The 72089-nt window shown below is 33.3% G+C and overlaps 1 protein-coding gene and 1 non-coding gene across 3 annotated transcripts; one reads left to right on the top strand and one right to left on the bottom strand.

Moving 5' to 3' along the window:
- Positions 1 to 16733: 16733 nt before the first annotated feature.
- On the bottom strand, positions 16734 to 68241 carry LOC144856402 (ER degradation-enhancing alpha-mannosidase-like protein 1). Of its 2 annotated transcripts, none has more exons than XM_078714403.1 (13): positions 67941 to 68241; positions 61693 to 61765; positions 54290 to 54393; positions 52152 to 52323; positions 47676 to 47859; positions 34526 to 34617; positions 31936 to 32018; positions 30136 to 30256; positions 23812 to 23982; positions 19986 to 20059; positions 19556 to 19652; positions 17621 to 17782; positions 16734 to 17360 (listed from the first exon to the last, which is right to left on the bottom strand). In XM_078714403.1, exons 1-13 carry the CDS (start codon positions 68231 to 68233, stop codon positions 17274 to 17276), a joined length of 1713 nt encoding a protein of 570 aa, XP_078570529.1. In that variant the 5' UTR covers positions 68234 to 68241; the 3' UTR covers positions 16734 to 17273. The 2 variants fall into 2 exon arrangements, with proteins under 2 accessions (XP_078570529.1, XP_078570530.1); XM_078714404.1 differs by having other exon boundaries at positions 17621 to 17721; positions 19573 to 19652.
- Trnan-auu (transfer RNA asparagine (anticodon AUU)) lies at positions 57727 to 57798 on the top strand. Its single transcript has one exon. It is a non-coding gene; the product is annotated as a tRNA-Asn (tRNA).
- Positions 68242 to 72089: the final 3848 nt, after the last annotated feature.

Raw genomic sequence — 72089 nt, 5'->3', positions numbered from 1 at the left:
AGGCATATGCGCGCATGTAGACGCATTCATGAATGGGTGCTGGTCATCTCGTACCCAAGCCAACCCGGCGTACCAATACAACTTTTACCCACCTTGGTAATCCCCAGTGAAGTCATATAATACACATTTTACAGTATATAGTATTGCTGTTGTTAAACAATGTTATGTTACTTATGAATAAATGATATCAATTCTTCTGTAATTTTAATATTTTCAATGAAGCATTTATATAGAACTCTAGGCCTATAAAGATATATAGACTCATAAATCTACAAAAACCCGTAATAAAGAATCATAAATTCTATAAAACCTTTTTTTCTACTAAAAGTTTCTATAAAGCAATTCCTATAGAACCCTGTAAAGCTATATGGAATCTATAAATTCCATAAAACATTTCTATAAACTATCTGTTTCTATAGATTGACCGTAGAATTATATTTAAACTTCTATATAGAATTCTATAGAGATTTTTTGTAAGGGTAGTATAATAGGCTAAAAGGGGGTAACGTAGGCCTCCCCATGGATAATTTTTCCTTGGCTCATCGGCTTTTAATTAATATTACCAATATATTATCACAACATTACATAATTATGGCATTTAAATTACGGTGAATGCACGAGACTTCGGAGTGTTACAAGCATAATATTATAAGGTTATTTATAGTATTGCTTGAAACAAGAATTTTATTTTAAAAAATCTGTAAATTCTTACTTATTTTAAGAAAAATATGGCTTGAAGCAAAATTTCTATAGTTAGTATACACTACTAAAAATTGTACCGCAAATGTACACATACGCGCGGTACACGGTAAACAGAAAACTGCGTGCATGTCCCACGTAGAATCTGTAATTTAAACAGAGCGGGTTTTCGCTAGGTCATGAGAAATATCAAGATTCTATATTTTGTTTCGCTTACGACGGTTTTACCGCTTACCATTACCGCTCTTTATGTAAATTGGCCTTAAATCTACTGTGGGAAGGAAGTCTTTTAGATTAATGTTTTAGCATTTTAAAGTCTTTATGTTGTAATTCATTACTTCATTATTCAAAACGACGTACATGTATGTGATAAAAGAAACAAACCAGGGAATGAAAGAAAACCACCAAGTGTTGCGTTCGAAAAAAATATTAAAAAGTGTAGGCGCAATAGAGAAACTGATGCATGAAACTATTCACTAACATTCAACTGAACCAGAGAAAATGTTGGTGGCGTTTTAAAGTACAAGTACTTAAAGAAAACCAACGTTCAAAAATCTAAAAATACTAAACGTAAGATTGAAATCAAAATACGGTATATCTAACATCTAATCACTCATTTGAAGGAGATCTAATATCAGCTTGTGATTTTACATTTGGATATTCTTTAACGTTATTTGAGGAGTAAATTTGTACAGGCCCGAACACGACTACGTTTTGATTGTACCGCCAATACTACAGCGAAGAAAACAAGGGTAAGGCTATTGTTTATCTTGACAACCACAACCAACAAGGCCTAGCTATCCTTTGTACGCACGCTTCACGCTCTAGTAAGCATCCATTGTTCAAGAAAAACGTCTGTAGCTATGGAGACATCAACTCAACCTAACATACAACGGGTTAAACCAGTATTTGTAAAATATGATGACATTCGGAAAAAGGAAGATGAATATCTGAAAGAAGAAGATATCTACTTTGCCTTATTAAAAGTGATGAACTGTGATAACCTTATCGGAGCACAAAAAGTGAAAAACCTATGGCGAATATATATAAACGACCATAATGAAAGAGTTAAAGTAATAACTGCAGGCCTTAACATTAAAGGAAAGCAAGTACCTGTCTATGACTTGAACCCATACATAAATAGAGATGAAAATTCTGTAAGAGTACTGGTCAAAGACATACCACTGTCTGTTAGAAACGAAGAAATAACCGACTCGTTAAAAAAAATAGGATGCAAGATCATTGGAGAGATACAACTAGTAAAATTCAGAATAAATGGCAAATTATCCCGCTTCTTGAATGGAGACCGAGCAGTAATCGTAGAACGATTTAAAGGAAGCTTGCCGAGATTTCTTAAGATCAACAGCTTCAATGCTAGGCTTTTCCACAGCAACCAACAGATTGAAGTAACATGCTTTCAGTGTGGTCTTGTAGGCCACAAAATATATGAGTTCCCTAAAAAGATGGAAAATACAATCTGCCACATATGCCGTAAACCTGGTCACATGGCAAAGCATTGTAATAATGTTGCTAATACAACAGACTCTTATCAAATTAATGGCAATGTTGATTATGAAGAAAGTAATACGCAAGAAATAAATGAAAAGAAACAAGACACGGAACAAGATGAAGAAGTGGGTATTGAAAATGTTCAAGAAGCAAGGGAGCAGAATGAATCAACATGTAATGTCATTGAAGTCCTAGAAGAACTTTTAAGCAAACCAGACAAACCAAAAAACATCTCAGATTCTACCGAATTAGATGAAAGAGTCCAACTAATTATGCAAGACGCTATTGACAGAGTAAAAACTATAAGCCAGGAAGGTAACGAATCAACGGAAACGAAAGAGCATCAAGCAACCAAGAACGAAAAAAAGAAACAAAAGAAAAAAAAAGCAAACAACGTTGAACAATTGAATAAAATCACCGACAAGATTAGTAGTAACAAGAAGGGTTTGAGGCCGATCACTGACTTCGCAATTGCTAGTAACGCTGAGCCGGCAAGTACCGGTACTAAAGATCAAGCTACCACAGCAAGAGAGAACTTTGCAGCAGGAAAAAGAAAGAAACTCACTGAAAGCGAAAACGCAGAAAAAAGGACAAGAAATCTGACTCTGTAAGTTAAAATTGCTTGTCTGGTTCTACTGATACTATATAGTTGACATCGTTTCAACTTTAACATTTTTATTTTATTAAATAATTTTAAAAAACCCCCAAAAAAATGATAGTGTTTAAAAAAAATATCGAAAGAAACACACGCGTGTTTGTTAATTTTTTGTATTATATGTGTTTGGTCATCCAATGGGTATATAAGGAGGTATTCTGTATATATACATATATATTGAATGAAAAAACAAAAAAATATAAATAATTCTCTACATTTAATATCTCTAAATGTTAGAGGTATTAGAGAAAAGTATAAAAGGAAGAAGATATTCAATTGGTTAGATGACCAAAAGTTCGACATTGTTTTTCTACAAGAAACGCATCTTGATAAAAATGTTGTAAATTATAATAAGACGTTGTGGAAAGGCGCATCGTATCATAGTTTTGGAACAACGAAAAGTAGAGGTGTCTCAATATTTTTTAAATCAGGGTTTGACCCCAACGATATTGAGTGCAAATATAGTGATGATGAGGGTAGACTGATCATCCTTAGAGTAAAATACAATGATAAAATGTTTTACTTCTTTAACATATATGCACCCAACAATTACAAAGAAAGGTATCTCTTTTTTAATAAATTAGAAAGAAAGATTGATAACTTAAGTATTACCAATGACGAATTCATAATTATTGGAGGAGATATGAATTGTATCTTAGATAGAAAGTTGGATCAAAAAAATAGTGTAAATCTATATGACAGTGCACCATCTGCTTTAAAAAAATGTATGACTAAACTTAACTTAATCGATATATGGAGACATAACAATAAAAATAAAACCCAGTTTACATGGAGAAGGACAAATACATATAGAAGACTCGATTTTTGGTGCATATCGAGTTCCCTCAATAAAAATGGCGATGTTTTGTCTACAGACATTAGACCTTCGATATGCTCAGATCATCAGGCCATATCACTAAAAATATCCAATGATCAACATCAAGAAAAAAGAGGTCCAGGAGTATGGAAAATCAACAATAGTGTTCTAAATGATAAAGAATACGTCCGAAAAATAAAAGGAATAATTGAAAATACAAAAAAAAATGAAAACAATCTAAGACCAGACGTGCTCTGGGAATTACTTAAAGTAAAAATAAAAGAATGTTCTGTAAAATTTTGTAAAAAAAAGAAAATGGAAAGAAATTTGGATAAAGTAAGCTTAATAAAAGAAGTCAACGAGCTTACACAAAAGCTTAATCAAGTATACGATGAAAGAATCGAAAAACAATTAATTACAAAAAGGAATGACTTAGAGAGCATATATTTAGTTGAAGCAAAAGGTGCAATTGTCAGATCCAGAATTGATTGGTTTGAAAAATGAGAAAAAAATAATAAATTCTTCTTAGGGTTAGAAAAGAATAATGCTAAAAGAAAACACATTAAATCTGTTTTAAAAAGTAATGGAAAATATACATCTAACAATGATGAAATTCTGAAAGAAGTTCTATTTTATAAAAACATATACTCTAATAAAGAAATACCTCTAAACGATATGAACAAATATCTAAAGCACACAAAATTAAAAACGTTGTTAGAAGAAGATGTAATAAAATGTGAAGGTCTTGTAACAGTCGACGAATGCACAAAAACGATTTTTAAAATGAAAACAAATAAGAGTCCTGGTATTGATGGATTAAGTGTAGAATTTTATCGTACATTTTGGGAGAATGTAAAATATTTATTGTGTGATTCATTGAATTATAGCTTTGTTAAAGAAGAGGTATTATTAATATTTTATACAAAAATGGACAGAGGGAAAACCTAAATAATTGGAGACCAATAACACTACTTAATGTGGATTATAAAATATTGGCTCACATTCTAGCTAATAGGTTACACAATGTTATAGGTTCCATTATAAATCAAGATCAAAAAGGTTATATTAAGAAAAGGTTTGGAGGAGAAAATGTAAGACTGGTAAATGACATACTAGACTACACAAAAGCAAAATGTATGACAGGTGCTATTGTTTTTCTTGATTATGCGAAAGCTTTCGACTCAATAGACAGAATACTACTGTTTAAGGTTTTAAAACTCTTTGGTTTTGGAAATTCATTTATAAAATGGATAAAGGTTATGTATAAAGAAACAGAATGTGTCATAGTAAACAACGGATGGTTGTCAGAAAGTTTAAAATGGAGTGTGGTGTGAGGCAAGGCTGTCCATTATCTGCTTTGCTATTTATTCTGGTATCAGAAATAATGGCAGTAAATATCAGAAATAATTCTAAATGTATAGGAATTACGTTACCTAATAGCAATGACGATGATGATAATATCGTTAAAATTGCTCAATTAGCGGATGACACCGTAATTTTTTCACATGACGAAGGTAGTTTAAAATATTTCTTTAATGAGATTGAGTCTTTTTGTAGTGTTTCAGGGTTAACATTAAATAGAAAAAAGACAAATGGTATGTGGATTGGTGTAAACGAAAATAGTGTTTCAAGACCGGGTTACATTTTTCCTAATAACTTTGTATTTAGTGATCACATTTGCATATTTTTGGTATTAATATGTACTGCGTAGGTTGCCTAATTGTTATATTCATTGTGAAAAAATAAAACGTAACATATATTGACATCTTTGTAGGTCAAATGGTCATTGAACATTTAAAGAAATGCAATTTCGTCCAAATGTAACATTAATAAAGTTTCAATATTTAACGCAAAAATACACCAAATATAGCTTTTTTTTAAACCTATAAAGACAATGGACAAGAAATTGAAGTTAAAGATTAAAAACAAATAAACATGTGTAATAATATTAGGAATTGTGACCGTAATAGTAATTTGTAATTATTAAATATTATGGGGTAAGGGGTAACATTTTTGCTAATAATTTTGGATTTAGTCAACATATTTTGCATTTCTAGGAACCAATAAGTAGTATATAAACTGTTTAATTGCTATATATTAAAAAATTATCAAAATGTTATTACCAATAGATTTATGTGGTTTTTAACTTATTAAACCTATAGAAAAAAATTCACCCTTTAGTATTGTTATGGGGTACGAAATAACAAAATGCATGACTTTTTGGAAGGTATATATTATTTGATTTATTATTAATTAAAATAAATGAATTTTAAATACCGTATGAGGATAATAAATATGTCTTTGATGTTTTATTGTTATTACATATTGATAATAATAAACATTTCCAGCTTCTGTGTTGTAAATTGTTTTTTATAATTTACATATTCTAAACATTTAATTGTCTATAGTAATCATAGAAATTGTTTAGATTACCAATTATATCTTTTATTTGTAACTGATAAGATATTCTAAGGTTATAAGTGTTCATCTGGTTTGCAAATGCAAATGAGATAGTTTTCTAAACAAAACTGTTATGGTATTGTAATATTACAGGACCATTACATTTTACTTCATCTTGATTTAAAGAAAACAGTTAGTTTATTCAAACTCATTAATATGTCAATTTTTTAGATTTCCATATTAGCTGCAGTTCCACATCTTCCATATACGTTTGAAAGAACTGGGTATCTCTACGTTTTCATATCGCAGTTTGAAGTATGTGCCATGTATCTTGGCATGGTCGAAGGTGGTTGTAAGTTTTCCCCATTTTGATCAAGGTTACCATTAATATCTATTAACCAATGTTTTAACAAAGAACACTGGTGCAACATGTTACGGTCTTCAGTCTCTTTGTATTTTCTGGACTCCTGGAAAGGACCCAAAATATCGAGAGTGTCGAGAGAGACATTGACATGGAAATTAACAATTATATTCGACACTTTTATTTGTTGACATAAACTAGTTATTATGGCTCTATAAGATGATGTTAACAAAATAAATAATCATAATTGACAATATTATAACATAATTATCGAATTTTAAAAAGTGGACATTTTTGTCGTTTTTCGAAAAAAATTCCTTTGGTCCCCCGCAGTGAAATTTTCGAAAAATGTCAAAATTTCGACCCTTTTGTTTTTCTTACATAACTAGTTACTATGGCTCTATAAGATGATGATAAAAAAGTAAATGTGCATAAATGACAATATTATAGCATAATTATCGAATTTTAAAAAGTGGACATTTTTGCCATTTTTCGAAATAATTCCTTTTTTCCCCCGCATTGAAATTTTCAAAAACTTGCAAAATTTCGACCCTTTTATTTTTTACATAACTAGTTAATATGGCTCTATAAGCTGATGTTACAATAATATATGTGCATAAATGACAATATTATAGCATAATTATTGAAGTTTAAAAGTGGAAATTTGTGCCATTTTTTGAACAATTCCTTGGGTCTCCTATCGTGAAATTTCCGAAAAATGGAAAAAATGTCCACCCATTTATTTTTGTAACATAACTAGTTACTCTGGCTCTATAAGATGATATTAACACAATATATGTGCATAAATGGCAATATTATAGCATAATTATCGAATTTTAAAAAGTGGACATTTTTGTCATTTTTTGAAAAAATTCCTTTGGTCCCCTGCAGTGAAATTTTCGAAAAATGGTCAAATTCTGACCCTTTCATTTTTTGACATAACTAGTTTTTATGGCTACATAAGATGATGTTGAAAAATAAAAGGGTCTAAATTTTGGACATTTTTCGAAAAAATTCTTTCAGTCCCACCCGCAGTGAAATTTTCGAAAAATTGCTAAATTTCGACCTTTTTATTTTTGACATAACTAGTTATTATGGCGCTATAAGATGATGTTAACACAATATATGCATAAATGACAATATAATAGCATAATTATTGGATTTTAAAAACTGGACAATTTTGCCATTTTTCGAAAAAATTCCTTCGGTCCCCTGCAGTGAAATTTTCGAAAAATAGCCAAATTCTTACCCTTTTTTTTTATATAACTAGTTTTTATGTGTCCATAAGATGATGTTAACACAATATATGTGCATAAATTTCAATATTATAGCATAATTATTGAATTTTAAAAAGGAAAAAAATTGGCGATTTTTCGAAAAAATTTTCTTTGGTGCCCCGTCGTAAAATTTTCGAAATAATGGCCAAATACCGACCCATTTATTTTTTAACATAACTAGTTTCTATGACTCCATAAGATGATGTTAACACAATATATGCGCATAAATGGAAATATTATTGCAAAATTTCGACCCTTTTTATTTTTTACATAACTAGTTACTATGGCTCTATAAGCTGATGTTACAATAATATATGTGCATAAATGGCAATATTATAGCATAATTATTTAAGTTTAAAAAGTGAAAATTTTTGCCATTTTTTGAACAATTCCTTGGGTCTCCTATCGTGAAATTTCCGAAAAATGGAAAAAATGTCGACCCATTTATTTTTTAACATAACTAGTTACTCTGGCTCTATAAGATGATATTAACACAATATATGTGCATAAATGGCGATATTATAGCATAATTATCGAATTTTAAAAAGTGGACATTTTTGTCATTTTTCGAAAAAATTCCGTTGGTCCCCGGCAGTGAAATTTTCGAAAAATGGTAAAATTCTGACCCTTTTATTTTTTGACAACGCGTGTGCGTTATGACCCGAAAGATGGCAATAGGGTTGGTGAAATCTGTCCACAATAGGTTACTTTTCTGTCCATAATAGGTTACTTTCTGTCCACAATAGGGACTAGAGGGCGCTATATTTTGTCCATAATAGGTTACTTTCTGTCCACAATAGGGACTAGAGGGCGCTGTTGTTTGTCCATAATAGGTGACTTTCATAATTGGCTGTCCAAAATAGGTGACTTTTTGTCCACAATTATTGGAGTAGTGCGCCATCCATTGTGTTGTCCATAATAGGTGATTTTTTTGGGGTACTCTCGTACGTACGTAGTTTGTTTCGCGAGTAGAAGTAATACTAATTTGGGATCAATTTGCTTTCTCTTCAGACTTTGAGTTGAGGCTACCGACCTAGGCCTAATTAGTATATTATTTAAGTCTCTCTAGCCTAGGGGTCTCTCTAGCCTAGGCCTAGGGCCTAGTCCTGTTAGTTAGGCTACCTCTATACTACATCTTTTAGGAGATTTTTCAATATGATCAAGATACTGTGAAATCCCAAAAAGAAGCCTATTTCAAAACAGTATTTGTTTGCAAAAGTAATCTCGAAAAGGAGGATACAAATGGGACAAACTGAATATTATCAGTACCGTAGTAGAAAAACTTACTGACAATACATTTGAAATGTTCTATTCATTTGCTTTGCTAGGAAAATAAAAGTAGATATTTCTTTGTTTATTTCCATTCATTATAAACATTACAATCACCATACAAAGAATAGATAAATCCACTGACAAATTCATGCAGAAAATATTTCAAAATTTAATTAAATGTTATATTATTAAAGCATTCATTCAATAAAGCCTTTATCTTTAAACATTTAATATAAGTTTTTATATAGTGAGTATGGTAATAATTGACTCTGACAACTGGCATAAACATAAATTTAGTAAAACAATCCTACATATCTTTTTTATAAATGCAATAAAATATTTAAACATAACTGTGTCCCACCATACAACATGACAATTTGACTCAGCATTACTAAGATTGAAGTTACTTTTATTATACAATACCTAAACATTATTATAGTGTTTAACTATTTCCTTTTTTTATTATAGGCATACAGATGTTTGATATTCTGCCCATATATCCTGCTAAAATGAAAAGGTACATCATTTCAACATAATATCTTTGATCATATCATCATCGGTCAATACTTATAGTAATAAACATAATAATTATGGTGTATTTTTTTTATCTTTGCTATTTTTTAAATTGTAGTTTAACCATATTTTTACACTTTTAAAATTAATATAATTCAGTATTTTTGAATGTGATTTAGATTATGAATAAATTTAGAATACAGAACAAAATTGTTGATTGTACACTGCGTGTATGTAAACTGGATTTATTGTCGTATTCCTAATGATTCAAAATAATATTTATTTTGCTTCATTATTAAAGATGTATTGTCCCTCAAAAACATGAAAAATTAATTCAATCAGACTGTGAATATGTTATTTTGTAGTTTTAATAAAGTTAATCGAAAAAAAAAACGAAAAAAAAATAATGTTTTCACTTGTAAAATGACAAAATAAATGGTTAAATTCAACCAAAAATCCATTGGCTAGCAGCCAATTTGACCATTTTTTGCTTTAAATTACATTTTTTTCAGGTAATACATTTTTTTTCAATCTAATTTTTGGTCAATGTGGATAACTATTATGTTACAATAAAATGGAATGGAAATTTTTTTGTTAAGAATTATTTTTTCAGGGGGACAATACATCTTTAAACATTAAAATTGATTCATTTAATTAAACAATATAATAAATGGATGAGAACTGCTGCTGTTGATTGACTACTGACTGGGATGATTTGTCATGGATTTTGAAAAAAGGGACGACCTAAAATGACGAAATGAAGTGCTGAACTCTGATGTCTTGCAATATTAAATTGATAAAGTTGATTTTTATTATTACTGTTAACAAAACAAAAACAAAAAACAAAAAATTAACGGTAAAGAGAAAACATTATCATATATCTATATAACCTATGTGGACTATCATCAGGAATTAAAGGTATAAAGGTATAAAAACGTATTTTACTAAAACAATAGGAAGATTCAAATGTTGTAAGCCTACATATTTACAAAAGGAATGGAAAACCCAAAGATGAAATGAAAAGCTGTTGTCAAGCGTCTTTAACTCCTATAATTTGTAAGATTGTTGAGAAATTGCTTTGATGTATCTAGAATAGTATAATAATATACTAATTACATTTTTTCTGTTTGGAATTAAACAAATGTATAATATTGAACTTTTACTTTCAAAGGTTTTCATTCATGGGCACAGTTAAAGGCTGTAAACATTTTAATTTTTGTTTTCTTGACTTTTCTTCTGCACTGGACGGTGTCTAATAAAAAGAACTTAATAACTCAGTAGCTGTTGGTGAAAACACCAATGGATTACAGATTTTATTTCAAATAAAGCGCAAGTCAAAGTTGGTGATATTGTAAATATTTCTTCTTTTTTAATTTGCTGATGATCACACCTTATCACGTCCTATAAAAATAATGATTGTATAATGCTTCAATTAGATTATATTTAATTGCTAAATGAGCAAATGTCAACAATCTTAAAACCTTAAATCCTGTACAATGTGCCATAATATTCTCTCAAACTATTTACATACACACTGTAACTTAGTGAACATTGTCTGATTCTTGAGTAATTCCACTTGTCTTTACGTCTTTGTTAAATGCATTATATAAAATATGTCTTGGTCAAGTTGAACAAAGCTCTATTACTCCTAGTGGTTAGATTGTAGTGTGGGCACCATTTGAGAAATATTATGTTTAGAGAATAAAAAGTATACAAAGGAAAACGACAAGGAGTATACAAAGGAAAACAACAAGGAAAGTGATTTTAGACACACTTGGGACATAGGGCCTACCTTATTTTTATAGTTTGAAAGTGCTAGAAATATTACCTATTGGTTGATTGATCACTTATTTCAGAATAAAAATTTCATACAACAATTAAAAAAAACCGGAAAATCACACTTTAATAGGATTTTTTCTCTCAAAACCTATTTGAAGACTCTATTGAAGACTTGTTTGAATTACATTTAAACTTTTATTAGGATTTAAGGTGTTGAAGGGTTATTTTTGGTTTTGTTGGAATTCAAAAGGCAATTCATAATTCTTCCCAGAAAGCAAATTATTATTTACGATACAACTTTCCTACTATTAACTCAGACTTGGAGGCCTATAGGATATAGGCCTAGGGCCTAGGCTAGGCCTAGTTTAGTTAGTACTTGGTTTGCCACTATCTAGCCTATACTAGGGCCAGGCTACTTTAATTACTAGTCTACTATGCTATGGAGTTTCCTACACAAGTTACACATTACAAAAATCACCTATTATGGACAACATAATGGATGGCGCACTACTCCAATAAAGTCCCCTATTGTGGACAAAAAGTCACCTATTTTGGACAGCCAATTATGGAAGTCACCTATTATGGACAAACAACAGCGCCCTCTAGTCCCTATTGTGGACAGAAAGTAACCTATTATGGACAGAAAAGTAACCTATTGTGGACAGATTTCACCAACCCCGCTCAAAGATGGTGAACTATGCCCGAAACTCTGGTGGAAATCCGCAGTGATTCTGACGTGCAAATCGATCGTCAAACTTGGGTATAGGGGCGAAAGAAATTTTCGAAAAATTGCCAAATTTCGACCTTTTTATTTTTTGACATAACTAGTTATTATGGCGCTATAAGATGATGTTATCAAAATAAATGTGCATAAATGACAATATTATAGCATAATTATCGAATTTTAAAAAGTGGACAATTTTGCCATTTTTCGAACTTTCGGGCAAAATAGCAAGCATTTAGATTTGGTTTCATTAAAAGTAATATCATGGTCACTAGCAAACGCTGCTGAAGCAGCCTAGAAATTGTAGTGCAAGCATGATGTTTGTCTTAAATGACGTCCCATGCTTTGCAGTGGCGTTTCCAGTGGTGGGGGGCGTTCCCCCCTGATTTCGTGTCCGTCGGCACATCATCGCGTCCGTCGGCAAACAAAGGTGCCGGGAAAAAAAATAAAGTTAGGCAAATAAGAATAAACTATTATTCTGACAATAATTGAACTGTAAACATAATTCTTTTGAGTGTTTGTTTATTTACATATCATTCCCTTCAACTCAACTATTTTTTATTTTCATTAGGCCTACATCTAACCAAACACGTAAACAATGTGGTTAAAATATCTTATCATCTAGCAAGTACGTACGGCCGTACGCGCTAGATTGTTTACTGTGAGTGATGAAAGTGACCTTACCCTATTCAACCTTGTTTTTGCAGTTGAGCCTCTCATGACCTGGGATTTGTATGTCTTCCTACGCTAAGATTATACAGTTCCACATGCCATGTGCTTTTTTCTCTAAGATATATTCATTATAAGTGCCAAAAACCCGTTTTTTTTCTCGATATGAGGCCTTTATTATTCAAATTTTTTAAAGAAAAAGCACACATACCATAAAAAATATCCATGTATTTCATTTTTGGAACAGAATATTCCGTGAGGCTCAACTACAAAACCACTATTTTGTGATATGATGTCATCGTAAGCCAATCAAAGCTGAGCTTTCTCGTGATTGGCATTGCTCACGGTTGAATGATTTTGGATTCTGGCTGATTTGATTGGTGGATGCGAATCACCCGCAGCGGAATGTTTTCTCTCGCGTGTGTATCATGAATCTCTCTGATCGTCCGTTACTACACAAAGTTAGAGCAATGAATTTGTCCGAATTCCGTTAAGTAGGCCTAAACAACTTTATATATTTTATAAGCATTTAATAACATGTTTTATTGATATATAAAATAAATTACTAAAAAACTAATTATATGTAATTATTTTAACCAAAAATGGCGTAGTTAATAGAATTGTCGATTGAGGCCGCAAATTGTTTTACTTCTTTCGTGCCGATCATTTTCAGCGATGTTTTAGACCCTATATTTCGAAAACTACAAGTCAGATTTTCCTAATTCTTTCTTTATTGTAATATGAATACAACATACTAACAGATAATGTTGGTTTGGTTTTAATTTTGCATCGTTATCCCATATAAGGGGACAATATGACTATGCAATCCTAGACAATACGATTTGTTTTGAACAACAGTAAAATTAATTCATAGTGCGTAAGAACTTTTTCAGTGCGCGATCGCCTTCAACGCGCAGCAGCGGTGTTCATCCAACTGTTTCGGAATCGTCCACTCTTAGCGAGGGTTGTCAACGTTATTAATAATACGAAATCATAGCCTATAGGGGATAGGAGTAGGCTACCTAAGCCTAAATATATACATAAATCGTCAAATTCAGTAACCATATTTTAAAATTCTTTGCTTATGGTATGCTGCACAGCATGTATAGCGTAGAGTCACTTCCCCACGTATAAATGGATTGGTCCGTAAAGTACCTTGAACAATGTCGTATCGTACACTGAAGCCTAGCATCAGAAAGGACAATTTAAAATCATGAATTCATTAATGTAGAACACTGATTTGAGTTAATAGATAGACGAGAAGTATTATGAATATGTCAACGTTCATTAATATAACTTATATATGCAATACATAATGTTTTTAAATACAATTTTACAAAATACCTGACACACACATCCAACAAGAGAAGCGGGAAATCGAAACGGAATGCGCTACGGTAAAGACAGGCTTTTCCAAAGCTCCTGTAAGGCTTGTCCTGATTAGACCACATAATAAAAAGAGCTTGTGCCGGTTACAACTTTTGTCCAATCAAATTTATTCTTATATAGATAGACAGCAAATTAAATTCCGAATCGATTGATAATTAATATAACGTGATTACTTTTATTCTGAGGGCGCTACAGATCTTTGAAGTAGAAAGTGCCTCCAATATTATGTAAAAAACCGAAATTCACGCTGAGTACAACAGTGTATATTTTGCCTTCTGCCGATGGTTCAAACCGTTTACTGTACTTATAATTGGTGCCATCTTATAGGTTTTATCAAATCAAACAATTTGGTAGGTTATATAACTTTATTGGATAACTATGGGAATTTCTAGAGCAGAAAAACACCTGAAAAACAGCCATTTTTATCATTTTGCGTAATCAAGAGTGGCGCGTCCCCGTTTATGCGACACAAAACAAATCGTATTGACATATATTGATCAGGTATGTACAGATAATGACACTAATTTTGTCGGCAAATTGGCAATGCCACTGATCCTTTGATGAGTTCATTAGAAAATCTCTTTTTAGTTTTAAAAATCGTGTGAACGCAAGTAGTAATTCTTTGATCATGGCCATTAATCGCCACGTTCTTAATGTTTCAAGAATGCACATACAATGGAATGCCTTGTTGCACTGACTTTATATATTTATATATTTTGTTTTTGTTCTATGAGCTCTTGGATTAAGATTTTTTTTCTCTCTTTTGCTATGGATATATTATGTCACCATGATATTCTGAAATAAAAAGATGAATGAATGATATTATTTTCGGATACAAAAACTGAACTAAGTTACACACTCACATGTTATAAAAGCATTGAGATGTGTGGTTATAAACCTGATGTGAAAATTATGGTTTTCTTGGTTAGTAGTTCTAAGTTGATCATATGTAAATAAACATTCCAACCCATGGTATTCAAAAACGAGATATCGATTTTGAAAGTGTTTTGAAAGTGGGACATTCTGTTGAAAATGGGATGGGATATAAAGCCGTTGGTCCTGTGTACATACAGTGCAGTAGTGCACGTTAAAGAACTTGTTACACTATTAAACAAAGAGTAAGGGATCATCTCCCGGTGTTCTGATCTGGTAGGCGCTGTACTGATGGCTGCCGTGGGTCCGCGGAGGGCCTAATCGGAATTTCGTCTGTTTCCAGTTAAGCTTGAGGACCAGAGCACTTTGGTGTTTTTGTGTGAAAATATTTTATCGAAATTCTCGAAATGGTCTAAAACATGTTAAAATGCGATTTTAAGGTATTTTGTTCACTTTTGATGTTTTTGTGTTGAAAAGTTTTATCGAAATGCTCAAAATGGTCTAAAACGTTTCCAAATACGATATTAAGCTATTCTGTACACTTTGATGTTTTGTGTGAAAAAGTTTTGTCGAAATGCTCAAAATGGTCTAAAACGTTTCCAAATGTGATTTTAGGCTATTCTGTGCACCTTAATGTTTTTGTGTGAAAGATTTTTTCGAATGCTCAAAATGACTTAAAAGGTTTCAAATGTGATTTTAAGCACTTTGATGTTTTTGTTTGACCAAGTTTCATCGAAATGAACAAAATGGTCTAAAACGTCTCCAAATGCGATTTGAAGGTATTCTGTGCACACTTTATCGTTTATCCATGGACTATTTGAATGATCATAATTAAGTTTTTTGGTTAAGTATTGAATTTGACGGGTGAGCTGCTCCAATTCCTGGCCACCGCTTCACTTATTTCATCAGCGTCCGCCCTTGTCGATCTCGGGTGGTAAGTGATTTGATTGTCTTATTTTCCAGTTTCCATAGTGAATTTTTTTCAAATACATCAATGAAAAAAATTTATGATTATAATTTTGCAACATTGTATAGATATTTAGGCCTGCCACCCTGTTTTGATTCTGCAGGAATTTTTGGTGCTCCACTATTAAAAACACGTCTTTACCCCATTGTAGCACGCACTCCCGATAAGTAAGCTACACTTGTACATATATAACGCTTCTTTGTCCGAAAGAATTACTAAAAAGTCCACATATAACCTCCAAATGTTTACCGATTCTATCTGCGAATGGTCTTCGGACAATAAAAGTCAAGATTCTAATCATTGTAAGGGTAAAAACAAATCTTCTTTTTTTCCCGATATAAGTAAAATGTGAAATTCTACTAGGTTACTAGGCGTCATTATACGGATTGATCTGTCATGGCAATCCCATGTAAATTACTTGATAACAAAGAGCAGCTCAAGACTATATTTCCTTATTTTATAATTTTTTTTTCATCATCACCTTACAGTGACCATACGTCACCATTAACAGGGTTAATATAATATAATATACATGCAAAAATATAAGATAAGAGAAAATATAAGAAAATAACGAGGAAAAATCATATTATATTATGAATAAGTATTAAATCATTGTATTGATAATTTGAAAATGAAATGAATAAACGTAAATTGAGAAATTAAAATTTAGTAGCCAACATTTTACCACTGAAAAATGTAAAACCATAAAAAGTACTCATTATCAAAGCCTCATTATCATAATTATTATGATATCCATTTTTGTATTATGACATAAATGAACATAATTGTTTGGTCTTCTTGTTGTTTTGTGATGGAAAAAATGTTCCCCCTTAATTTAGGTTTCCCAGCAGATGGGTTCTACTGCATACATGTGTCTATGTGAAGATGGTATTAAACGATTTTACTCTGTACATGGCATGTAATTCATTTAATCAAAATTTCAAAAGATAGTAATTTGTATTATATTTATTTAACTATCACTATTATTTATAATTCTACTTGTACAAAACATATCTCAAAATTTTTATTATGACAAAGTTGACTTGTAAAGCTATCTTGTATATATATAATGCCTTGCTTGACAGACCAAGATTTGCATTATTTTCAGAACAATAACAAAAAAACATAAATAGGATGGTATTAGTCAACCTGCACTTGAAACCTGAAAAGGTGCCTGGTTAGGCATTTGATCCTTGCGAAGATCACCTTAATGACAATATTTATAACTATTAAAATAGTCAGACAATGATATTGTGACAATATAAATAACAAGGTAATTTTGATTGTCAGCTTATCTGTATGTGTATAATAACTATAAAAACATAAAATCCGTATATAAAAATATTTAAAAACAACCATATAGTCTTCATCATAAACCAATAAGACGGTCGATTTGTTCCAAATACTGTGTTTTCATAGGCAAAAAATATCTTCTTTCATCAGGAAAACTTGCACACTGAAACAAATTGATTTAGAAAATCATTTTTTTGTATGTATCAGCAGAGGAAGGAAAATGAACAAATTTGTTTTCACTTTTCAAAAAGGGGAGAAGCCTTGAGAGCCGCATTTAGCCTTCAGACTACTATAGAAAAACAATAGAAAACATGTTTGAATTACTGTATTATAATTACGTTCTGCTTGCACTGTTGACATGAGTGGTATAATAAACACCGTAAAACAATGAATGTCTTTTATAGTATTAAAGATTACACTTACATCTGTTTCGTTTGTTCCTGGTCGAATACATGTCTTCCAATGATCATTCTGACGTATAGTTACATCAACTTTACCCCTTTTTAGTACTGGTAGTATATGACCTTCAGTTGTAAATATATATTTATTGCTTTCTTTGTTCACATGATTATCAACATCAAATAACTAACATTTGATAAAAAATAAATACAAATTATTATGAATGTTATGTGTGAAAGCATAATTTTTGCCCATCTAGAGATGTCATTTAACAAAATTCTATATGGGGGTGACTCAAGTACTCAATTTTTAAAATAAAGATTCATTTTGTGGGATCCTCCTATTTTAGAATATTATACAGTAGACTCTCCTATTACCGGAAACCCTCTCAAAACCAGACTATTCTTAATGCCCAAGCTCAAAGGTGTCCAGTATTGGGAGAGTTAACTGTAGTACAGTAATAATAAAAATAAAGAAAATTATGTGGGTCACCGTTCATTCCGAGTAACAATAATAGATTTAAACAAGAGCAATCAGAGATTAAACACTTCCAAAATTAAAAATGATTGGGATCCGGGTCTGGATTGCCTCATTACATTCATTTGTAGCTATATAACTTTCAGTCATTTAAACAAAGATCCATTTAAAATTAGTAAATATTAAAAAGTGATTGAGAATGAGATCTTTGTCCAAATTTCCCCCAAAATTTAATGGAGTTGTCTGTGACCATCTATCAGTGGTAAATGTGATTAATATTCGTCGTTTAGGGCTCGTTTCTAATGAAAAATAAAAAAGAACGTTTTTTTTTAAAACCGGTTTCGGCACTTGTTTATAAGTAAAGATCGCATTACAGCTCAATTTTTACACCAATAAAACCGGTTCCGTCCATGTGCGTTTACTATGTCATTATATACCACAATGCAGTTCGTTAGGCGGAAGCGCAATTGGATCGAGGTCATGTTTATTTTTTTCGCATAGCGCGATCGTCAAGCATTGCATCCATTAAGCCTGTCATTATTACCTGAAATGCCTTGGTTAAAGTATAGGTATGTTGCACCCTCCGATAAGTTGAACTCGTCTTTCACACGCTTTACAATATTCTTATAAACATGTGAGTCTTCTCCGACTCCTGGCTATATAGCCTCCTCCTCATTTTTTCTTCTCCCCACATATTTATTACGAACCTCGTAATTGCATTGGTCTACATTTTTTAGTTAAATAAAATACTCACTATCTAGACAAATGAAAATAACTAGGCATACTGTTGGTCCTATCGCTGTGAGTTGACCGCAATCGTCCCAGTGCAGCAGAGATCAGTTCTTGGGTCAAATTGAGACCTTGTTTGTGTTGCTAAAAATTACTCCGCAGAAACCGGTTTCAGAACGGTTCTTTGCGATCGAGACCGGAATAAATTCGAGTTTTTTAAACTGTTTTTAAGATCGGTTCTTTTTTGTGGAGACCCATTTCTGCTGGAGACCCATTTCTTGAAAAATAACGGTATTCAAAACCGTATTTTCTGCTCAATAGAAACAGGCCTTTAGTTTTTCTGTTATCTTGCTCACAAACGCACAACAAAATTTGCAGACAAAAATATAACCCCATTGGCAGAGATAATGGGAATGTTTTTACACAAATTTGCCCATTTGCAAGTGCACAGATTTTTTATTTTATTAAATTATTCTTAAATATCTTTCTATTTTTATTTTATATAAAAAAAGCATCACATGTTTCATCATTATTTCCACTGTGTAGGTCTAGATCTCATCGTACGCTAAAACGGTACTGTCGACCGTTTTCCCTTACTACGCGTCATACGGTAATCCCCAACTGTTCAGACACATTTTTTTAGCCTATTAGGCAAAAACGCTATAACACCATGGGTCTGAACAGGGCCTATATAACAAAAAACATTGAAAAAGCAACAAAGGGTATGTACATGATTATAAGAAGTTTTCTCACCAAAAATAGATATTTACATGTTTCACTTAAAAAGAAACTTTCCATTCTGTCTTCATGTGTTTTGTCAACAACGTTGTGTAAAGTGGCATATCCACAACTATAAAAATAAGTAAAGATAAATATAGATATAGATAGAGATAAAGATATCATGAAATAAATGTACCAACAAAACTATAGTGCAGGTTAACTGAGGCTTCTATAAAAGTTGGTAATGGCTGATTTATATATTTGTAACATCAGGGATGATGCTTGGATTTGTGCCAAGACCAAAGTATAAAGTACTACATTTGTGATGAGCAAAATAAGGCTTTACAGACCAAATGTTAGTGTATAACGACAATGCATTGAATAAATGACAAACACTGAGAGCAGTGTATATATCCAAGCTAAATGGGCAAGATTTTTAGTACTGTCTTGTTATCAGACTTACTTGGTTCTTGAATGCTTTTCAATACTTTGAAGAATTTCACTACCAACTCGCAAATAAAATGGATTTTTTGTTGCCTGAAATAAATAATTGAAAGATCATTTTCATTAAAAAAGGACGACAATAGAAATCACAGAATTATATAAATTGTTTTTACATTGTGAACTTCTAGGCTAAATATCTCAAAAGTTGGAGTTGCGACTCTGCGCCGCTTTTCTGATGTCAGGCCTCATATTACTTAACCTAACCCTAGAAATAATCTCTCTCTAAAAAGAAGAAGCTCATGGGATTCGAATCACATTATTACATCAACATGCAAGTCAGGTCAATGTTTCCGTAACACCTAATGCGTCAATAAGGTAGAGGAATAACTAACGCAAAACAAAACAAAACCATTGACTCTGTATGACAATCGTTGGTTCCCACCTCTAACATAGGCAACAGATATTGTATTTACCGACAGAAAAAGTACAATCGTTTTGCTGTTTGCGATGCCAACTAGACTAGTGGGAGGTGCCATTTTATCATGAATTTCAAGTGCAAGAGTACCAATTTCGACCACCTAAACACCACCAACTAGATTTGAACTCATCTTCTTTGACGAGTTCGGGTTATCCGTGCAAACGCAACATGCACATACGTTAAAATATGAATGGCGACAATTATTTTGCCATCCTATGACACAAATTAAATATGTTTACAGTGCTGTAACTATTTTGTGTCATAAAGCATAACAGTTTTATGGAATACTGTACACTGAATATGTTATATACAGTGTAGCATAGAAGAAATTACAAAACCCATCTATTATTCCAAATTTTAACATGATGACGTCATCAAATGAAACATGATAGAAGATAATAATCTAAATAATTACATTTTTGGGCACATAAAAGTGATTTGCGCTCTCTTTTAAACATGATGAACTTTTATGAAAAAGATGAAAATCAGACTTTTTGAATTCAACTGGCCATATGATGACGTCATATTCCATCAGATAGACAAAATTTTTATATGAATTCATCTACAATTCAACAGCTTCCATAATAAGTTTTAATCATGTGGGTCACTTTTCATTCCGATGAGCTATAACAGATTAAAATATACTGTATAGATGAAATTAAGGAACTCACATTATTATAATTTTTTGGTATGATGACGTAATAAAAAAAATTTGATTTAGAACATATTAAAATCTAAAAGTTACAGCAGAAACTCAGCTAACTCAAAAACTCGGCTATCAGGGTTTCATTCGATTTCAAACAAAAGCTCATATCTCTCGATGTAATTTTATATACTTTTTCCACACAATATACTCCTATGTTTTATGAATATATTTAATTTGATCTTTATGTACTGTTCTCACTTCTGAGGACGATCAAAGCATATTGATCGAAACGTCGAGAAACTCAACAGTTCTTTTCAGAACTAATACACGTGGTGTACTGCAAACTTTATATCAACATTTGATTTTGCCATGCAAACCTTTAAACAATCTTTATGTACTACTATACCTTCATATGCGCGATCCGAAAACAAACAAAAAACTAAATTTGCTATCGCCATCAAAAGCCAACTTAGTTGAAACCAACCATGCAGGAAGTTGCAAGGTGATTGACACACCTTACCGCGAACCCAGAAATTACTTCTACCGTGCAATAGAGTTAAAAATCTACCGATGAAATCATAAATTTTGTTATAAAACTCTTTATAATATCTTCCTAAGACAGAAATATGGAACAATATCGTAAAAGTGGAAACAATGCTATCAAATCTACGTTTCACGTCACATCTGAGATAGATAAGGTAGGTAACCAAGGCGGAGATTTGTCCTGAAGTTTTTCCATTGTGCTCGCCTATGTCAGAATTAACCATAATTTATATATAGATACCATGCATTTATTGTGTCAGCATCCTCGTTGCCATTAAGACAGTCAAGGAATGAGAGTGGTTGATTCTTCAACTTGTGTACCTTTTATTCTTTTTTTTGCTTTCCTATAAATTTATCATTCAAATTCCATTTTATTTCCTAATGCTTGTTTTTCTTGAAACATTTTCATATATATTGCGGTTTACATTGATAGGCTGCCAGCCATACATTATTAGGTGGTCATAGACGTCAATTTGAGTGCTTGGTTCAGTTGCTTGGTTAGACGTTCCTTGGTTTTGCTTCTTGGATGTTTCGAGATATGAGAAGCAATCTTCCAATGCTAACATTGACTGCCATTTTGTAGTCATATCACCAAGCCAAGGAACCAATTTCAGGAGTGAGATTGTTAGAAGTGGCAAAGAGGTTTTGACGTTTACAGCATTTTATGATTTTATCTGCTTCAAGTTACTAAATGTTTTTATAGTTTCATTTTCTTTTCAGGGAGTCCACAACCAGACTTTGCTTAAAAACTTCAAAAAGCTTAACTCCTTTTTTATCATCTCTGTTTAAGATATATTTCTTGACTTCTTTTGAAATTATTACGACAATATTAAAAGACAATGTTAAAAAAAGTGTTGATTTTGTTATGAATGTATTTTGATGGAATCGTGAAGGATTTTTGTGTTTTGTGTTGAAGAGCGAGTTCGATGGGTGTCCAGTTCGATTTCCTCATCTTGAGTAATGCCAACAAGACCACCAACCCATTTTAACTGTTTTCCTTCTGTTCTAGAGCCTGATCTGGGAAATTTATTTAAATAAAGATTTTTTTCTTTACATTCAAATTAATTGCATTCTTTTATTCTCTGTCATTGGGTCATCTACATCAAGCCAACTGTATCAGACGAGCATATAAATGAAAACCAGTCATGGGCAAAACGAATCTGCAAGATACCCTCCTAATAGTACGTGTTATAATTGGGGTGTCTAGAAAACCCAGATCTAGAAAACTCAGATATATCTGATTTTTCTAGATCTATAAAACTCAGATATCTGACTTTTCTAGATCTAGAAAACTCAGATATATGACTTTTCTAGATCTAGAAAACTCAGATATCAATATCTGAGTTAACTAGAAATCATCAAATGATTTGTTGGTAGGTCATTTGGATCATTCCATTATTAATCAGAAGGTAGGTCATTTGAAATACTAGAGTATTATTAAAACTGATAATAATAATTACTGTGTACGTTTTCTTACTAATATTGTAACATGTAGAAGCGGCCTACGGCTTAAATCATAAAAAAAATACAGTGCACGTTACCGTTAAAATGTAGGCTTAAGAATTAGGTATGTACGAGTTGGTGTGGGTATGAGTTGATTGAGGTACGAGTTAGCCAAGTTGGGAATAGGTACGAGTTATCTTGGGTACGAGTTGACCACTTCTAGCCTAGTAGTGCCAGGCCTACTCTTCGCGATACATCGCGATAGCGCCCACGCGTTGAGCCTTGAATTGAGTTTGCTTAGCTAGACTAGGCCTAAATGCTAGCCCACATTTTAAAAGGTGTATACTGTATTTCTTTATGATTTAAGTTGTAGGCTGCTACTACAAGTTACAATAATTATTATTATTATTAGTAAGAAAATGCATAATAATACTGTAGTATTTCAAACAAGCTACCCTCTGATTAATAATGAAACAATCCATTTGATGATCTTGGTTTTCTAGTTCCATTCTGATCTAGAAAACTGAGATCTGAGTTTTCTAGATCTGAGTTTTCTAGACACTCATAATTACCATCAAATTTACTACTTTTAGCCAAATCATAAATCTTCAATTAATTTGTTTATAGTGAAATTTTAACAAATGTTGCTGGTTGATATTCAACTAACACCAATAAGAAACAGAGAAAATATAAAAACAAAATGAGAAAAACATTATCAAAAAAATAAATCCAAACCTGGTATAAAAAGTAGGTAGATTCTGCAAGTTCAGGTCGAAGGGGGTAAAAGAAAACTTCAGGTTTTTTCAAGTGCCAGTTGTAACGTTCGGGGAGGGCGCCATATTTTCTCCAGATAGCATAATAAATTGCATGATTACATATTGCCTCGTCAATGTCACCTTTCAAAACCTGAGAAGAAAAAATATGTGGATATAGTGGATTCCATTAACCAAATAAGTGCAAAATTTTAAAATACTACTACTAGTTGTTAATTTCTTCAAAACTGATACCCACTTCCCACTTGGTGGTTTTCAAAATTCATTACAATAAAAATCTTGTTGTAAAGCTGTTGGAAAAGCTCTTTCTTAGTTATCCGAAACAACAAGCCCCATGTGCAATATGTTAAAAAATGCATACATATATAAAGATGTAACTCCTACGAAAATAATAAAATATAGGAAAGATTGGGGTTCAAATACGCAACATGCGCTTTATCAAATTTAATAAATAGCACAGAAGAGAAAAAACCCTATTAAAAAAATTTGAGTGGCCATAATATGATGACAACCCTTGTCAAGTAAAAATGTTACATGAATTCACATCTACAAATCATCAGCTTCCATAATAAGTGAAAAAAAAAAACAGTTGATCACCATCCATCCTGATAAGCTATGATCTAGATTCAAAATATATTTTTTCATAAATTTGCATGAAATTAGCCTTTTTAAACGCATGATTTTTAAAGTGTATGTGTGTCGTTACTTGGCAACTAAAGTTCATAAAAATGAATGAATTTTATCACAGAAGGTATACAGAACAAGTAATTCAAAAATTGTCTTTCTGCACTATGTATATGCTGTGTGAAAAATGCGCATACATAAAAGGCAAACAAATTATACAATTTTGAAATCCTAAAAATGTCATGAAATGTGTAGACAATTGATTAGCAATTAATCTTGTGCATTTTAAATGAATGTGCGTGTGTAACTTTGTGTGAAACATGCCATTTTTACTTCACAGAAAATTGACCATTTATATGAATTTTAAAGTGTCAATACAAAATGAGGTTCTTATGCATCTATATATAAATTATGGTTAATTCTGACATAGACGAGCACAATGCAAAAAATTTGGTACAAATCTCTGCCTTGGATACCTACCTTATCTATCTCAGATGTACCGCGAAACGTAGATTTGATAACATTAGTTTTCACATCGACGCTATTATTCCATTTTTGTCTTTTACGACAAAATTTAGCGTTACCTATCGAAATTGTGGATATCACAGGGTTATTTTCACACACTTGCGCTGTTGTTCAGTTCCGTCACTTCCGGCAAAATGGCCGTTGGTGGCGGCATTCGATATTAAATACAAAAATATTTTAGTGGTTCAACGTATTGTGAACTACTGAAATTAGATTCTATTTATTAACCATTTAGGCCTAATCAAATTTAGGTGCGATTCAATGTTACTATAGGAGGCCTGGTAGGCCTACCAGGGAAACACCTTTACTGTTTATATTATCGATTATTTCTGTTGCTTCCTCTATTTATAATAATTATAAATGGTGTGTACTATGACCAATATAGGCCATTCGATATTAAATACAAAAATATTTAGTGGTTCAACGTATCGTGAACTACTGAAATTAGATTCTATTTATTAATCATTTAATCAAATTTAGGTGCGATTCAATGTTACTATAGGAGGCCTGGTAGGCCTATCCAGAGAAACACCTTTACTGTTTATATTATCGAATATTTCTGTTGCTTGCTCTATTTATAATAATTGTAAATGGTGTGTACTACGATCGATATATAAGTAGGCTACGACAGTTGTTATTTGATAATTTGTGATATAAATGTTAAAGCACCACTGACGTCATCCACTTTGATAAACTATGCTTTTGGTCTCTTGGTACGGTCACGTTAGAGACTGTTTCAGTGATTGATGACCCCTATTAACGGTTTCCTCTATAATATAATAATATATTGTATATTACACGTATACTGGTCTTTACAATTATATTATTTGCATTAATACCAATTGTTGTAAAGTTTTTACATCATTACAGGATAATTAATGTACATTATTTTTAATTACATCTATTGAGTGACTTTTTTTCCACTTTACTTTCCTATAACCACCGATTGCTGTCAAGTGTCCATACATCAACACTGACAGGGGACATAATCAATCATAATTAGTATACATTTCGCATCTTACCAAACTTATTTTCAGTTCAGGTTCAAATCTCACACACTCATTCGCCAGAAGACCAAATATAATAATTAGCGTTGTTCATGTTTTCGAGAACCATTCGGGTACACCCACTAGAGGGTCGCGAGCGAACCATCTAGTCTATATAAATTTACGTAAGGGCAAAATTTGGTAAATCGCACCTTACTTCTAAAATTTTTACTCGATGGTATATAAAGTTGGTTCGTAATTTGTTGTTGCTCAGATTATTCTCTTCCGAAATTGCTAACTTCCTGTTTCATTTTGATAACCCCTTGTTATTGTCAGGATTTTTTATTTTTTCTATCTTATTCTTTTTTCTTTCCCAGAATTCTGTGTCACGTCTCTAATTCGTATCAACATAACATCGTATAACTTTGTCAGAAGATTGATCTCTAACTGTAGAAGAAGTGCAGGAAACTTTTTTTGTACGTTTTATGACTTTAGAGTCGCGCAGCGTAAGTTGCACGCAATTTTATGAATTTCGCGTATTTAACATAGATCGAAACCCAAATAACAATTCAAATTGAAACTTAGCAAAAGTGTAATTTATATCATGCGCTAATATAACTTTCTGTGGAAAAAAAATGGCATGTTTCACAGAAATTTATTAAAAATTTAAATGCGAAAAAACAATTTCTAATCAACTTTCTAAGCGTTTCATGTAATTTTAAGCATGTCAAAAATTCCAACGTGCGCGCAAATATTTAAGCGTGCAGTGCGCACGTAGCGCTAAAAACATCTTTTTTCACATGGTTTATTTTTCTCCAGCCTTTTTTAGTAATTTTACCAACTTAACAATTTTGACCTAAAATCACGTCAAAATTCGTCAAAGTTATGCTTTCTAAACTACAGTCATAGTTTCTAAACTACACGGTGAAGTTTATTTTTATTACATATTCTGGAAGTAGATGAGTTGTTGATATCAGATTATGCATCAATATGGCTAACCGGACATTGTGACGTCATCGTATGGCCACTATATATGGCCACTGAATATAAAATATAGGATTTTTGTCTCTTTCGTCATAGCTCATCACATTTAATAGAGCGCATTTCCACTTATCGGTATTCTATTTCCCCCCATTTTTTTATATTGTCTAGTCAATCAATTATCTTTCGCATGATTTACCATTTTTTAAATTGTGATGATGTCATCATGTTCAAAAGTGTGAATAACTTGGGTCACTTATTTTCATCATTCCATTAAATTTAAATATGTTATAGCTCCTCAGAATGAAAAGTGATACTCATGATTAAAACATTTTCTTGAAGCTCTTGAATTGTAGATACGAATTCATGCCCATCGGCTGTTGTGACATCATCATATGGCCAGTTGAATTATAAAAGTTGTATTTTCATATTTTTCATGACATTTAAAAGAGTGCGCATCCATATTCTACGTATCCAAATTTATTCAACACCTAAAATATGTTGTTACTCAGATAATTCCCTTCCAAATTTCATTTGATGACGTCATCATTTTAAAAATTGGAATAAAAGACGGGTCCCATTATTTTGACCTATTCTGCACTGTATGTATGTATACGATATATAGTGCAAGGAACATTTTCGCCAGTGTAGCGTAGCAAAAAGCTATACAAAACAACCTTATTGCTACACATTTTGAAAATTGTGTAGCAAAAAATACAATACAAAACTATGTTTCTCGACTTAAAAATCAGTTTGATTAGCAATATTGCTAAACAAAATTTTTAAATGAAAATTTTCCCTGTAGTGTATACTGTACAGTATATACTTAGACACAGAATAACGTGACCTACTTAATTTCGTATTTCAAACTGTTATAACTCCTCAGAATGACAAAGTAACCCACATGATTAAAACTTATTATGGAAGCTGTTGAATTGTATGAATTCTTATAAAAATGTTGTCTATCTGATGTCAAATTTTGAGCATCGGCTGTGGTGACGTCATCATATGGCCAGTTGAATTTAAAAAGTCAGATTTTCATCTCTTTCGTAAAAATTCACCTCATTTAAATAGCTCACTTTGTCTAAAATTCTTCAAATTTTCATTAATGTAATTATTTAGATAATTATTTTCTAAAATTGCTATCTTTATATTACATTTTGATGATGTCATCAAGTTAAAAATTGGATCAAAAAATAATTTGTAATTTGTAAAGTAATTTCATCTTTGCTACACTGTATACCAAACATATACAGATTATTCAGTAAATACTGTTATGCTTTATGACACAAAATAGGTACGACAATTCAACACTGTAAACATATTTAATTCATGTCATAGGATGGCATAACAATTGTCGGCGTTCATATAATGTATGTGGTGCATGTTGTGTTTATGCGGATAACCCAAATTTGTCAAAGTGACAATAGAGTTCAAATCTAGTTAGAAATTACTTTTGCGCATTTTAAATGTAAATGCGCATGTGCACGAAATTTTGTGTGAAACAGGCCATTTTTACTCCATAGAAAGTTGACACATGATATGAATCATAATTTTATTACGTTTCATTAAAATATACTTGTTGGTTCTAAATTTATGATCATAGAAATTCATATTTTACATATCTACAATTCATCAGCTGCCTTAATATATTTTTTAAAATAGGGGTCACCAGCCATCCTGAGGAGCTATAACCGATTAAAAATAGATATATTTTTGCACAAATTTGCATTAAATTACCTATTTTTTAGCACACACTTATTAAAGATTAATGTACATGTGCGTCATATATTGTTTGAAGGTTTGCATGGCAAATGTTGATATATTTGCGGTACACCACATATATTTCTGAAAAGAACTGTTGAGTTTCTCGACGTTTCGATCACTCCTGAGGACGATCAAAGCATATCGATCGAAACATTGAGAAACTCAACAATTCTTTTCAGAACTAATATTTGTGGTGTACCACAAACTTATATATTAACATGTGCATCATATTTTGCAATTAAAGTTCATCAAAATGAATGAAATCTACTACAAGGTATGTAATACAAAAATCAATTGCAAAAACTATTTTTCTACCCTTTGTACGAGCTGGGCGCACAGGTATGCGCACAAAACACAAAAACAATTGAAATGCTTAAAAAATGACCTGAAATGTACGCGAAATTCATTATAAATAAATTTTACATGCGTATGCGCGAAACATGTGTGGAACATGCAATTTTTACTCCATAGAAAGTTGACCCATGATATGAATTATAATTTTATTAAGCTTCATTAAAAAACATTTGTTGGTTCTAAATTTATGATCAGTCATATAAATTCATGAAATCGCTCGTTAAGCGTACAGTACATGTGTAAAGTTTCATTTAAAAAAGGCTGTTAGCTTTAAATTTATAGTCAATTTAAGAATTTCAGACAATCGCACGTAGTTGCGCTATTTTCATTAAACTACAGTCAGGTGCACAACTACAGATATACATGCATCTACTGGTCAAGTTAGAACATAACTGTTTCGCCGTTTTAATGATATGCGAGAGCGATAGCCTAAACAAAAATCATTGATCTCACAAAATAATTTAAGTGCTCTCATAGTTTTTTGTATTGCATTTTGGGTATAAATGTTAACAGTTTTTTTGTTAATGACAGCAAATTTAAAGAGTTATTTGGGAGCAGAAATTTAGTATGAAGTATCAATTATGTACCAGGTCATCTACACCGCAGTCCCATTTAAAAAAAAAACAAAAAAAAAACACAGCTCTGCCTATAATATCTTGTCAATTCTGCTACACGTCGACTGTTTTGCTAGGCCTAGGCTAATTCCAGGCTAGGTGGTGATTTGGTTTTCGAGTTGGTGCTTGCCGTTGTAGGCCTAGCTTCTTTCTAGGCCTGGTGTATTCACCAAAAAAGGTATAAGTGAAAATAGTTCATAGATACAAATAACGCGGCGCACTCTTGGGTATTCACAATGTAAGTAAAAGTTTTTTTCTGCAGAAGTGAATAGCTTTTTAAAACTGCAATATGGCTCATTCGAAATCTGATTTTATTAAATCTTCCTTTTTCATGTTTTTGGGAGACAATACATCTTTAATTTACCAATAAAAGTATCATTTAATGAAAGAAGAACAATAATTAAAATGCAACACAAAACACTATAAATAAGTTACCTGAACTCCTGAGAATGCTGCCTGTAACGAGTCAATCCATGAATTAATCGTCTTACCATCCTCCATTCTCACATTAACATACATAGGGGTTTCACCTACTCCCGAATTACATTCAGGCCTCCTGTTGTGTAAATGGTAAGAAGTTGGGGGTAAACATGCAAACTGAGAAAACCTTTTCATTCTTTTCAATGAATAATAAACTATAAACATCAATATTAATTTAGATTTTAACTTAACTTTAACTTTATACTGTACATGCAAATGTAAGGTGTAGGAAATGTGAGCCTAGAAAGTTGTTTATACCATCAATGACCTTAACATTTTGACTGCCAAACACGAAGATCTTCGTTTTTGGAAACACAACGCTTGACTGCCAAACACGAAGATCTTCGTTTTTCGCGTTTTTTTACGAAATCTGGTAGATAGGTTAATTATTGGTATATACTATAAATATGAACACTATATTCGGTCTGGACCGTAAATATTTTACAATTTGAAAGTAACTAATCTGGTTACGAACGACTGTCAAAATGGTACCTGTCGAAATAACAAACACCGCGCATCACAGTAGCGCGTAGAGCGCTGGCTTGGCGCATTGTGTATCGGTCGCGCGCTAGCTATGCTGCCGAAGCATTACAAAGGTTTTTGTGGATTGACATATTTGTTTGTTATCTGAATAAAAAATAATGAAGTCATTTTCAATATGAAGTCTTTAATTTTATTATTGTATGTATACCCTAATTGTTTTGGTGTTTTACTGAAAGTGACCAAGTTTCACGCAACCAACTTGTTTTGAAATGGTATGAATATTATCATCAGTTTACTATCTAGGCTAGTAGTACTACTACTAGGCTAGCCTAGGCCTAGTCGTAAAACGGTTCCGGACCAACTTTAGGCCTGGTTAACTAGGCCTGGTGTCTTTACTATGTGGATTTTGGCGAAACATTGATGTAAGAATTATGATTTATAAAATGTAATACATTTTTCAATAGTGATAACTTGTTTTTATAGGCCTATCGGTGCCGTGTTTGTTGATCTCACCGGGCGATATTTTCATATTGTGATGTCTTGCACAAAATCGCGAATATCTCGACTTTCTTGCGTGAAACTACGAAAAACTAAAAAAGTGGGTTACTTTCATTTTACTATTACGATTTACATATTGAGATTTAAAAATCGTTCTTGGTACCATTGTAAAGCTAAAATCTTTATGATTATTTTAGTCTAAATTACATATAAATCAGGTCACATACATGGTTTCAATCAGCTTTAATAAAAACATCTAATTGGGCTAAAAACGCTGGCGGTGGCAGTTTCTAACTGGAAAAACCTCTGGCAGTCAAAGTGTTAATTAAAATGGACAAGGAATGGATTTTTTTTAAATTTTAAAATGGTGTTTGGAGGTTATTCAAATTCACCACCTTGGGGAAGTCAATCGCAAACAATTTGCGGTTGATAACATTTTGCAAATAAAATCCTATTCGTTCCTGTCACCAAATACTGTTTTTTGGCAATAACTTTTTAAATCTATAGAACATTTGTGTCATAGTATATAATGTATATTTGGTATACACTATACAGTGAACATAGGTAAAATTACAGAACCAACTTAAACGACATCATCAAAATAAAACAAATTAAATTAGAAATAAATTTTGCGCATTTCGAAATTTTAAATGCATGTGAATTAAACTTTTACCAAGTGTCAATAAAAAAATAAAGTTTGGTTTTTATTCTATGATCATCATAACAACTAAAAAGCTATAATGCAACAACATTATATTTCATTATTGATCTTACCCTCTTCTATTAAATTTCCTCAAGTTTTCATATGCTTCATTGAACAACTGCAAGTCTCTTTCTTCACCAAACATGATAAATGACTGAAATAAAAAACAAGTTGATAAACTAATTGATATTCTAAAGATACTAAACCATCTTTGATATCAGTTTGCTATTGCACGTAACCAGTTCAAAAACAGTATTTTTGTATGTGTCTATAATTTCACCACAGCAGATCAGGTAAAAGTGGAGAAGCATTAGCAACATTTTGATGTATTCAAGAGTACAAAAAACTAACTAATAAAACTTAGGATGTTTTGACAGCCTGCCGCACAGAGAGTGAGTGAGACTACTACTTTATCTGTAGTGTAGGTAGGGCCTACTAAAAGCCTATATAGATGCGATGCTATGCAGCATACAATGAAGCCGCTGTGGGTCGCTCTACACACAGACGGATGATCAGTAAACCATATAATATAAGGATATTTATTATTATCTCTACATGAATTCTGTAATCCGATTGGTCAATATTTATGAGATATAATTCTGTATTACGCCCATTTACTCAGTCAAGCGGATCAGAAGGGTAATATATCCCGTATTACCTGTTTGATGTTTCTACGTGTGCGTTGTTTATGTATTGTATTGTATTTTTATCGTTGAGCGCATGCATAGTTATGACACAAGATACTGTATATATATTTGTTTTTTTTTCTTTGTCTCTTGTCCAATTGCTTATATGTGTACACTATTGCTTATATGTCATGAAATATGGAACCAGAACGTAGATATTTCCCGTATTCCGTGAACAAGCAGGGTGTAGAGACTTTGTTTTGCCCTCAAATGACCCAGATATAGGTTCCTAATTGCCAGCAGTAAACCCAAAATCACACCTTTGTCACACACCTCGGAAGTATGCAAATTAGTAGTACAAGTTAAATAAAATATGCAAATAAGGGGGAAAAAAGTTATGGATTTTAAATATATTCTTTATCCATTCAGTAACGAAATATTAATCGTTTTTATGTTTTTTATTAATATACCACTAAACACAGTAAAACATTTGCGATGTAATACTTTGTTGAAACTGTCACCGCCAATAGTTGATTGAAATAGTACAGTACACACCACTACGATGTTATATTTTTTTGTAATATAGTATTAATTAATACAAACGTTAAGAAGCAACTGTCAGTAATAAAGTTTATTTGCATATGTGTTTATATAATGTAAAACAATTTGTGATAACAATAATAATATTTATCTAACTCAACTTTAATTAGTAGGCCTAATGGTTTTCAATTGTTTCTTATAGCCAATTCATACTTAAGTTGGTTCCTACCCACCAAAGTTGTTTTTCGTTTAGGGCATGTGATCCTTCGTAGTATCCTCTACGGGCTTTACAACGCTACTCATGTCATTGAGGGAGGGGTGGTGGTGTGGGTGGTGGTTTAACTACAATAATAATGTTGATTGTACATAATAGATGGCGACTGAAAACGCTAGCTCATTATCTGTTTAAAAAAAATACCTATATCCAACTTCTGCAGCACAAATTGAAAAAAAATGGATCGAATTTCTGTTATGAGTGTACTTAACTTGCCTTTGTGTTATTACGACACCTGAGGGAATACATGCTTGTGGAAGAAAGATTGGACACTAAGTAGTAGTAGTCAGGTGGGGCCTGAGACAAATTTTGTTAATTGACACCCCTTTGATGGACGGAAATGGTACTCTCGCACATTAACATTCATGATAAATGGCACCTCTAATTGGCGGGAAAAAACACTCTCATGCAGCATGCTACCAATGAGCAAAATGATCTATTTAAAGGATGATAACATTTGTTTCTGTATGTTATATGCGGATGCTCTGTGCGGAACCGCCCATTGTTTGATCATTTACTCAGTATTTTGTTTTGCGTTCAAGTTCAATGCGAAGGTACGTCTAGAGGAAGCCCCGAAAAAAGCACACTTTGGGTGAGAAGGCAAATTCAATGCTTATTATAGCTCTGTCTATATTTATTTACAGCAATCTGTTAAGGAAATTAAATATATCAATGCAAATATGTGGTATTGATACAGTAGAGCACATATCGGCTGGTGGCCTAGAAAAAAAATAATCGGACGCTATAATGTAAACTACAGGACTATATACTATATTATAGTGTAGTATATTAATATTCACTATAAGCCTCTATAATGATGATACACTATTGCCACTGAGCCAAGATGCTTGCTAAGCTGCGTGACAAATTGTAGGCTATGGATCCTGTTTAGTCTAGAATCGGACGTAACAGAAAATGAGTTTTGTGCATCCATATATTCTGGGTGCAAGATCTGACGTAGGGAACAAAAAAGCCTTTGTTTATTTTGGAACATTGTGGGTGGTTGGCAAAATATACAGAACGTTTGATCTCATCGCTGATGCAAGCATTTTTGTATCGTTTGTCTATTGTCACAATAATTAGAGAAGTTACCAAAAAATTGTTTAAATAACAATTTTAAGTGATGCGCAACTTACATCACAGTATTCCCCTGCAGTGTGCAACAGAATTAGACTTTACAGTCATGAAAGTAAATAACTAAAAAGGAAGAAACGACCATACTTTTAACAAGTATTCATAGAACGAATCAAGTCCAGCTCCCACTCCACTTTGTTGACCCATCCATTTTCCTGTTTGTATGTTAATCACATTTCCTAAAAATAAAAAATACAAATTCTGTAACAATTTCAAATATCATAATTAATTAGTAGTAAAGCATAAAAATAATTTTTAGTCGCGTGCAACGCGACTTTACAGCTCACTATGTCGGTCGGTTGGGTGGTCGGTAAACACTAACTTGAGCACGCGACTGCAGCCATGTTTTAAAGGAAAATGAGCAATATGACTATTACAATAACAATTTGGGATATGATAATTACCCATTTACAACTTGTATTCTCTTACCATTATATTATATTAATTGTTGTGCAATAAAATTTATAAAAAAGATGAATGTAATTTGGCTTTATTTTTCATAATTTTTTTCCCGTTACGCTATTTTTTTCTCAATTTCAGCATCAATTTCGCTCGATACACACAATATAAAACAATTAAGACTTTATTACACCATAAAACAAACAGCACAAACCTCATTTAAGCAGGCAGAGCAGTCAGAAAACTACTCAGCCTATAGTTTGAAATAACTAATTTATAATAAATAATGTTTTAACAATGTGTTAATAGTTTAATTGATGATAATATTAATCCAATAATGTGAGAATATTGTGATTTGACATACATCCTATAAATGCATGTTTTTTTTTTTAATAAAAGGGGAATCCTGATCAGCAAAAACATGTAGCACGAAATCTACAAGTAATTCGACCCCATAGCCCTATTATCGCATATTATGTGATGTCATGGTGGCCATTTTGAATCTTTTGATTTTGACCAAATCAAGGATAAAAACTGCTTTCTCTATACGGAATTCTTACGGAATGTTGTTTTCCTACTGGAGAAAGGTACGTAGAATATATGAAACTTTATAATTAATTTTATTGGTTATACAAAAAAAATTTTATTTTCAGCAAAATCATTTATTATCAACACTTCCCGTATATCAACATAAATACTGATTGTTCATCGTGAAACAAACTGTGATTTTTTGGTTTTCTTAATTCCTCATCATCCTCTTTTGAATAGTCCAATTTTGTGTGGTAGGCCCTGAAACAATATTTATCAGCATGCAAACCTTGGTTACTTGGGCAATCTTTGCAAATCCACACTGTCTTGATCTCTCTTCCAGCACTTGTGCGATGTTCACAAGCCCAGCACACCCAGCACATTTTGTCTTTCTTGTTTTTTGTGTTGGCGTCTTTAATACTCTCTTTTCACAGGGAAGTGCTTCCCAGTTAGCCTTTGTAATACTTCAGGACATGTTTCATCTTTGTTCAATCTAGGGCTTGAACACACAAGTACTATAAAAAAATCTTTGAAATCAGCCAAAAACTCATTGGTAGATGGCGTGAACTTCCGAGGAGTTTGTGAGCACTTAAAGCACACTGCATGAACATGAGAGAGCTATTTTCTTATACCACTTGTATGTTTTTCTTACAATGCTCACGCTGTGCAGCTGTTGATCCACCATATCAACTCCTCCCATGTTGTGATTATACGCAGTTATTACATGATGCTTGTGAATAAGATTTTTGTCTTTGTCGCATTTTGTAGTTGGGATCATAGCGGCCCTACCTTCCGTGGTAAGCATGCACACATCTTTTGGTTTATTGTTAGATTTGTTTTTCAGCGCTCAGAACTTTACCGCTAACATGTTTGCGACTTCATAAAACATGATGTATGTTCCCTTAATTGTCAAGTACATTTGTCCCTAGATCACTGGGGTAATCGGAATGCTTTGGGTTGCCACAAAGGTATGTATCATGATCAAGAAGGTACGTAGCCAGAGCTGGAGATGTATACAATGTGTGCATCATGTTTATAGGAATACAGTAACTGAGTAACAAGCATTTTGAGGATTAGGAACTGGATGATCTCTGAAAACATTCTCAGCTGAATATACAATAAAATCTAAACATACGCCATCTGATGTACATAGTTTATAAAACTTGATTCCAAAACGTGCACGTTTTGTTCGAATACATTGTTTGAACAGTAGTCTCCCCTTGAACAAAAGCAAGGATTCATCTACGCAGAGTTCTTTAGATGGCGAATGAACACGCTGCATTTGCTTACCTTAGTGATGCTTACCATAGTGAAATAAGGAGGCAAAGAGTATTTATTCGTAGAGGCTGCCTCCTCTCATAGTGTTTATGTGTGTGTCATATTTTTGCTTGAAAGTGTTAAGTGGGCTTCAGACAATGTGAAAGGGTAATGAGTTCCATGTGGTAATGATACGTAAATCAAAGAAAGAGGCTCTACTAAAGGTATTAAACCGAGGTTTACACAACCTAAAAGGACGACCTCGTAACCTTGTAAAATGGCCAGCAGAATTTTGGAAAGTAAAAAAGTCCATGAACAATCTTTTATAAGTTTCAATCATATCACCTCAACTACGTCTATCTTCGAGTGATGATAGACCCAACCTAGAAAGCCGTTCCTGTGCAGAAAGATTTTGGATTTCTGGCACTAACTTAGTTGGGACGATTTTGAACCTTCTCAAGTTTAATAATGTCCTTCTTTAGATGCGGTGACCATGATTGAACAGAAAACACCAAAATAGGACGAACTAAAGTTTTGTATAAGACAAGAAACATTTCGGAATCCATAAAGGTAAAGGCGTGTCGAGTAGTACCTATCATTGAATTTGCTTTTGCGGCAATCTTACCAACATAAACTGTAGACTTTAAGTCAGAGGTAACAGTGTAGTACCTAAATCTTTTTGCTCTTTAGAGGTAGTTAACAATGAGCCACCTAATGAATAACAATGTTGAGGATTTCTTAGTACAACATGCAAAGTTGTGCATTTCTTTTCATTGAAGTACAACAACCATTTGTGACTCCAAACCTGTAACTTCTTAAGATCATCTTGAAGAATAACACTGTCATGTGTGGTACGTATTCGTAAATTTTGGCATCATCTGCGAACAGTTTACCGCTTGATCTAAGATCATCTAATAGATTATTCACAAACACCAGAAATAAAATAGGACCAAGGACAGAGCCCTGGGGCACACCACTAACAACGGGAAGCCACAAAGAAAAGGATCCTTTGACTGAGACACATTGACATCTATGAATAAGAAAATTTGAAATCCATTGGAGAAGAATACAATTTATACCATTTGCCTTAAGTTTGTACATAAGTCGCATATGTGGTACAGTGTCAAAAGCCTTTCTGCAATCAAGATAGATAATATCTATTGGTCACTATCGTCCTTAGCATTGTGTAAATCTTGGAAAAATTCTGAAAGTTGGGTAAGACAGGATCGACGGGACCGAAAACCGTGTTGGTGTTTGCTCAGTAAATTATTAGATTCAAGATGGTGCATAATAGATTGTTTATAAAATTAGTAAGGCTTATAGGACTGTAGTTAGATGGTTCAACGCGGGAACCTCCTTCATGAATAGGTGTAATATGAGCATCTTTCCAATCATTTGGGAGCTCTCCAGAGGTAAGAGTCTTTTGGAATAAGAGAAAAATAGGCATGCTAAGGGACGTTTCGCATTCCTTTAGAACACTTGGATGAACACCATCAGGTCCAGGAGAGGAGTTTGTCTTTACATTTTTTATTTCAGAAGATACATCATCCATAGTTATCAACGCTTTATGGACGCTTTCAAGTGGTGGACCATGAAAATGGTAAGAAGGTTCAGGGATGGATGTGGTATCCTCGGGATCGAAAACAGCATGAAAAGAGGAGTTTAGAACTTGGCTACATTCAAAATTAGAATTTGCAAAGGAGCCGTCAGGGCATTTTATATTACTAACGTTCGATTTAATCGAGGTACGGCTTCTCACATAAGAGAAAAAAGCTTTAGGAGATGATTTAACGTTAGTGGCAATATCTTTTTAAAATCGAGCTTTAGCTAGCCTCACTGCAGTTACAGAGGCATTTCTGGCTTTACAATATTTCCTAGATCTGGACCGAGTACGTCTTTTCATGTATCGCTTCCATGCAAGATTTTTCTTTTCAATTTTGCATAATACTTTTGACATCATCCATTTGTGTTTTGAAGGTTTGTAAGAACGGATAATATTAATCTTAGGGACATATTTAGAAACAGCCTCATTGTATTTTTTAATAAAGTATCCCAAGCCTGAATTATGGGTTTATCAAGGGTAACATTCCAATTTTGGGCCTGGAAGAAAGAGTTTATAGAACAAAAGTTAGCCTTGGAATAATTAAGTTTGAGAGAAGAATCAACTTCAAACGAGCACTCACTCTCTAGCTCAAAATAAAACATCAGAACCGCATGGTCACTTGCACCAATTGGAGAAAGAAAATGTACTCTTTGTTCTCGAACCATTCTGATGAGAGGCCTAATTTTGTAGAGCCTGCCCATCCGTGGGGTCATGTACTGGGTCTTCATTGTTTGCAATGAAATTTCATTATCAGGAAAAACCTATAGCTGTTCATTATTTGGCCAAATATAGGTGTTTCTATCAAATCATCAGTGTTCCAATACATTTCTAGCCTAGGCTTGTGAATAATACCCATCAGTCCAAGTAAACCGAAAAACGTCTTCATTTCAGGAACGGTGGTGGGAACCCATTGATGAACCCTGGATCGATTGTTCAGTTTATCACGTGTTGCATTGATGAACTGCTGAGCATATCGGTTAGTCTCCTGTACAATATGTGAAAATATATCATCAGTAAAGTATTGAAAAAAGAACTCCTCAATTGAAGCATTATCACCAATTCTAACTTTGAGTCGTTCCCCACCAGAGAATAGAATTTGCTTTGGGGGGTCGTGTCAAAATTATATTACTCCGTGTAACGCGGTGCACCGCGATTAACGTTATTCTGTGTATTATAATTCGTTAATGAGGTGGGTGTAACCATGTTCATTGAAGTGTTAAGCGCTAACGCTACTAACGTTTTGCCTCATTCATATTCATGAGGTAATTACGGATTCGTTTACTTCGTTTACTGAATAATAAAAAAACAGTAAACGCGGTAAACGGTTTGAACATTTTGTAATACATTATACGTTATGTGTGTTGTTTCCACTGTTTTCAATTCAGGGGAATTCCCATTTTTTGAGCCCGTATTATTTTTTTTTCAGCGACAACACACGGTATAATGTAGTACAGTAGAGTACGCTGTAGTACAGGGGAATTCCCTTGTGTGGCCGTGCTGCAAGGCTCTGGCTATACGTACACACTGTATACAATGTTATTCTTTAGTATAGTAAAGTGCAGTAATGATTTTTTTTTAAACATTAAAATACAGTTTTACATATTTTACCATATTTTTCTTTGTAAATTTGTTTGTCTGATCTAAATATTTACAATAAAAAATCACAATTTTCCCACGGTCCCAGTACTGCACGCACGGTCCTAAAAAGGCTTATTATACTTAAATGTAGGCTATTGTATTTTTATTTAAAATAAACCTATAATCATGGTACGTGTATTTAATGCGAACGATCTTTGTAGAAAAACAATTCCATAAGTAATAATAATAATTTATTGAAACTACACCTTTACAACGGTGGAACTCGTTCATACACGGTGCGTTCTATATACAGATAGACATTCAACAGATACAAATTAATAAAAACAAACAGATACAAAATAAAACTAGTCAACCGCCGACTCGATCGCTATCGTAGTCGTACGTCACTTAAGCAATATACAATGAGTTAAAAAGAAATGAAATACAAACAATTTTTAAGTAGTACAGTAACTGAAAAAAAAAAAAAAAAAAAAAAAAAATTGTACCAAAATTTAAAAAAAATAGTATTAAAAACTCAAAATAAAAAGATATCTATACCGCAACAAAACAAAAACATTACATGCTATCTGCGAGTTGTATAAGATTGTTTCGTATTTTCCATGATCTTGTTAGGTATACTTTACAAAATTTGTCAAGACTCAATAGAACATTATTACTGAGGGGAAGTGTATCCGTCCCCAGAACATATAACATTTTTTAGTCATTGTTACTGGTGCAGAATGTTTCCCAAACATCTAACTCGTTATGAAAAATTAAGTCTTGTTTAAGTACATTTAGCTGTTCTTCTCTTACACATTGTAATGCATCACAACTAAATAAAAAGTGAGATATGTCCTCTATATTTCCAGAGTTACATAATGAACAGAGACAATCATTATCCACTGTCCATTTACTTAATTTAAAATTTAAAGGTAGAGTATTGGAACGGGCTTGAACTTTAAGACGGGCACCATTAAAATTTGTTTTATCAAGTAAAAACTTTTCAAGATCCGGCTTTGATTTTAACTTTGCATAAAAAGATAGCGACGATTTAGATGCGAGGTCCTCTGACCATTGATTATTTACATTATCTAAAATATTTTGTTTCAGTAAATTTAACCAATTTTCCATAGTGCGATTTTTAAAAACATTGTTAAAAATATGCATGCATTCAAATCTACAGAAAGTGGTTCGAACACAACTAATTCTTTTGTGTTGTAATTAAGCATAGTCTTGTATAATAGGTTGGGCCATCGTTTTTCATTTAACCCGACTAAACGTTCAAAGAATTTTAGTTGTAATATGTTATGAGATACGGTTAAGGGTATCCATCCTAGATCTCCATATAAGGCCACTTTGGGTGTATACACTGGTGCTTTTAAAATATATCGTGCCATCTGCATTTGAAGCCGTTCCAGTCTCTCAATATCTGAATTGGACCCTCCAGTCCAAACAGAGCAAGCATAATTAATAGAAGGTAAAACTATTGTTTTCCATAGGATATTTCCGTAATATACTCTGTCAAAGTCATCAAGATTATCAATTATAGATTTAACATATGAAACTAATCTATTACCCTTTTTAACAACATTGTCAATATGCGGATGTTCACATAAATTTCTTGATATTAGCACTCCTAGATATTGGTAGGTGTCTGTTTCTGTGATGTGATGTTTGCCAAGATCCCATTGTTTATATTTATTTATCTTTTTTCCAAAAATCAAGACTTTTGATTTTTCATAGTTAAAATTAATTTTCCAATCATTTGAAAAATCACCTGCTAATTTAAGCATCTTTTTAAGGTCATGCTCATTATTGGCAATTAGCACGACATCATCAGCCCAGAAAAGACTACCCATCCATTTATTTTGGATCTTAACACCAACATTATTTGACTCTAACAACTTCTTAAATTCATTAATAAAAATGGAAAAGAGTACAGGAGATAGAGTACATCCCTGTTTAACTCCCTGATCGATTACAAATGAATCAGTAGAAATGTTTCCAAATGTTACATATCCTTCAACATTTTTATATAATTTGTCAATAAGTTTCCATATATTACCCCTAATACCACAGTTCCATATAGCTTTTAGTAGCCCTTCTCGCCATACACTGTCGAATGCCTTTCGGAAGTCCAGGAAGGCCATATAGGTGTTTTTCCCTTCTGCAAATCTGCAGGCAGCAATACTTTTTAATGTAAAAAATGTGATCCTCACACCTATGTTGTGCGCGAAAACCTCCCTGTACTTCCGAAAGGACATCCCCTTCTTCAGTTATCGAGAAAGCAATAATCCTATTGAAAATCTTAGATATACAGGAAGTCAAAGAAATACCGCTATAATTATTTAAGTCTAACCTATTTCCTTTTTTGAAAATAGGGATAATAGTAGATTTGTTCCATTCATTTGGAATTTCTCCTAGTTCGATAATTCTTTGGAACATAAACAAAAGAGAGTATTCAATATAAACACCCCCATTTTTAAGGAGTTCGTTTGTAATTCCGTCTGGCCCTGGCGCCTTATTATTTTTGGCATGTGCAAGAGCAATTGAAACAGTATTAATATTTAATTTGATATTATGTAGGAATAATTCCGAGTGTTCATTACTATTTGCATTATTATCATTAATATTAGTATTATTAGGATTGTCTGAACTTAGATCGGAACGTACCTTCTGGATAAACATCGACGTGTTAAGTGAGATGCAATCAGACATATTCATATGCATTTTTCCTAGAGTTTCCCAGTATTGTTTTACTGTTTGGTTCATTTTAACTTTTTCTGTAATAATTTCGTCCGAAAAAGGTGATTTAATACAACTGACCACTTCCTGTTTATGTTTAGGGCCTCTTAGGGCTTTCCAGAAATCTTTACATCTTGGTCCACCTTTATTAGCAATTTTAATTGAATTATCGACTCTTTTCTTGTTAATCTTTTGTTTAATTAAAATGTTAGTATCGGCACGTTTTTCCAGGTAACTATTCCATAAAAATTCTGAAGTAGCATTATCTTTATCTTCTCTTTTAATGTACTTTCTATGCGTTCGAGCAGCATTTTTCCTACGTTTTATTGCAATATCAGCTTCTTTATCAAACCATGGTTTATGTTTATTATTAATTACTCTCTTTCCAATTCCATTTACCACAGCTGAAATAACAATTGACTTCCATGCTTCCCAAATGTCATTAACATTATTGAAGTTGTTAACAATAACATCCCAGTTATCAAAGCCTAAGTTCAGTTCTTGGTGGTAAGCAGAATAATCTTGACCTTTATGTGTATCCCAAATAAATTTCTTTTTCTTTCTTTCACCTAAACTATACTGATTATTTTCATTATTAATTAAATTTAGGATCAACATGTTATGATCACTACCAATACTATAATGCCTAAGTTCGTCTACAATTAGCTTACTAATCTTATTAAGAATACATTTAGAAGAGAGCATATAGTCAATTGTACTGGTCTGATTACCTTTTACCCATGTTATTTTCCCTTCACAGAAGATAGTACGATTCAGTATTGATAAACTAGAATTATCACTGAACTCTAGTAACTTAATTCCGTTTGAGTTTAAAGTTCTATCACCATTTACAATTGCATTGCCTATCCGACCATTAAAATCGCCTATTATCAGGATAGAGGGGTCATCCTCTTCGTTAATATTTTCTATCTTTAAAATTTCTAATAAGAGTTGATTATATAATTCTGCAGTCAACTCTTTGTTAACTCCCTCGACGGGAAAATATACAACGGCAATATAAAAAGGTTTGTTATTAATATTCATTTTTAGCCACATCCTTTCATATTCATCTAAATTGCTTTCAAATAAGTTTTCATCGAGTACCACAATATCATTAGACACAAATAGGCCAATACCCCCTCCATTCTTAAGCTTCCTATTTTTACCGAACCATTTACACCCATTAACAGAGACTGTCATACCGTTTCTTAAAAATGTCTCAGCGACACCAAAGATATCTATATTATTGTTATACAAAAAGGATGAAACTTCATACATTTTAGGTCTGAGATGATTAACATTATTAAAGGCAATTTTAAGAGTTGACTCTTTAAAAGGTTTTTTAAACTGTTTACCTTTTTTACCTCCTCTTCTATGTCGATAGTTCTTTTTGGAGTTCGAGCTAGATGATGGTGATTCAATCAGTTCTGCTATATTGGTTTCATGTGTGATTGTGAGTTCATCATTTAATAAGCAAAATTTATTGTCCTCATGACGTTCGTAGTGTTTTGAAAAGTTGCGGGCTGTATCCTATGGGGACCGGTCGTTGTGTAACCCGTCTCGTTGCTGAGTACAGTTGTATGCCTTGTGTCCTATCTTGTGGCAAGTGAAACATTTTATCGCGTGATTGTGTGTGCAGTCCCTTGTAGTGTGATTTGTTAGGCCACACTTCTGACAACGAGATACATAGCTTTGCGACAGACGTTTTTCTTTTGTTGTTTTCGTAACATTGTGTCCTCTATTGTCTTTCCGCTTCCGTTGTGCTATCTTGTGAGTGTTCGCGTAATTTACTCTTGTTTTAATAATGTTATGTACCATATCGATGTTGTGAATTAGGGTTCGCGTGCCTTCCTTAGAGAGATGCAAGCCACTACTGTTAAGGTTCCTTCTTGTTAAAGATCCGTTTTGAAGCTTAAACGTTTGATCATGATCGACGAACTCGCAAGATGAGTCTTCGCGATTTCTTTGATTGCATCATTAAAGTCGTTGACAAGTAGTTGATATTATCAGATCTTGGAGATACAGATGAGATTAATAATGAGGCGTTAGGTAGATCAGATTTCAACTCTTCTATCATGCCTTTGAAATCGGCAATTCCTTGGTTACACTTTTCTTCGGATACACAGTTATTTGTACCCACATGTATTACGATGTTTTCATAATGGTGGTCTGACTTGCTGATAACACTCAATTTATCCTTTATATCACATACTTTTGCACCTCTCATGCAGATGACTTTGGTTGTTTGAAGTCCTCCTTCATTTATATCCTTCACCATTGAGTCGCCGATTATTAGATTCAATTTTTCATTAGGCTTATTTTCGGGTCTTCCTGATGACTTTGAATGGGAATGTTTCGATGAAGAAGGTTGATTCACACTGTCTGTGCAAGGCGTATCTTTCGTTGTAGTTGTTGACTGCATGCGTAATTGCGATTGCATGTTTGTAATTATAGTTGCTTGTTCTTTCATTTCGTTCTTTAGTTGTTGGTTGATTTTGATTAGATTTGTAATCGTCTCCTCAAGTTCTGATGTTTTCTTATGCATGTTGCTGAGATTCATAGGGATCTCTTTACAAATCGGGCATATCCAAATGCGTGGATTCTGCTTTACTTTCATTCCCACACATAGCTTGTGGTAGTGAGCTTCACATAACGCGCATTCTAGTGATTTGCCTTTTTCCAAATTATCGAATTGACAACGTGAAATACATTTGATTGTGGATGGTATTTGGCTGTTGTCTTGGTAAATCTCTGGATCAATATCTTGAAAAACTGAGTCCACTGTAGTGGACCATCGTCTCCATTTGAGTGTAAGAAACTACCATGTGTGTTCGTGAGCCGCACAATCAATCGTTGGAAAAACAATTCCGAGGAGCCGAACGACTGTCGTGAAATTCCATTTGATGTACACGCACCCATCTAAAAGAAATTACCACGTGTATATTAATCATGCGAGTTTGTTGTCCCGAACGCCGAACGACTGTTGTGAAATTCCATTTGATGTACACGTACCCCTCTGGTAAGAATTTACCACGTGTATATTCATCATGCAAGTTTGTTACCCGAACGCCGAACGACTATTGTGAAATTCCATTTGATGTACACGTACCCCTCTGGTAAGTAAGAAATTACCACGTGTGTTCACCATGCGAGTTTGTTGCCCGAACCAACGACTGTTGTGGACATTCCATTTGATGTACACGCGCCCCTCTGGTAATAAATTACCATGTGTGTTCATCATGCGAGTTTCGCCGCCGAAAGAACGATTATTGTGGACATTCCATTTGACGTACACACCCTAAAACAATGTCAGCAGTAGCCTATAGTTTCGCGCTAGCTCAGTGGCGATCACGTGTGTTTCGCGCTCTCTAGTCGAATTCTCTGGATAGAAGAAATAATAAAAGACCATTTTCCGTAAGATATTTGTGTAACGTCAATCGCGATGTAATTATTTTATTTAATGATTTTTAATGAAAAGAAAAAAACAGTACACGAATATTTTTTTCATAATTATATTTTCACCTAATAATAATATTAGCGCCGTCTTGTTCATCCTGCTAGCCGTCATGCGTGTATATACCAGAGAGTTGTTATTATTAACAACTCCCTGTATATACCACAACGACATCGTGCTATATTTAGACGTTGACAGGGTTTGCCCACTGTCTGGTCATGAAAGTGTTCGGCTTGTTTTTGAACGTCTAATGGTATAAATAATAGCAACAGTAGAATGTAATAAATTAGGCAGGATATTTATTGTTTAAACGCTTGTATTAATTAAAAAAATCAACGGAGCGTATCTCCTGTTTCTACTCATGAATATTCATTTGCTTACTTATGAATAATCAATTTGCTAACGCAATTAATGAAATCCACAAGTTTATGCATAAACGAACATCCGTTAGGAGCGTTAGTGCGTTAACCACGGCAAACTTTGTGTTTACTGCGTTACACGGAGTAATATAATTTTGACACGGCCCCTATGGTTAAAAACTATCATTTGGGTCAATGTCTCAATTTATCCATTGTGTTCTGATCTCTAGGACAATGCCGGCCTCTCTGACCTCCTCTTCTAAAATAAGAAAATAATGTATAATGTAGCCGCTTTGTTTTATTTGGTTCTGGCTCCATGTTTGTCAACTCATAGGAACAATACTGTACCATGCGGTTGAAATATGAATGCGGTTACTTATAAACAGTAGTAGTAGTAGTACTGTAGTAGTACATAAAAAACAAAAGGCAGAGAGCTGCTGCATCTAATGTTTACATCAGATTTAACATGAAGAGATATGCTAGTGCATTTAACATTAGTAATATAACATATATTGATTGCGCAAATTTTTTTATACCTGGCCGGGCCCCCATGTGGGTACGAGTAAGCTAAATACTAATAATTAGGTACGGGTTTGCATGGATACAGGTTGGTTTGGGTACAGGTCAGCCAAAGTGGGTATGAGTTGACCAATTATTTGGGTACGAGTTAGCCAAGTTGGGTACAAGTTGGCATGGGTACGGGTTGGTTTGGGTACGGGTTGACAAGCACGCATTACAATAGCTCTAGCCATATATAGCCTAGGTTAGGCCCTACTAGTACTACTACTAGCTTAACAATAGGGCTAGACCATTAGCAAGCTTTTGAGATATTCCATTTTTAGAAATTGCCAAAACTGAGGGCCTTGGCGAATTTCTGATTGGCAAAACAAGAAAAATAACTTTACAGACCACTTAACATGTTTTGACACATAATAGGCCTAACACGAAATATCAGTAGCATGGTATCTATACCAATCAACAACAAAAATACCCTACCTACCGACCCTGTTTGTCAATTTTTGGTGTGCTTGGGAAACTAAACAATTTTTTGTTGGCCTGATACAAAATAGATGGCAGCAAAATGTGGGCTATTATATCAAATGTCGGCCATCATTTGATGTACAGTACATCATAATATGGCCACCTGACTTTTAAAATTACCATTTTCTTTATACATGAAAGAATAAAGTGACATTATTTTATTATTTCTCTTTAATCATAAATTATCACATTCAACATCTCGCTTATCTATGGCCGATTTTCTCTCAATTTGAGTTGCTCAACAAATTATCTAGATTTTTTCAAACAACCTACCAAGTAGTCCTGTATTTCCTGATCTATGCGCCCATAATACCTCAACAGAATGGCGTGCTGCATTTTCATAAACAGGATTAACAAGCAATCGACTCAACGTTCCAAACTCCACAAGCAGTGAGCCTGCTCCTGCTGTACAAGTTTCAATTGAACCATTATTTGGAATACCAGAACGAAGATTTACCTAAATGAAAGAAAAATCATATATATTTGTGAAACTAAATAAAAACATTCAAAATATATATGTGGCCGTAAATAATAAAATGATAAATCACAATAATACTGTGTAATAATTATATCATCACAAGTAACTTTATATTGTTCATTTTCTTTTAGCTACGAATGCTGAACGTCTTGCGACATAGTGCACTTAACAAGCCCTAATCAGAGGGTGGCCACCCAATAAAAAATGTCATACTGGCAGCGTTCTGAAAGAAAGAAATTACTAATGTCATTATTCTGAATGTAGCCGGCCATGTATTTGTTTGTATCGTAGTAGCATGGTATAGCCCGGTAGGGTTTTATGATAGAAAATGTTATCAATTACATGCTAACTTAATATTTAATGTTAGGGAGCCCAGCATATGAAAAAAAACTCCAATTTCAGTAGACAACACGAAGGGATTTAGATATGTTTACCACACTTAACCAGTTCAGGGAGCCCACCATATGAAAACAACCCCAATTCCAGTACACATGTTTACCATGAAAAAAAAAACATGCAATGTGGTGGGAAGGTGGTATTTTGTTTCATGACATGTGACCCACAAAATCTAGGTAAACTTTATATTATACGATATTCTGTCGGCAGTCCGCCTGCGATTGACTAAACATTATACAGTATTGAATATGACCTTGTTGTTGTCGGCATCCTTTCATCGATCTTGCTTCTTCTACTACTTTGTGGGAAATTTCTATTTATATTTGCCTTCGATTATAAAAAGTGGTTTACTTTTCACATTTTACTGTCAGTAATGGTGATATGCTAATTAGAGGTCCCAAGTTCCCCGAAATCCGATTTTCCTCGATTTTTAATGCAGATCCCTGCCTCCCCGAAAATTGGTAATTTCCCCACAAATCTGAACGATTTAGGCCTAGCCTAGGCTAGCCTGTAGATTTTTCATATAAAATCACTGAAATTAAACAATATTTTCCAAACAAACATTTAATTTTTATAATGATAATTATAATGATGCAAAGTACTGTATTTAAACAACAGCATTTCTTAGGCCTTTGTTTTCACAAATTAACATCCATCTATCAACTGCCAAGCCAATCACACATAAGACATTGTATTGTTGTATTGATATGTCGCATGCAACAATATTACCAAAACTCCCCAGGGTTTGTGACCATTCGAAATAATAATAATAATATTGCGCTTCTCTCCCAGCATTTATTTGTTCTAATAAAACATATCGGAAATTAATTTTTATACACTATCTTAAGAAACAAATAAATATATGAGAACATACTGTACACACCATACAAATTACACAAACGTTTATACACAATATTAAATGAAACCAAATTATCTAGTAACGAGTAATTTGAGCCACCTCTGAACATTATCTAGGTCCTTATTTAGTTTCAACAACATCAGATATATCATCAGAAGATGAAAAATACAAATAATAATATAATCTGCATACATACTGATACAGTATTTACATTTGTAGTCATTGACATATAAAATAAAAAGTAAGGACCCAAGTATGGAACCCTGTGGTATCCCACAGACACTGTAACAAAAGGGCCCAAGTATGGGCCTGTTTCTGCTGCAACTGCTCAAAATACGGTATAAAATACGGTATTTTTCATACCGTATTTTTCAGTACCCCGTTTCTGCTAACAATACTTCTTGGGTGGTCGTGTTAAATTTCATCCTTTTTACCCAAATTGCCATTCATTTATTTGGTCGATAATTAAAAGTCGCAATAAAGGAAGTTTTACGCCTCACTTTCAACAGGCTAGCCCTAGTGATAGAGATGTTGTGAGAGCACAGAAAACATCGTAATGGGGACAAGTAATTCGTTCCCTCCCCGAGTTATTTTTGCAATTTTGTACTGCTTTCGTAGGCTCTTCAGCTTTGAGTTTACTTGCTTTGGAGACAAGTCTATTCCGTACTCCTGCTTTATTTTTTTAGAAATGTCTTTATAAATGTGGTTGTCCCTTTTATTACCTTTTAGTTGGCCGGACATTTAACTTCCCCTCCTTCCCCACACCCCTTTTCGCCACACAGATTTATATAGTAAATACTGTGACGTCTTCGCTCCACATTTTCGCCGAATATATCTATACACGTGTGTAAAACAGCTCACAGCGACAGAAAATAAAAACACGATGTTGACCTCATGTCGCAGGTCAAAAAATATACGGTATTTTTTATTGGCAGCAGAAAAGGGTACAAAAAATACGGTATAAATTTGGAAATACCGTATTTTATCCACAAATTTTGTGGGGAAAATACGGTATGAGCGCAGTTTCTGCTGCCAAAAAATACGGTATAAATACGGTATTCAAAAAATACCGTATAAAATACGGTATTTTCTTGGCAGCAGAAACAGGGCCTATGGAACCCTGTGGTATCCCACAGACACTGTTACAAAAGGGCCCAAGTATGGAGCCCTGTGGTATCCCACAGACACTGTTACAAAAGGGCCCAAGTATGGAACCCTGTGGTATCCCACAGACACTGTTACAAAAGGGCCCAAGTATGGAACCCTGTGGTATCCCACAGACACTGTTACAAATATTTGAAGTTATACCATTATATTAGTTTACATGACATCTATCATTGATGTAATTCTCGAACCAACTGATTACACCTTCACTAAAGAAAATGTTTCAGCTTTTTAAGCAAAATACCATGATCTACTGTATCAAACACCTTGTTAAGAACCAACATAACTAAACCAGTGTATTGTCCAGAATCAAATAACATCATGATCACTAAGCCCTGTATATAATACTCCCGAATCACTTATCTTTTCTGGACATGATAGGATACATAAATATGATCAATAAGGGTTGATGTACAGTACATTTTGTAGTCCTAGTTGGCACTGTAGTGTAATAACTTGTTTAAAAGATAAAATTAGTTGAGATTTCATTTAATTTGTTCATATAACAGTTTGGGTGTGCAGACGTTGAATCACAATTTACATCACCAATGATCACAATATTACTGTATAGTATTACAACTTTCAATTTTGTGAAGAATTTCTTTAAGATCATTAAATAATTCCATTTCTGACCCAGGAAGGCGGTACCATGCTAAAACAATAATTGGTTTCATTTTGGATTTAGATATTTCAATACTAATCAATTCAAGCTCTGGTTTCATAAGGTCAGATTGAATCTTATAATTAAAACCGCTATTTTGTTTTACATAGACAGCGACTGACCTCTCGTGGACGGTCTTTAGGCCTAGCCTAACTAGGCTTAGTTTTGTAGGCCTAGCAGGTAAACATCGGTAACATACGAACATCTTACGCTAACTATATACCTAGCCTAACGTTGTATAGTTGCTGCATTAATTGTCTTTCTATTTTTGCCAGACTCTGTTGATACAAATTGGGGAAAACCCGGTATTTTTGCTGAAAAGTTAGGAGTCTTCCATTTGTTTTGGCCTCACGATCGATCGAAAGGTGGGTGAATTACAGAAGAAAAACAGAAATATCAATCAACGCGCAATGCATTTTGGGATTTATAGCGGGCCGCTATAATTATTAGAATCGACTTATTTTTCACATTTATAACCATTTAAAGACGAAAAAAGTTATCACAATAGGACCATATAGTATTATTTTTACATTAAATATAGTTTGTGATCTTAAAATAGATCTAAAAAACGTAGGGAAGGTGTCTTTATTAAATGGTAAGAATCATCAGAGTCAATATTATCGGCTATGCTGTGTAAATTTAGAGGTGTCGAAATGATGGTTCTATCAATGAACTGATCCTTGAATTTGTGTTTCAGCATCTCGTTTGTTTTCAGCACACATACATTTAGGTGACGGTCGTCTAGTCTTGGGCAGACTCAAGAGATGTAGACCTTACCAGTTATACGTGATTTCAGACTTGATGAAAGTTGCGTGTAATCTTTAAGTACAGAGTCACTGGTGTAATCATAACTAGGACAATCGTTCGTTCCAGCGTGGATGATAACGTTCTTTACATTGGTTAAATTCAGACTTGTTTTACTGTTCCGCAGGTCAAGACAATGCATGCACGCATTGTCATGACTGATGTGTTTAGTAGACCCCTTGTTTTGATATGCTTCAGCATTGAGTCCCCAATATAGTAGGGTTTCTGTATTGGGGTTTACTGTCTGATGCTTTTTGCTGTCCAGGAACAATTTCAAGTATGTGATCATTTGCCTCTTTTAGGAAAAATTAGTTTTCCAAGATATATATTTTATTATTTAATCAGTTTAATTTTAATAAATCATTTCTACATTATAAACAGTCTTACCCTGGGATGAGGAAGACCAGTTGCAGTGCCGTCAAAGGCAGGAAGAAGACGATCAGCAAGATTTTTGGCTAAATAAAGCAATTCATCTTTGTAATTTTCAGGACGTAAATCACCCAATGGTTTCTTGTCATCTACAATAAGAAGATGAGCTGACAAAAGTGCTCCCAGTACCCTGAAAATTAAACATAAATACGAACTATCAGTATTAAGTGAAATTATTGAAATTGTTTGAGTAAGCTTTACTGGGCTCAGTAATGTAAAATATAACTAGATTTGAACTCATCACTTTGACGCATGACAAACGCCACATGCACATCATATGTTAGAATATTGCGCACAGAAAAAAGATTATGCCATTAAGACCTGAAGAAAATAAAATGTTAGTGTGCTCTCTATTTTGTGACATACTGTATATATACTACATACAGTTTAACATAGGTATAAACTACGGGACCCACCTTTTATTCCAATTTTTAACATGATGACATCATCAAAATAAAACACAAAGATAGCAATTTTGGAAGGAAATTATTTGAGCAACAACATTTAACGTGTTGAAGAAATTTGGATACGAAGAATATAGATGCGCGCTCTTTTAAATGTGATGAACTATGACGCAAAAGATGAAAATACAACTTTATAAATTCAACTGGATATATGATGTCACAACATCCAATGCACAACATTTTTACATAAATGTGTATAGTCTACAATTTAACAGCTTCCACAAAACGAAATTTACTGTAAAGATGAAAATAAGTGACCCAGGGTATTCACACTTTTGAACATGATGACATCATCAAAATTAAAATGTAAAAAGATAATTGATTGAGCAAACAAATATTAAAATCTGGGAGAAAATAAGTTACAAATAAGCGAGATGCGCTCTATTAAATGTGATGAGCTATGACGAAAGAGACAAAAAATCCTATATTTTATATTCGGATGGCCAAATGGTGACGTCATAACATCCGAGAGGTAACAATTTTGCATAAATTCATATCTACAACTTATCTATTTGGGGTCACGGTTGATCCCGAGGAGCTATAATAGATCAAAAATAGGCATGATTTTTACAATATTTTGTAAATTTTGAACTTCTGTAAATCGTGCGCAAATTGTCAAATTCAACATGCTCGTATTACTTTATTAATATAAAAAGCTGGAAAAATATAATTCAAATGAAAAAATAATGATGGCTGGTGAGACCCCTATTTTTTAATGTATTATGGAAGCTGATGAGTTGTAGATATCAATTCATTTAATAGAGCGCATTATCGCGTTTATGCTTACCCCATTTTCTCCTAGATTTTAATATGTTCTTTCTCAATCAATTCTCTCAAAAATTTTAATTTTTATTACGCCATCATACCAAAAAATTAGAATTATGTGAGTTACTTAATTTCATCTATGCAGTATATTTCAATCTGTAGCTTCTCGGAATGAAAGTTACCTATGTGCTTAAAACTTATTATAAAAGCTGTTGAATTGTAGATATGAACTCATATAAAAATTTTGTCTATCGGATGTTGTGATGTCATCATATGGTCAGTTGAATTTAAAAAGTCTGATTTTCCTCTCTTTCGTAAAAGTTTGTTGCGTTTAAAATAACGTGTACTTCTTTTCTTTGTGAACGGTTACCTTCCGAGATTAATATGTACATACACTGTACATAACATACAGTGTATACTGTAGCCTAAATACTGCAATATGCTGTATGACAACATAGGTAAAATTCATCACTGTATATTTACTTCATGTCATGGCATAATAATTTGTGGTGTTCATATCTCAACGTGTACGTCTGCACGGAAAACCCGAACTTGTGACATGACGAGTTAAAATCTAGTTTTTGGTTGTCCGCACTTGGCAGATAACCCCTTGTTATTGTCAGGATCTATTTTTAGTTATTTTTTTTCAGCACTGTAAACATATTTAATTCATGTCATAGGATGGCATAATAATTGTCGACATTCATATATTTTAACGTGTGCATGTTGCATTTCCACGGATAATCCAAACTCGTCAAAGTGACGAGTTCAAATCTAGTGTTTAAATTTGTTTTATATACAAAGATTTTGTACAGTAACATAGTATAGGTAATCTTTTGAATGTTACAGTACAGAATGTTACAGTACCTGATTGTAGATTCAAAAACTTGTACAGTGTTGTCAGTGTCAAAATGAACATGATCTATAACAAGACCAACAGCATTCTTAAATTCTGATATATTTCCCATTATCTGTGGAATGAAAATAAACTGTGTAGATCCTTTAGTTACTGTGTAATTAGGTATCCCAATGAAAGCGCACAGAGGGGTATCACTTTTGAAATATTAACAAAATTCGAATAAGTAGTATGACTTTGATGGTAAATAAATCGTATTCACTCTTAATTAATACTTACAAAATTTATATTGTTTGAAAGTACTTGTTTTAATCTATGTATAAGTGTGTTTACAATTAAAATTAATGAAGTAGTCGCCGAGAAAATGCGATTTTAAAACGGTTCTAAAATCCCGTCGAGCCGATTTCCGCGCGTTGAAAACCTCATCGGAAAATCCCCATCAGTTTTCAAAACACGATCGCACGATTACCATTGAAGCTAGCGGATTAATTTTTGTTGTATGTTATCAGGCTTTAAATGAGCTTTAATTTGATATGAAAATCGTCTTTTATAAATAGATTTTTAGTAACGAAAAGTCAATTTTTGTGACAAAAATCCAATTTTGAATCACCGTTTATGGAAAAATATTATGGATTTTGGTATTAAATTATAGCTAAATCTACATTGAAATCGATAAAACATAGATTACAAACGTATTGTGCATGGTAATTGTGCGAACTACATTTTAAAATGGTGCATGAGGCGTAAATCCCGTTCAGAATTTTAAAGATTCAACCATTATAATCCGGTGAATATTGTAGTGAGTAAAATATTGTACTGTGAAATACGCGCTAGTTTGTTGTGACGTTTTCCGTTTAATACATTATTGCACCCTATCAGCGAATGGTACGTTCCATATTTTGAACACGTTGTTTAGTTTTCCTCGCTCGAGTTCGGCCAGCTCGACGCGAGATGTGTGACAGAGCAGCGATGTCGGAGATTGACATGTCCTTTTCCGTCGTAGAATATCTGGTTTTACGCATTAATTTAACAACTTAAAATTGGTGTAATGTGCGGAAGATTTATTATGCAAGTATACAATGCAAATGCGTTAGGTTTAAATGTACCGAAGGAATTTATTAAGCTAATTTACCAACGTTACATTTGACTCTGTATACGGCGGCCGAAAGTCATTAACTGCGACCGAAATACTTTTACGGGAGCGACTGCTGATCGCGAGTAAGCCGTTACTTGGCCTAAACTTTAGCTCCGTATTTCAATTTAATAACGTACTTACGGTTAGAAATACGAAAAGAAAACCATTTTTATAATGTTATATATACTATTCATGTAAACAATTAATTGTTTTAATTAACATTGATTATTTTAAATGAGTTTATTTTGACCCATTGTGTGTTTGCCTATATTTAAAGAGAGCATCTTATCTTAGCCCGGCTTGGATTTGGTGTCATAATCATACGGCCCTAAAATTTTGTTTTACGTATTCAAAAGTTATATATAATTTAGTATTTATGATTGAAATTATGAATATAAAGTATATTAAAATAATATAATAATCATACTTACCTAAAATTAGTGTGAAAGAAAGGAAACAGTACACACAGTTTTTAACATACTTTTTCATTTTTTTTTTATAATTTTAAATTTCACCATTAAAAAAATATTTTTTTTTTCATATTACACATATCAAATATATTTATTAATGAAATATACACTACATTCTAACAAGTACAAAAAAAAATTAAATGAATTAGTACAGTAGTTCAAAAGTTACAGATCATTAAAAAATTGCAGTTTTTTCATTTTTTAGGGAATTCCAGCAAAAATGGGCGCAAAATGCTTTCGGACCAACTTTGCGGACCAATAATTTTAAAAATAGGTTTCGTTGAGACTCCAAAAAAAATAGAGTTGTACAACTCTGTGATATCTATAGGTTTAAAAAAAAATCAAAACTTTTAACTGATTATTGTAAAAGTTATAACCTTTTAAAAATGCTTCCAATTTTAACTGCAAAAAACACCATTTTTAGGCAAAAAATCGAGTATTTTTTTACCACTTTAAATAACCATAACTTCAGAACGGGTAATCGGATTTCAATCATTTAAATTGCAAAATGCTAATTACATTAAGTTCTTTGTGGCTAACTGAAAGAAAAAGTAAAAAAATTAATTTAAATTTTTTCATTGGGATACCTAGTGTAATCACATTTATTCAATTTGGCAGGAAAAAAACAAAAACTAGATTTTAATTTGTCACTATGAAAAATTATAAAATATAATTATTTTTAAAAATCAAACTATTTATCAATGTCCATAATCTCTCTGTAACAAGGATTAAGTTACAATTACATAATCCACATTCAAAGAGACTAGCCAGGTTGCAAGGGAAAAATGAAAACATGACCAACAAAAATTAGTTAAACATTTTTAAAATCCCCTTACTTTTTTTTATATAGCCTTATTGATTTTGTCAAAATCTTTATTTTTTTATTCTTTCTTTAGCATTATTTTGTGAATTATCTTAAGATCAATTTCATCTAGCTACGTCAGTATATTTCTTATGGCCAGGAATCGATGTGCTTAAAAAACAAAAACTGATTAAAAACAGGTATATTTTTGTAATGACCTATTCTTGAACACATGATTATTAAAGTTTAACGTGCATGTGCGTCGTTATTTAGCAATTCAATTTCATCAAAATGAACGAAATCTACTAGGTGATATGAAAAACAAAAATCAATTGCAAAAACCATTTTCTCCGCTTTGTACGAGCTGTGAGCAAAACACAAAAAAATGTATACAATTTTGAAATGCTCAAAATGACCTGAAATGTACGCGAAATTGATTAGAAATTAATTTTGCACATTTAGAAATTTTAAATGCGTATTTTTTTTTGCGTAGAACGCCATTTTTATCATGTTAAAAGTTGCTCCATATTATGAACCCTTTCGTAAAGTTTCATTGAAAAATACATTTTTGTTCAGAATTTATGAGCAAAATTTCATAATATCGTGTGTAACTTATGCTGCCCAACTCTAACGTCATATAACAAAGCACATCTACAGTTTAACGTCAATCTTCTGACAAAGATATACGATTTTATGTTGACAAGAATTACAGATACATGTGCAACAAAAATCTGGGAAAGAAATAAGAATAAGATAGAAAAAAAACGTCACCATTAATTGCATATTAAATTTTTTTTAATTAATTTCGACAATCAAACTATGACATTTTCTTGGACCGAAATAACAGACTTAACATTAACCTTCTTCTTTAAAATGTTCATGTATATTAAAATTGGAAGTATATACTTTGACAGTGCATCATTTTAAACAAATAAACGCTTCACATTAATTAATACAACTGAGGACTAGTGCTGTTCCGCCGTACCACGCCGAGAATGTTAAAGAGTCGCTATCCAATCGAGTTCGAACAATACCATGAAAGCCCCAGTGGTCTAATGGTTAGGACATCTGCATATTAAGCAGGCGGTCCGAGTTCGAGTCTCGGTTGGGGCGACTTTTTCTCATTCTCACAGATTTCCTCATCTTTATCGTTTCAAATTAATTAATTAAATTTCAGTATATCACCGGGCGGTTTAGAATTAATGTTCTTTGCCTGATTTGTTTATATATTAAAGTATCTCTTCGGAGATCCCGCCTCGTGAATAAAAATACTGTAAGATGAGGGCGTATCAATTTGATCTCTGGTGCGCGTGCGTACAACTGAGGACTAGTGCTGTTCCGCCGTACCACGCCGAGAATGTTAAAGAGTCGCTATCCAATCAAGTTCGAACAATACCATGAAAGGCGGTCCGAGTTCGAGTCTCGGTTGGGGCAACCTTTTCTAATTCTCACAGATTTCCTCATCTTTATCGTTTCAAATTAATTAATTAAATTTCAGTATATCACCGGGCGGTTTAAAATTAATGTTCTTTGCCTGATTTGTTTATATTATATTAATATATTTAACTGCAGCAGTTTACGTCTTTATTGCACTCTTCTTGAACTTTCTAGGCCGGGCTAGACCATAGGCCTTATTACAAGGTAGGCCTAGGCCCTATAACATTCTACAATGTTTTAATATATTTACAGTATAAATCTGTTTATTATATAACAAGTTTTTTTACAGTAGACCTAGCTACTACTGTAGGCCTTAGGCTAGTAGTAGGCATAGCTAGGCCTAGTGCAATAAACACGTAAATGCTGCAGTTAAATAAATTAATATAATAATTATTTATTTACTTCAATGCACAAATAATTTCAAATTGCCGTGGCTTTTTTTTTGAAAGTTGCCGTGATATTTTATTAAAGTTTCCGTGACACTTATAGGCTACCGTAAGACCTAGTTTTTTTGGTCACATGGCATGAAACGCGATACTCTCTGCTTTACCGCAATCTTTCACGTTTTTTTTTTAGAGGGTGGCTGCCGGTCTGACGCTGATTAATAAGATCGTGTACCTGGATTTTGTGTCACATGTCACATGAAACATAATACTCTCTCTCCCTGAAACTGCTCACATGTTTTTTCCCTTCCAAATTCTGGTCGGGATTTTTTCTTTACACATGTCGTAATCATTTTAAAAGGCCTAAAGCCAGGCCTATGTTAAATCTTAATATGGAATATATATTTATTTTGCATATATTTTGGCCTAGGTGTCGTTGTTTTATAATTCGTAGGTATTCCAAGGTAGGATTAAATAATTTTTAGTGTAGGCCGCCGAAACAGGCTAGCCTCGACTCTCTCTACGTGAGGCTGAGGTCCACCGGCCCGTTGTCATTTCGTCGGCGGATTTCCGTCCAAATTAGGATAACCGATGCGTAGGGCGGCTACAAAAATTGACGTCTACTATCTTAATTAGCAAACAATACATTGTTTGTTTGCATTGTCAATGCTTCTATAGGCGATGACAATAAATAACCACCCTACTACTAGTACGTAGGCGCGTCTAGGCCTAGCCTAGATAATTATCATAACAATACATCGTAGGAGAGAACAATACATCGTAGGCTACGAACAATACATCGTAGGCTACGAACAATACATCGTAGGCTACGAACAATACATCGTAGGCTACGAACAATCGTCAATACATCATAGGAGAGAACAATGACCTACGATCTACCTACGCGTAGGCTACGAAAGGCTACGCGTAGATACGAAGCAGTAATTTCTTTCTGTACTGTATGACACAAAATTGACAGAATTCAGCACTATAACAGCATATCATATTCTTCAGTTCAGGTCATAATGCCATAATCTTTATCTGTGTGCAATATTCCAACTTATGACGTGCACGTGGCGTTTGTCGTGGTGCGGATAACTAACTCGTCAAAGTGACGAGTTTCATGTCTAGTTTTATTTCTTAGTGTATAAATTATACGCCTGATTTATAATGAAATCTAGAAAAACTTATGGCTTTTATTATTATGTAACAAGGGTGGTTTATGACATACATGTATACGCGGATTGAGGGATCTTTGATCGGGTTGCTTTTATTCAACTCGATGTGCAGTGATACCGGCTATTGTATTGCGCTACCAAGATCCTATCTATCATATATACAATCATTAAAGATCATGAAAAAATCAATATATCATTTAAAAAATCAATTACCTTTATTTATATCAATGCATATAACCTATAATTCGTCATAGTGACGAATTAAATGTAGTTTACTAATTGTTCTTTTCAATACACCAGAGTTTCAGAATTCATGAAATGTTTGCAGAGTCAATGACATAAGCACATTTGTACAAGTGATCTACAAAAAGGCTTGAAAACTATTGCAATTTGTTTTTGGTTACACCCTTTTTTTCTTAGGTTTTTTTCATTGTGTTTGCATCTCAGAATTGAGCATATTCAAATAGTTATTTATGAAAAGTTTAACCTAACTTACCTTGAGGCCTAATCTAATTTAAGAAAGCATGATGTATACAGAAAACGCAAACAATATTTCTTTCAACTCAAAAATATAATAATAAATTTATTAATATTATGCATTATCATCATCATAGATTTTGTCAGAATGCTTATTATTTCTTCTTTCCTTAGCTAAAATTAGCATTATTTTGTCCGTCAATGATATTGTTTTCAAAAAGATCAAATTTATCTAGAGTATAATTTTAACGGCCAGGAAATGTTCTAAGCTTTTCGTGGGTCGAAATAAAAAATTTGCAATCATATGACATACTAAGGCCATATGACATATGACATGGCATATGACATACTAAAACCTGAAAAAAAAGGCCATGGGATACTTCTTTTTATAGGACTCTTGTGTGGGCCTTTTTGAGATGTTCAGGGTGAACACTATCTTTATTTCATTTTCTCCTATTAAAGTGTATGAATCATAGGTATGATTTATTATGAAATTAAGAGAAAAAAGTGGTTTACTTTTTATTCGCATATTAAATTGTTAAATTAAATGTTAACAATTAAACAAACTATCACATCAAAATAATAAAAATAATTTTTTAAAGTAAAATTTTAAGCATGACGGTAAAAATCTATCTGAATAAAGGTGGTTTACAATAAATTGCTGATTTCTATCTTAAAACTATTTAAGCCAGAAACTTATATTATACAAGTTTGTTAATGGCCGCAGTTTTCAAGGAGCAAAACATTTGGTTGGTAACACAATTCTATTTTGAAATTCTCCCTTTCTGCTCAATATTTATACAATGAGGGTGATGCAATTAATTGAGAGCTATTTTTCTCTGAGCATTCCTGTAACGTTTACTTCGAATTGGAAACTTATTGCTATACATTATATTCCTCATTATTTGTGCAGTTTATACATTTAAGTCAGAGACTTATGATGTGTTTTATTTATTTATTTATTTATTCTTTCTTTATTCTGCAGGCACTTTCAGTACTAGTGCACTGATTTCCAAAGTGGTACTAATTGAAGTAAATTGAAAATATAACAAACATAATAAAATAAAGACAAAGAGTATTATTGAAATATAAGTTTGTTAATTGCTGCAATCTCCGAGTAGCAAAATATAAATTGCTATCGTTTATTAAAGCTTCGGTATATATCTTTTAAATTAGGCCTACTACTATGCTTATTATCTTTCTGTATTTTAATATGTTATAATTTTTCTTTACTTTTAAACTTGTAACTTGACCATTTTGGAAAGCAGTACTGCGTTTAATAGTGAAAATGCAAACCAGTCAAAAGAAAGAAAAAATACACAAATAAATTCTGACAAAATCAATGCATAACCATAGTGTTTCTTTTTTCTTTGTATTGTTGCTATAAATCCATTGAGAGTTGTTTGAATGTAGCCCTTTCTAAATTCACATAGCAAACACCCTAATGTAAGCAAGCAAAAATTACTGTACCAAATTTAAAATGTAGTTAGATATTGTGACTCATGAGAACGACAAGTTATGGTGATACTTACAGCTAAAGTATCAAGACTATCAACAAGTGTCAGTGAATAATCTCCTAATACATCATTAATATTTATATTGGATCTGAAAGACAAAATAAAAATTCATCAGACAGACAGTTAGCAGACTCAGGGCCAATGTGTGACTACAATAAGTGGCTCAAGTGTAAAAATTCATCAGACAGACAGACAGACAGACTATAATATTGGTAACGGGACGATTCGACCCGGGACGATTCGACCCGGGACGATTCGACCCGGGACGATTCGACCCGGGACGATTCGGCCCTGGGACGATTCGGCCCTGAGACGATTCGGCACACTTACATTTATCGGCTTTGATGCATTTTATAAGCATAAAATAAGCTTTTTTCCCCAAACTTTATTTTCAGAGAGACTATGGGGTAGTACTACTAGGGATAAAGATGCAATAAAGCAAACATTTAAAAAAAAATTGTCGAAAATGATCATTTTGTCACGTGAACGATGTAAACAAGTTACGCCCTCGGTTGGCCGCTTGGCGAATGCACGAAATAAACAAGGTTTTCGAAGTAATAAATTGAATATAAAATTACGTTTTTTTAGTAATTTATTATATATATTATATCAACATTGTCAATATTAATAAAATACGGATTGTTTAAAAACTTGATAAATACCCCAAAAAATGAATATGAATTTGGTCTAAAGTGAGACGTTTCGAAACGTCCAATGTCATGGATCTACAATTTCTTTACATATTTAGAATAATTTTATAAATAACAACATATCAAAAGTTCTCCATAATCGTGTTAGACAATTTTGAGAAATTACTGTTTTCTTTTGGTACTTTATTTTAATATACACCGCGTGAGTGATTTGGTCAGGCCGAACGTTATACGTTCAAATTATCCGCAACGTCTTAAAAAAACTGTAAAACATGATTTCACCAATCATGATTTCCCCACCGAACAAATGCTACTGTAAACGAAGAAATGATGCATCTTATGATCATCCTATTGTATTGAAATAGTCTCCTGCTCATATAGGAAATGGGATTTTTAGAATGTTACCACTTAAACCAGTGTGCTATATTAATACAGAAAGGCTAGCCTAGCTAGCTACGTCTTTAGGCTCTAGCCTAAAGGCTTAAGGTAGCACTAAGCACACTAGCCTAGGTCTGGAGGTGTATACTAGGCTACTCTCAAGATGGCATAGGCTAAATAGGCCCAGCAGCAGCACAGTACAGTTAGGCCTACTACTAAACTATAACTAAATGGGCTACAGTATTATTAAGTTAAAAAGGCGACAAACAAAAGACACAGGTGAGGATAGCATAATTTTAGTACATTTTGAGCAAACACAATAAATACACATTAAAATTAATATATTATTATTTATTATTATTAATAATTACAATTGTTTGAAATAATTAATTTGGTCTGGCCTAGTAAGCAGGCTTTCCCTATTATACTGTACCTAGGCTATCCTATTTACAAGTATTATGAATTCATTTTGATGGCCTGGTCCGAGGACTAAAGGCCTAGTATTCATGCATCAGCCCGGTATTATTTTTATTTATAAATGCTTCATTTTAATTTAAAAAAATTTATTTCATTTCAACTGTATCTTTTCAATTCAATTTATCTTCAATTTATGTCTAGTGGAAAGGAGGCACAAAAATGCTTAACACGTTCACTGATTCTGGCTTTTTTAATGTAGAGATGAGAAATGCCAAATGATTTATGTTTTGTTATAATTATGTACAATAGTAGTAAAATTAGTAATGTAAGTTCAAAATAGTAATGAATGCAATAAATAGCTGAAAAACATCCATTACTTTAAAAATGTTTTATATACCACCAGGTTGCATTGTCAATAAACACTATATAGTAATGTAAAGTGTGTGGTAGAGTAAGTAAAGTTGAGAATGTTTCAACATTTCTGTGTATGATTTACCACAAATCTGAACTAATTTTTAAATATAAAACCAAAAAGATTCATTGTAATTTAATAATATTCAGTTTAACTAAAATATTAAGTAATCGATACAAATTAGATAATCTATTCTTGATTATTTGTTACAGAAATGATACCAGCTTCAAAACAATTGTCGTCATCTTGAATTTTTCATAAACTTCACAACCATCAACTGGCTGAATGTAAAATACTTACTGCAAATGTTGCTGAATCTCTGTTTAATTGTACCTACCTACCATGTAGTATGTACATACTGTATGTGAAGGATATTCCACATAGTAATTATTACTACATAGTTAAAGTATATTTGCTATTTCCATTGTACACTGGCCATGTCACACCTGAAAGTGAAATTGACAACTTTTCTACTTGACTACTAGTTATGCTGATACAACGTATCTAGAGAAGAGTAGGATTATATACATTGTATATTGGGCAACATGTAGGGTTGTAAAAAAAACACAAATCCAAAAGAAACAAAAAATAAATAAATAAAAATACATGTACCATGAGGTACATGTACACAAGGTATTTGTTTTATATTGTGTGTATATATTTCCAGTTCATATCATTATCAACAATAATAATTCTCTCCACAAGAGTTACATTCATGTTATCAATATAACAACAGTAAAAATGGGCTGGCAGGCCTACTTATCTGGTGTTTCACAGAAAAAAGGGGTTGTTTTTATGGAAGCTCCTGGCCTAAATTGGCACTAAAAACACCAAAAAATGCAATATTTAAGTTACAATAAATAAGTTATTGCATAATCATTTATGTTTTGTGTTGAAAATTTACGCGGGTGTCGCTAATCTACTAGCATGCCCATTGCATGAATATAAATATTATTATGGCAAGTCACTTTCTAAGAAATCATGTAGGCTTACGTACTCCTCAAAAACAAATAAAACATCAAAATTATCTATAAAATTAGCAAATTCTCAGCTGGTGCAGCGCATCTTCCTATATAAAAAAAATCATCAAGCTGGTTGAAAAGGTTGTTTATCAACCCTCTCATGTAGTTGAACAGAAAAGGGATAGTATTTATGCAGGCGCCTTTTTTACGGTTTGAGTCGAGTTCACACAATATTGGCACTAAAAACAAAAAAAGTGCAATGTAAGTTACAATCATTGCATAATAATTTCTTTTGCGTTGAAACTTCACTTGTGTGTCACTAACTCACTAGGATACCCATTGCATAAATATAAATACATAGTGAGAGTTGATTATCAAGATATAACTGCTCAAAAAACGACTAAAAAATATTAAAAGTATCTATAAAATTGGCCAAATCTCAGTTTTTGCATCTTCATAAATAAAAAGCTGAAGCTGACAAGTTAAAACTTTAAATGTTGGTTAACAACCCTCTCAAATAGTTGGGAAAAAATATAAATAGGGTATGTCAATTAGTTACGAAGATATTGCGTCTTAAAAATCTTGGAAAGTGCATTTACAACTAAATAATTGTAATTTTTCAGTTTTCCTCACATACAAAATACTTATTTTTAAAATTTTAAATTTTGGATAAGTGTTCACAATTATATACTGGACTACTCACAGAGAAAAGACAATTACATTTGGACAAATACTTTTAAAGATATTGGCCCATAAAAGTACCTCCAGACCTCAAAAAGTGCCTTTTTTGCAGTAGTGGGGTACCTTTGAGAGGCCATTGCTCAAAAGTGTACACGTATTTCATGGAGAACTTTTGATATAGTATGGATAACATATTCATTTCACAATATCAACTTTCAAAATGTAGATCCAAGAGTTGGGAACGAAATCCATGTTCTAGGCATCTTTTGAGCTACTGCTTATTGCCTAATAATATTGTGGCTCAAGTGAACGTTACTACTACTGTATGTCGATCTTCAAGATAGCATAGTAGTCTAATTGTACTCTCTACATCAAAGTCAACAAGTATACAACATGTGTGGAATTTAAAACATTTTATTGGACTGAATCGTCTTTTCGAACCATTTTGAGCTAAGCCTGTGGATACCAGCAGTTTGGCGAGATTCCACAGGGCATGTAGACCATTTAGATTACATACCTGCCTTTGTTTACTATAGGCTTAGCTTTTGTAGATACCGCAGAACATTTTGTAAAGCAAGGGTATGCTACTATTATAACACTACAGCCTCATTACAGCTTCTGTTATCTGGTGATATCCAAATAAATCCAGTTCCAACCCAGAATTAGCGAAACTCAAATATGAGTACCGTATTGTTGAATGCAAGGAGCTTAAAATCCATAAACGCAGAAAGAAACACACTTGCTCAGTTTCAGTGTCTTGTTGGGCTATTGAACCCCAAGATCTTTTTCAATATTTAATCTATATCAAAATATATCTATTTTTGTTATTGTATATTAATTAGTAAAGTAACTAGTAGTGTTCGCAATCATAATTTAATTACAATAACATGATGACAGCAATTTATTTATTTAATATCCTACATTATTTTATACCTTCAGGTATATAAATATTGATCAATTTAAAATGAGTTTTAAATACTAAAATAAGATGCAAGTGTTGGTACGGTAATTAATTATGCGAATTTCTGCTAATAACTTGACTGGCGGCCAGGAATAGTGCTGAAGAAGGTGCGCGTTCCTCTGGCGTATTCATCCTCGCGTTGCTTTATTGAAAACACAAACAATGTATTACAATGGAATAACACTAAAATGTATAACACACCCTATTACTAATAATAAAAACCAAGATTCGATAGTACAGTATGTAAATGAGATATAAAGATGTAAATGATTCAATAGTATGTAAATGAGATATAAAGATTCGGCAATACTGAACTTACGTAAATCATGAATGCATACTGAATATGGATTCGATGTATTTAGCTGTAACTCAACTCGCAATAGGCCATGGCGTTGACAAAGACAATCAAAGAGCGCACATGGCGTTCCATACAAATGACGATATTAAACTGGCGGCCGCTTCGACCATACTCCACTGAAAGGTGGTGGAGTACTTTTGGCCTTCATCGACAGTGTTTCATCATGCAAGAGAATTGATCTTGAGCCTGCACTGCAGGTAGTGAAATTCTGATATGTGAAGTGTGGCCTCCTCACTCACCAACGTTCGCAATTGTACTCTGCTATAGACCACCTCAAGGAGATGAAAACTTCCCAACGAACTTTGTCCATGCCATGCAACAAGTTAGTAACAACTTTGAATGCGATGTGTGTTAGGGGACTTCAATCTCCAGGTGAAACAAGTGTTGACAACATCATGTGTAATTAATATTATATTTCAAGATTTTTCACTTGAGCAACTTAACATCATGCCTTCCAACACTGCCAGGAATATTCTTGAACTACAGAGGTCCCAAGTTAGTTACATTGTTGTAAATCGCGACGGGGAACAGACGATCGGGACCACGGACGATCGGGCACTCATTTTGCGGTCTCGATCGTCTTATGTGTTGGGCCCGATCGTCTTACCAGTTGGTCCCGATCGTCCAGTATTTTCAGAACCATGTTGGGCCCGATCGTCTTACCAGTTGGTCCCGATCGTCTTAGCTTTGGCCCGATAGTCTTTTGTGTTTATATAAATAAAACAATGTGCCACATTTCATTCCTAGTGCTTAGTGTCGCCGTGCTTTTCTTACGTAAGATTTTAATTATTTAAAAAGGTTAATTAGATTTTTCTGATTTTATCATAATTTTCCACTAAATAACACTAGGCCTACTGGTTTTAAAAATTTCTTACCAAATACTCTCGATTTATGAATAAATGTGATTGATTTTGATTATTATTGTGTTATATCAGGTCACAACTCCCTGGTTTGTATTCCTGTAGTTGTACAGTATTTAATTTTTGCTCTATACAGTTTGATATAACTGGACTTCTCTCTCGCGACAAAATTAAAATGTGAAACCTGATTCGGTATACATATTTTCATATTTTTCTGACTTTAAATCGAATAATTATTTTTTCAAATTTTCCGAGAATGTTTTGGGCCCGATCGTCTTATTCATTGGGCCCAATCGTCTCTGGGCCCAATCGTCTCTGGGCCCGATCGTCTCACGATTTGGGCCCGATCGTCTTAAAGTGGGCCCGATATTCTGATAACCAATCGCGACACCCCCTACTAGCCTAGGCCTAGTACTAGCTAGCCTAGTCTAGGCCTAGGCCTAGTGACAATTTCATGTCATTAGGCCTAGGTAGATAGGACCAAATTTGGTGCCTTTATCAAAAAGTGAACGATCGACCATTGTTTTCGTGCTAAGAAATTTTATATGATCCACAGACTGAGCATGATGGCTCGACGTACTTACGGATCGGCCTTGTCTGGTCCACGGCCTCGACAGTTTATAGGGTCCAATTCATCCTTTGGAAAGGCGTAATGTAAGTAGCTATCGTAGCCATGTTGAAACATACGGCAAACATGGGCTAAGTTTTCTGTCCTTTCTATTTCACTAAAATAAGTATATTTCTTGTCATAAAATCCCCAGTTACTAAAGAAATATTTAAACTGCCCTGAAGATACAACATCTGAACATATAAGTGAAAAAAGTGATAACAAACAACTAAAAGTTAAAACTTTCAACATCTCTATGGCGTCACTCATTATTGTTACATCATTATGGAGGAGGTATATTCAGAGCGTCATTCTGACGACTGGAGCATTCTCTACTTCCCTACGGAGCGCCATTTATGCCTTTATTAACTTAAATAATAGAAATAATACTACGGTAACTGCTCAAGTGGACCCAATTTAGCACCAGGGTAGCACAGTGATATAAAATAAAAATAAAGTCACTTAAGATTTTATTTTCGTATTAATACACTGTGCTCAAGTGGACCCAATTTGGCGCCAGTGGAGCACAGTGATATAAAATAGAAATAAAGTCACTTAAGTTTCAATATCTTTTCGTATGTTAATACACTGTGCTCAAGTGGACCAAATTTGAAGTCACTTAAGTTTCAATATCTTTTCGTATGTTAATACACTGTGCTCAAGTGGACACAATTTGGCACCAGTGGAGCACAGTGATATAAAATAGAAATAAGTCACTGAATTTTAATATTATTTCGTATTTTAATACACTGTGCCCGAGTGGACCCAATTAAGTTTCAATATATTTACCTCCGACTCGACAAGGAGGTTATGTTTTCACCCCTGTATGTTTGTGTGTGTGTGTTTGTGTGTGTGTATGTGTGTGTGTCTGTGAACAGCCTGGAGGCCACAGTTTTCATCCGATTCTCACCAAATTTGGCCACAATGATCTATGCCCCAAAAGCTTGGACGAGTTTGATTGGGAGGGGAAAAGGTCATAGGTCAAGGTCACAACTAACAAAAAACTATTTTACTGCCTAGAGACCACAGTTTTTATCCGATTCTCACCAAACTTAGCCACAATGATCAATGACTCATCATATAATTGTGTTTAAATTTTGAAGGGTCAGGGTCAAAGATCAAGGTCCACAAAAAAAGAAAAAAAAAAGAAAAAAAACTTAACCATTATGTACACCAAACTCTCATTCACAACTTTGTAGTGTGCAGCCTATTTACACTTAGAACTAATAAAAAAGAATTTTTAAAAATATATATTTTTTCCGGGGATATTTTATATAGGGGAATTTTACAGTAGGCGGAGGTTTGTACTCTCGGAGTACCCTCTAGTTTCTTATGTTAATACATTGTGCTCCAGTGGATACAATTTGGCGCCAGTGGTGGAGCACAGCGAAATAGTCACATACAAAAACATCCAGAAAAAATGTCGGTTACTCCATCCGTAATGCAAAAGCAAAATTAGTTTCAAGCCATATCAGTGATTTTAATAACTTGCGTTTGTCTAAGATAAATACTTATTTAGTGTCCCCGGAAAGTGCACCTATTGATTCATTGAAATATGAAATTAAATATGAAGTCTCCAGTACTAGACCACCATGGTTGGGGCAGAGCTAATAATGAAAATAGAGCCCACAATTGTACTTATACTTATACTTATTACTACATAATCAGCTTTTCAGTAATGTACTACTTTGTGGCGTAACGGGTAATGCTGAGGTTTGAGTGCTCTAAGCATTGGGTTCGAACCACTACGGACATTTTTCTGTTTTTGTTTTTTGGAATTTAAAATGAATATTGTTTTTGAAAGTGAGATATTTTAGGGTTGTAAATGTTAGGCCTAAACAGGCCTTATTAAAATCAGAAACAAACTTGCATGGCATTATTTTTCATTAAATAGACTGCCATAAAACCTCGAAAAGAAGCCCATGTGCTCTATTTTTAGCACTCTTGGGTGGGCTTCTTTTCCACATTGAGTTCTTTTCTAGATTACTTTTGCAAACTAAAAGAGGACAGCTGCTGGGTTCCCACCCGGAAAATGTTTAATTACATGATTTGAACAATCTTCTAATGTAAAGATTAACAGCATCAACATTTAACAGTGTGGCGTGTTGATTGCGAATGACTAACATATTATCTTCCCCATAATACACGTGCACAAACTCATTTGCATAACAACCACGACGGCATACCAAACTGTTTAAAATAGAGCTGCAAGGTCGCCGAAAATGACATCTATTATTTTTTTCAAAAACATGCATAAGAATCTTCAGTACCCCACCATGCTTGGGACTAAGCGAACACACACGAACACACTGTTTAAAACATGTTTATTCTGGTACGATGCGGCCATACACACCAACTACCATAAACGTTTATTCATAACATATTACAATACAATATCTTGCATGAATCGGACATTTCGCTACCAATGTAGCAACATTGATTAACAAAATCAAAATTCAACAGTGTGGCGTGTTGACCGCGAATTACTAACAATACCATCTTTCCCAGCACAAACTCATTTGCATAACAACTAACGGCATACCAAACTACGGTGAGACATACATTCTCTTCTAAACACGTAACGAAGATAATTAATTTCTTTTTTACATTAAAATTGAGGGCGCTAAACATAAAATTTACGAGATCAAATACATGTAGCGAAAGCAAAAAAAAAGAGTAAAAAATGTGCTCTGCCTGCTTCAGCACTAAGGCCCTGCCACAGCCTTGGGGTCGTTTCCACCACACCATCACCAGATGCATTGCTAGTGCCTTCTCAAGATGTGTGGTGGAAAGGGGGACGTATAATTCTGTGAACCCCAAACACAGTTGGTCGCATACCTTTAACTCTATTCCACCGACCAGCGTGGGAATCGAACCCACGACATACGTGTTGTCAACACGACGCTCAGTCGCCTGAGCTAACTGGTCATTTTGGTTTTAACAAGGTTAATAAGATATTTATGACGTAATGATGAATTACGTAATACATGTATAAATAGACTATTATCAACTGTTCGGTCGTGTTGTACTTTATGGCGTAACGGGTAATGCTCAGGTTTGAGTGCTCGCAGTATTGGGTTCGAACCTCTACGGATATTTTTTTTTGTATTATTTGAAAATAAACATTGTTTTTGAAAGTGAGATATTTTGAGGGTTGTAAAAGTCAGGCCTAAACAAGTGGACCTTTTTTAAAATCAGAAACAAAGTTGCATGGCATTATTTTTCATTGATTCATCATTCATTTCAAATAAATAGACTATTATCAGCTCTTCAGTCATGTACTGATTTGTGGCGTAACGGGTAATGCTCAGGTTTGAGTGCTCTCAGCATTGGGTTCGAACCTCTACGGATTTTTATTATTATTGGTTTTTTTTTAAAGTGAAAATAAGTAGTGTTTTTGAAAGCGATTTGTGGCGTAACGGATAATGCTCAGGTTTGAGTGCTCTCAGTATTGGGTTCGAACCTCTACGGATATTTTTTTTTTTTTTTATTTGAAAATAAATATTGTTTTTGAAAGTGAGATATTTTGAAGGTTGTAAATGTCAGGCCTAAACAAGTGGACCTTTTTTAAAATCAGAAACAAAGTTGCATGGCATTATTTTTCATTAAATAGACTGCCATAAAGCCTCGAAAAGAAGCCCATGAGCTCCTTCATTTTTAGTATTCATGGGTGGGCTTCTTTTCCACCTTGAGTTCTTTTCGAGAGCTGCTGGGTTCCCGTCCGGAAAATGTTTAATTACATGATTTGAACAATCTTCTAATGTAAAGATTAACAGCATCAACATTTAACAGTGTGGCGTGTTGATTGCGAATGACTAACATATTATCTTCCCCATAATACTCGTGCACAAACTCATTTGCATAACAACCACGACGGCATACCAAACTGTTTAAAATAGAGCTGCAAGGTCCCCGAAAATGACATCTATTATTTTTTCAAACAACATGCATAAGAATTTTCAGTACCACACTATGCTTGGGGCTGAGCAAAGACAATTTTGAAAAATAGAGCTGCATAGATTCCCAGCCGAAAAATGGCACTTTACATGATTTGAAATTATATGAAACAAACTATATAAGACTCACCAGGACAATAGAGCTTGTCCCCGGAAAGTGCTCCTATTCA

The sequence above is a fragment of the Antedon bifida genome, chromosome 11 (genome assembly GCF_963402885.1).
Source record: "Antedon bifida chromosome 11, ecAntBifi1.1, whole genome shotgun sequence".
Classification (NCBI taxonomy): Eukaryota; Metazoa; Echinodermata; class Crinoidea; order Comatulida; family Antedonidae; genus Antedon; species Antedon bifida.
Note: the sequence above shows the minus strand (reverse complement) of the source record. Positions and strands in the feature narration are given on the sequence as shown.

What these genes read in the sequence shown, in the direction of transcription:
- LOC144856402 (XM_078714403.1), bottom strand. Translation starts at nt 68,233, where the DNA reads ATGAGTGACGCCATAGAGATGTTGAAAGTTTTAACTTTTAGTTGTTTG. An exon ending in CAGCATTCTCAGGAGTTCAG is followed by an intron (nt 23,983 to 30,135) that starts GTAACTTATTTA and finishes TTTTCTTCTCAG; the next exon opens with GTTTTGAAAGGTGACATTGA. An exon ending in CTACCTACTTTTTATACCAG is followed by an intron (nt 20,060 to 23,811) that starts GTTTGGATTTAT and finishes TATTTATTTCAG; the next exon opens with GCAACAAAAAATCCATTTTA.